The 71,832-nt window shown below is 36.0% G+C and overlaps 3 protein-coding genes across 4 annotated transcripts; 1 reads left to right on the top strand and 2 right to left on the bottom strand.

The window, feature by feature from the left end:
* Positions 1 to 14,025: 14,025 nt before the first annotated feature.
* LOC121409678 (trypsin-like) lies at positions 14,026 to 25,704 on the bottom strand. The gene is made up of 5 exons (XM_041601586.1): positions 25,686 to 25,704; positions 22,887 to 23,064; positions 21,269 to 21,537; positions 14,772 to 14,923; positions 14,026 to 14,336 (listed from the first exon to the last, which is right to left on the bottom strand). Exons 1-5 carry the CDS (start codon positions 25,702 to 25,704, stop codon positions 14,106 to 14,108), a joined length of 849 nt encoding a protein of 282 aa, XP_041457520.1. The 3' UTR covers positions 14,026 to 14,105.
* A 10,198-nt stretch (positions 25,705 to 35,902) lies between these two features.
* LOC121407506 (T-cell activation inhibitor, mitochondrial-like) lies at positions 35,903 to 44,594 on the top strand. Its single transcript, XM_041598632.1, has 6 exons — positions 35,903 to 36,246; positions 37,015 to 37,235; positions 38,146 to 38,237; positions 38,991 to 39,259; positions 39,751 to 39,882; positions 43,480 to 44,594. The coding sequence occupies exons 1-6, from the start codon at positions 35,951 to 35,953 to the stop codon at positions 43,712 to 43,714; spliced, it is 1,245 nt and encodes a 414-aa protein (XP_041454566.1). The 5' UTR covers positions 35,903 to 35,950; the 3' UTR covers positions 43,715 to 44,594.
* Positions 44,595 to 47,915: 3,321 nt separating this feature from the next.
* LOC121407505 (transcription factor 25-like) lies at positions 47,916 to 66,654 on the bottom strand. Of its 2 annotated transcripts, none has more exons than XM_041598631.1 (16): positions 66,502 to 66,654; positions 64,089 to 64,281; positions 63,451 to 63,654; positions 62,659 to 62,867; positions 61,972 to 62,054; positions 61,744 to 61,777; positions 59,524 to 59,620; positions 58,513 to 58,612; positions 57,677 to 57,863; positions 56,869 to 56,974; positions 54,661 to 54,825; positions 53,470 to 53,555; positions 51,180 to 51,335; positions 50,281 to 50,451; positions 50,005 to 50,089; positions 47,916 to 49,377 (listed from the first exon to the last, which is right to left on the bottom strand). In XM_041598631.1, the coding sequence occupies exons 2-16, from the start codon at positions 64,269 to 64,271 to the stop codon at positions 49,156 to 49,158; spliced, it is 2,088 nt and encodes a 695-aa protein (XP_041454565.1). In that variant the 5' UTR covers positions 64,272 to 64,281; positions 66,502 to 66,654; the 3' UTR covers positions 47,916 to 49,155. The 2 variants fall into 2 exon arrangements, with proteins under 2 accessions (XP_041454565.1, XP_041454564.1); XM_041598630.1 differs by having other exon boundaries at positions 66,506 to 66,654.
* Between the last annotated feature and the right edge of the window lie 5,178 nt (positions 66,655 to 71,832).

Raw genomic sequence — 71,832 nt, 5'->3', positions numbered from 1 at the left:
GAAAGTGATGGATAATGTGATATATTATTATATTAACAATGTGAGCGCAATGCGCGAGCAGAAAATGTTTGATATTCTGATCTGAAACTCCGCACTGAATGTAATATGGTTTGAACAGATAAAGAAAAATCAGACGAACATAAGAATAAAGATTTGATCAAAATCCGACAAGGAAATCAATAAGAATCTGTTGATTCTTCTATACCAAAGAAGCGCAAACAGTTGCGGCGACTATACTGCTCTTGCCTGTTGGTTTCATGTTGTACTTTCCGTAATTGGTCGCTTTGTTGATCAAGTTTTGACTTTAATTGACCAAGTTCATGTGATTTCTTTTCATTTTGCACCTCCAACTCCAATATCTTTGCCTCTTGTTCTTCAAGCACTGATTGAAGTTTGGTGAGTCGAGTATCAACATGGTTTGGCAAAGTTATTGCATTTTAAAGATTAGCATTATTCCGGTGAAACGGTTTTAAGCATGTCAATGAGCAAACTGATGGTCTCATATCCCCACTTGTTCTTCTGTATTTCATTATATAGAATTAGGTTTATCCAATATTTTCCCTTCAAGAACCAAAAACAATTGAATTGCCAACTGATTTAGTCAATTAGATATTCTTTGCTGCAACTTATTTCATTATAAGGGAGACATACCATTCACACAGGTTTGAAAAAATGAAACAATGTTGATTCCATGTAATAACACAAGAAACAGGATAGTGGGAATGCAACATCTTCAACCTACATGGGCGGAAATCCCAGAGGGGGCAGGGGGGCACAATACCAAATGTCCCCCTCCTATTTTTGGTCTTTCATTATGGAAAAAATACATCACTTCACAATCTAAATAATACATGTATTTTTTTATGACATTACATTTTGGGTGAAAACCTTTTTTTTAGGGGGGGGGGGGGCTTGTCAAATTTTGTTAGGGTTAAAATGACCTAACATTATTTAAACGTGATAACCTTTTGTGTTTTTTTTTGCTTGTCAAATTTTCCGGGCCCTGGTCTCCCCGACCTTTGGGGACAGATTTCCGCCCATGTCAACTCACCTATTAAATATTTGTGACGACATGCATATCACCATTTACATAATATATCGCTGAAATTTAGAATTAAATAACTGGACTATTTTTTATCAGATTTTCATTTATTTATTTTGAAAAATGTATTTGATATAAATATTTTCAGCCCGGTAACCCAAGCAAGCTGCTTATCTGAATAAACATGGGTGCGCATGTTTAGAGATATAGACCTAGCATCTGGGCATTCTAAATACATTTTTTATTATAAAAATCAATAATGCGAGCGCGAAGTGCGAGCAGAAAATATTTGATAATCCGATCTGAAAAGGGGTGAATTTAAACACTATTTTAAGTACTGTGTCAGAAAATTCTAAAGGGGGGGGGGTCTACAAACCTTTGCTCATTTTCATTACATTTCTGTCATTTATCATACCTACCACTAGCTTTCCAGGAGGTGCTGCCTATGGAAGATGACACATGCAGCACCCCCTAATTTGGGGGTGCTTCATCCCCAGCACCCCCGCTTCCCAGGGCCATAGGGCAGGGCGAAAAAGACTGAAACTTGATTTGTATTGTCTGACTCGTAATTGTTTATACAAAACACGGTCGGTCAGGCGTGCGCACACTTGATTCGACACAAAACCTGAAAGTTTCATGTCCAGCCACACCCATGTTCCTCCCAGCTATCGAGTAGTGTGTAAACTATGCCGGTGATACGTATCGCGCGCGACCACGTCTGTATCAGAACATGGGAGCTTGATTGAATTGTGTTACGGGAGGGATGTTATTGGAATATGTGAAAGACTATGTAAATGATTTGCAATTTTTGTATGTGATGATTATGTACATTATAACATATTTATTAAAAAAATACAGGGGGAATCTGATTTCGTGGGGGTGCTGCCAATGGAAAATAATACACGCAGCACCCCCAAGGAAATTTTTGGGGGTGCTTCAGCACCCCCAGCACCCCCGCTTCCCAGGTCCCTGAGGTCAAAGGTCATTTGGGGTCAATGAATTTTGGCCGATTGGGGGTATTTGTTAATTGGTATCTATTGAATTACAATCAAAACTTTAAAAGTTTTTGGATCTGATTCATGAAACTTGGACATAATAGTAATTAAGTATCACTGAACATCCTGTGCAAGTTTCAGGTCACATGATCAAGGTCAAAGGTCATTTAGGGTCAATTAACTTTGGCCGAATTGGGGTATTTGTTGAATTACCATCATAACTTTGAAAGTATGTTGGTCTACTTCATAAAACTTGGACATAAAAGTAATCAAGTATCACTGAACATCCGGTGCGCATGTTAGGTCACATGACCAAGGTCAAAGGTCAATGAACTTTGGCCATAATGGGGGTATCTGTTGAATTACCATCATAACTTTGCAAGTTTATTGATCTGACTTTTGAAACTTGGACATAAGAATAATAAAGTATCACTGAATATCCTGTGCAAGTTTCAGGTCACATGATCAAGGTCAAAGGTCATGTGAGGTCAATGAATTTTTGCCACGTTGGGGGTATTTGTTGAATTACCATCCTATCTCTGTAAGTGTATTGGTCTAGTTGTTAAAATATGGAAATAAGAGTAACCAAGTATCACTGAACATCTTGCGCGAGTTATAGTAGTTTTCAAAGTCAGCAAGGCTGCTATGTTGAATTGCGTGATGCAGGTGAGACGGCCAGAGGCATTCCACTTGTTTTTATTCTATTTCTATGTATTTATTTCATTTATTATTATACCAAAAATAGTGATGTTTTAGATGCAAGAAAACACAATTTTCACACACAGATTTTCAAAAATTTTCCCTACTGTGGGAGGGGGGACACCCTCCTCCCACACCCTCCCCCTCGCTTGTACTCGGTCGCTACGCTCCCTTGCATACCACCCCAACCCCCCCTTTATAAAAAGCTGGATCCGCCCCTGCAAGACACAAAAGAATTACCGTATAAAAAACAAAACAATACAAAACAAAGACATGAAAGAAAGAAAGAAAGAAAGCAAGAAAGAAAAAAGAAAGGAAGGAAGGAAGGAAGGAAGGAAAGGGAAGTAACATGCAAAGTAAAGAAATGACGACAGTTTATAGGGAAAGACAGACCAACCAACCCCGCAAGTGTGCAAATCGAGCAAAGCCATCCCTTTCTCATCCTTTTTAATCAATTGCCTTTTAGGTATTCCCACTTTTTATAGTGTTGTGTTAATGTTTTTCGGGCTATTGAAATATTCTTTTCTTCTTCTTTACTCTTAAGAAGCTTTACTTGTATCTCTTCAGCAGTTGGTAGTTAATGATCCCCCCCCCCCGTGATATATTAAAAATTTGACAAGTAAAATAATATGATTTAATAATTGTCTATTTTCTGTTATCTCTTCTAATCCAACATGGATATCCTTTCACTGTAAGCTTTCAAGAATCGGAAATTTTAATATATTGCTACACAATCTCCACAATACTTTAACCATTTCACATTCATAAACTATACGTCTCATAGTGTCTTCAAGTTTCTTCATCTTTACTGCAAAAAGAGCATTCATTACTCGATATAAATCGAAACCTATATGGTGGTTAACAATGAAAATATTGTATAATAATTTATATTGAAACTCGCTTCTTATGTACAAAATCTCGGACGATAAAATACTTTTTCGATTTCTTTTTCAGACATATTATATGACGATTCGAAATTGTAACAAGTGGAATGCCTCTGGCCGTCTCACCTGCATCATGCGGTTCAATAGCAGCAGTGCTGACTTTGAAAACTACTCTAACTCGCACAAGATGTTCAGTGATACATGGTTACTCTTGTGTCCACTTTTTATGAACTAGACCAATAAACTTACAGAGATATGGTTATTCAACAAAAAAAACAAACATGACAAAAGTTCATTGACCTTACATGACCTTTGACCTTGATCATGTGACTTGAAACTCGCACAGGATGTTCAGTGATACTTGATTACTCTTATGTCCAAGATTCATGAATCAGATCCATAAACTTTCAAAGTTATGATGGTAATTCAACAGATACACCCAATTCGGCCAAAGTTAATTGACCTTTGACCTTGGTCATGTGACCTGAAATGCGCACAGGATGTTCAGTGATACTTGATTACTCGAATGTCGAAGTTTAACGAACTAGACCAATAAACTTTCAAAGTTATGATGGTAATTCAACAAATAACCCCCATTTCGGCCAAAGTTCATTGACCCTAAATGACCTTTGACCTTAATCATGAGACCTGAAACATTCACAAAATGTTCAGTGATGCTTGATTACTATTATGTGCATGTTTCATGAATCAGATCCATAAATATTCAAAGTTATGATGGGAATTCAACAGATACCCCCAATTCGGCCAAAGTTCATTGACCTTCAATGACCTTTGACCTCAGTCATGTGACATAAAACTCACGCGGGATGTTCAGTGATAATTGATTAACCTTATGTCCAAGTTTCATGAAGTAGGTCCATATATTTTCTATATTATGATGACATTTCAAAAACTTAACCTCAGGTTAAGATTTCGATGTTGTTTCCTCCAACATGGTCTAAGTTCATTGACCCGAAATGACCTTTGACCTTGGTCATGTGACATGAAACTCTAATAGGATGTTCAGTAATACTTGATTAACTTTATGGCCAAGTTTCATGAACTAGGTCTATATACTTTCTAAGTTATGATGTCATTTCAAAAACTTAACCTCAGGTTAAGATTTGATGTTGACGCCGCCGCCGCCGCCGTCGGAAAAGCGGCGCCTATAGTCTAACTCTGCTATGCAGGTGAGACAAAAACTAACAGGAGTGTCGGCAACCTTTTTATATACAATTGTTTTGAACAAACAGACTCAAACTGGAAAACATGTTTTTAAAAAATTAATTCAATCTTCAAAGCATCAACTTAAGTATCTTAATTTTACTTTCTATTCCACAGGAACGTGTACAAAAATTTAATCAATTGTTACTATTTCATCGTCATTAAGACCCATAGTTCTAACATAGGTATTTGATTTAAATTCACCATGTTCATACAGCTGGTGTAGTGCAGTTTGTATGTGTTTTTCTAAGAAAAAATAACTAAAGAATATGAAAAAAATGGTGAACACGATGATTTGATTAGTCTGGGAGACGATTCCAAAGATTTGGACAATGGACGGTGTGTTGTAGATCTCTGGATAACTAGAGAGAGTAACAATTAATACAAACCCATTTCCTAACGACCAATCCTACCCCCATTTTATCGTTAAATGCCCTCATCTACGTATTACATGAAAAATTCTCAAGCATTTTGAAAATGTGTTTTTTTTCGCTCGGTCGCTACGCTCCTTCGCACGATATTATACATATTTCTAAGGCTATCCACAACAGGCCATTTTCACCCGTGTTAATATGAGCATTTCAACTGCGTTAATTATCATTATTCGACCTAGACAGCTGGCAGCCGTCTGTTTCGAGCTTCATTTCACAAAACAGTTATATGCACATCTCGGTCGGTATGCAAATGAGGAACTGATGACATCACTCACTATTTCTTTTGTATTTTATTATTTGAAATGTGAAATATTTTTATTTTCTCGTCATTGGCATGTGAAATGAAGTTTAATTCCTCCTGAACACGTGGAATTCCATTTTTTAAACATTTTGTGCTTCAGGCAAGGAGATCCTAATCATCAAATTCGTAAAAACTGAAAAATTGTATTATTCAAACAATAAAAAACAAAAGAAATAGTGAGTGAGTGACATCATCGACTCTCTCATTTGGATGCAACTGGCACGTTCACATTTTGTTAAAAACAAGCGAAACTTTGAAATGTCATAACTTTCTTATTTTACATCCGATTTTGATGAAATTTTCAGCATTTTGTGCTTGTCTGATTTTTCTCTATTGATTCAAATCAACAGTTTTCTGAGGTGGACTTGACCTTTAACAAATCTGAAAGAGAAGAAATTCATGAAAAGGTGGTCATCTTTTATTCTATTACATTCAGTCTGTCAGATATCATTCTAAAATACATATACATATTTCTTGTATGGATTTTTTCTTTCTCTTTCCTTTGCCCTTTGATTTTTCTTTTTATACAAATTGCCATAGTTAATATAAAAAGTCTCAAATCTTTTAAAAATGCCCTAATGAAACACTTCAACCAAACTTAATTGGGGTGACGAACCAAGCGTTTTCTCTCTTCCTCTTTCTCTCTCTCTCTCTCTCTTGTTAAGAGTTAAGACATGAACAGTGATTGGTATTTGACTTTTTTTTCATTCATTCAATGCTTTTAATGTTTGATTATATTATGTATTTTACTTATGTAGATATCTATGTCATAATCATTTCAGTTGTATGGTTTTCCGGGGAGCAACCCTGTACGGGTTATCTAACCTTTGTTGTCTCCCCGAGACATGTTTTATACATGTATATGTGTATATACACTTGTCTAAATAAATTCAATTCAATTCAATTCAAAATGTTACGACAATTTCATGGAAAAATTAATTGTACATATTCATTTAATTTATTATTATTTTGTGTACTGTCTTAATTATTCAATTATGTATTGTCGAAAAATATGTATTATAGTGATTTCAATAAAGGAAAAATGTGGAAGTTTTAAATTAAATGACTGTGAGCACGCTGTCCTGGTGAACAGGGAATATTGTCGAGCTGTCCACAGTGTGAAAAAACCTTCACACAGTTGAATACTGCGTTAATAGTATGAATAACGTTTTCACATAGTCCACTTATGTGAGCACATTGTAGGTCTTTAATCGGCCCTAGAGGGCGGTGTGCAGTGGGACGGTGACCACAGAAATACAGAATTTCTGGTTAAAGGAGAATGAAACCTTTGGACCAAGATAGCTTGTGTGAAAACAGAAAAATCAAAGAAACAGATCAACGAACGTTTGAGAAAAATCTGACAAATAATGAGAAAGTTATGAGCTTTTGAATATTGTGATCACTAATTTTTTTTTTAATTCAAGTTTTATTGATCCTTTTCATCAAAATATACATAACAAAACATTCATGGTATAATGGATCACATATTAAAGTTCAGATGACGTTGGCATATAAAATAACATGTCTAACATACAAAATAGTATAAAATAAGAAAAAATATGTTTGTTTACAACAATAACAACAACAACAAAAAAATTCAGGCACTTGGCCTATAAAAAAAATAAACATAACAAAATAGCCTTCTGCTTTATCGCCTCTTTAAAGTATTCAGAATGATAGCCCACTTGCCATCATGTTTTTCTAATTTGCATTTCCTTTGTGCAATGGTATGTTCAACAGTTTCAAATGATAAAAGAAAGTTACAAAAATGGGAGAGAGTAGGTTTTGTTTCGTCACATCGGCATCTAAAAATATATTGTTTACCTGACAGGAGCAGAAAGTTCAATATAAATATATTTCTGGGAATTTGGGGCTTACAGATACCAAAAAGAACATAACTTTCTAAGAGGAAATCAGGAAGATCTAGTGAAGCAAAGAGTGTACCAACATTATTCCAAAATTGGTTAACAACATGGCAAGAATAAAAAAGATGCACTAGAGTTTCTGGTGATACTTTACAAAATGTACAAAGTGTATCCGTTACCTTTTTAATACGGAATAACCAAACCTTGGTAGGAATCAAATTATTAAGAATCTTGAATTGTAAAGCTCGAAGTCTCGTATCTATAGTAGTACGTAGAGGTAGTTTTAAAAGTTCTCTTACTTCTTCTTGTTGAAACCCATAGGTGTCTTTTAAACGTGTAAATATATTTGAAATTGATGGGTTATTTTCCTTCATAAAAAATGTGTAAAATATATACTTTGGTACACCTGTTACTTCTCTAGTGATGTCATCAATAGTTAAAGTTGGAATCGATGAAATGTTGTCAAGAATGGGATGAAAATTTTGAGATAGAAAAAATAATTTCCATTTTGATGGCATAAACTTGTAACAGTCGAGAAGCAGAAAGTATTCAACAAATGTTAAGCCTTTATTTTTGGCATCTTTCCATCTTAATGGTCTGCCATACTCATCCAACATATGTGACACCTTAACAAAACCTTTGTTTTTTATCTCTGGCTTATAAAAAGATTTTCCATTTTGTAATATACATCTGTTATTCCATAGTATTTGATCACATATTTTAATGTTTTTCTGAAATACTGTGCTCCAACTAATCATGACATCTTTATACCATTCAGGAATTGTCAAGTTTAAAATATTAAGATCATAATTACAATGAAATATAAAGTCACCACCTACATTTTGAAGCAATGTCAACAAAATAATCTTCCATCCCTTAGAATTGGATGTAAAAACTCTCTGTATCCACTTGACTTTTTGCACTTGTAAAAGAGATTTTAAACAAATCATTTTGAGCCCCCCATCTTCATACTGCTTAACAAGTATCTCCCTTTTGATCCTGTCAGGGCCGTTCCAAATGAACCCAAAAACTAACTTATTAACTTCTTTTATATAATAATCTGGGATTTTTGACAGACTTGCAAGGTAAAGTAATTGCGAAAAAGCAAAGGTTTTGACAATTTGTATTTTGCCTATTAAGGATAAATGACGAGCTTTCCATAAATTCAATTGTACTCTAATTTTATCAAGTGTTCTTTGCAATTGTAAAGAAAAAACATTGGGTGAATGTGATATATCTACTCCAAGAATTGTCAAAGACTTCTCAAACTGAATATTCTCTAGTGAATGTTGATTATCTTTACAGGCTCCTATCCACATTGCCTTTGTTTTGAAAATATTGATAGAGAGTGATGATTCCTTTCGGAAATTCTGAAGTGTATTCAAAAGATGTCTAAATGAAATATTGTCTGAAAGGAAAACCGTTATGTCGTCCGCGTACATCGACAATTTCAATTCTAAATTGTCAGATATTTTTAAACCATGTATTGTCTTATTTTCACGAATATTTATAGCAAATGTTTCTATAGCTAAAACAAACAGATAAGGACTCAATGGGTCCCCCTGTCTAACACCTCTTTCAACGGGAAAATAACCGATGACAGACCCCGATTCATTACCGCACTTTCTAAATTGGTATATAAAACTTTAATAAAATTACAAAATCCTTCTCCAAAATTGAATGATCGGAGGACATTCAACAAAAAAGTATGATCTAGTGAATCGAACGCCTTTTGGAAGTCCAAACTTAATAATATTCCGGGGATATTTTTCAATTCGGAAAAGAAAAGAGCATCTTTAACTGTCCTGACAGCTTCTCCAATAAATCTGTCCTTTATAAATGCTACCTGATCAGGGTGAATCAAATCCGGTAGAACTTTCTTTAATCTTTCTGCAAGTGCTTTAGAGCCAATTTTCAAATCAACATTCACTAGAGTGATGGGTCGGTAATTTTCGATTAACATTTTGTCTTTACCTTTCTTTGATATGAGTGTAATTAAACCTTGTCTTTGTGAACTAGAAAGTTGACCTTGTTGAAAACTGTAGTTAAGATTATCTACCAAAAGCTGTCCAATTTTACCCCAGAATTTGCGATAGAACTCAACCGTTAAACCGTCGTTTCCGGTGACTTGTTTTTTGACATAAGTAATAGGGATGATGTACATTCCTCTAACGTTAACGGCAAGTCACATTTACTCTTGGCGTCCGAGGGTAACTTTGGAATATTTTCTTGTCCTAAGAATAAGGAGTTTTGCCTCGAGTCGACATTAGGCTTTTTATATAATTGTGTATAAAATGATTTTATTTCAGAATTAATATTTTTCATATCTGTAAGTATGGAATCACCTTGCTTCAGCTTAAAAATTGACGATTTATTTTTGTGGCCTTTTTCTAAATTAAGAAAAAATTTTGTATTTTTCTCCCCAAATTCCATCCAATTTGCTTTAGACCTTAATATGATACCTTGTGTTATATAATCTAAATAAGACTCATATTCGCTTTCAGTCTTTTTATATTCCTCAACATGCTTTTCACCCTCGGAATCCAACAGAAACTGCAACCTTTTTAGCCTGTTTTCCAGTTCTCTTCGCCTTTCTTTCCTTTTCCGTGCCTTTTCAATACTGTATTTACGCGAAAATAGGCGAATATTATACTTGAGAAATTCCCAACCTATTCTCATATCATCAAATTGTGAAATATCTTTAATCCACAGATCTAAATTTTTCGTCATTTCAGAACAGAACACTTCATCGTCGCATAGGGTATTATTAAATTTCCAATTCATAGCATTACATTGTGATCACTAATGCTATGTTAACCCCCCAATCGGCAATGCGACAAAGATGTACGATGTCACTCTTGAACAACTCTCCCCATTTCTTTAGTATATATTTCACTTAAATTGCCTCTTTTATTACATCTATCAGTAGAACATGTATTCTTTCTATAGGAGGGCATGTAATACAGATTTTTAAAGAATACATCATCGATAAAGAGTTTGTATCACCATACGAAAAAGCAAAAAGACACATTTTCAGGGTATTTCATAGTCCATCAAAGGGAAAGTTGTTCATGTGTGACATCACACATCCTTGCCGTGTTGCCAATGGGAGGATCTCCATAGCATTAGAGATTGCAATATTCAAATGCTCAAAACTTTCTCATTATTTGTCCGAATTTTTTCAAACTTTCTTTGTTCTTATTCTTTGATTTTTCTGTTTCGACACAAGCCTACTTGGTCCAAAGATTGATCATAATGATGGCGTCATCAACAATTTCAACAAAATCAGGCCGATACCTACAATTTTACTTAGAAAAAGAATAATGAAGAATAAAGAGTTCATTTTAATCACGATCCTTTTCCGAACGAGGATGATCATCATTATTCCTCTTCATTCTAGTTACTGCTGCATATACTGAACCAGCTATGTGGAGGATGATTGAAACGCCGAGCAATGAAGATACCGCTGATATGATGTTAATGGACAACTGAGATAAGGCTTGGGTGTGCATATCACAAGCGCACGCTACATCTGAAATATCATGAATGAAACAAAGTTTAATGGTGATATGATTTGGTCCCAATTAATTAAAGAGCAACGAAATTAAAATTGTTTTCTCTATATAAGTCAGGTTTTCTTTCTTACTCTTTGAAGTTGTGTGCGTACGTCATAAATACACTCTAAAATTATTGGGTAAAAATGCTCCATGAGGGTAATTATGTGTCCACTAACATTGGGCCTTTCTTTTAGGTAATTTTTTATTAATCCAGTGTGATGAAAATTTTGTCCATTTTAAAATAATTGCTGCTTATTTTCAACCTTATGCTGGACAATATGCTTCCCGCATTGGGTAAATTACTGCCCCAAATATTTTTCACAGTGTACTCATTACGCACCCAAAAGTATACAGAGAGAGATAAATTATATTTATATCTGGTTTTGTGGCTTAAAATGTTAGATAAATCTTCGGAGGTTGTGCACATGCTCACTTTTCAAAATGGCATATAATTTGAAAAATACAATACAATTCAATTCAATTCTAGTTTTCAATATTAGTTTTTAAGTCAAACCAATCTTAAAATGAGTTAATATGAATTGGACAGGATGCCATCATTCTGTAATTCGACAATATAAAGTTTTCCTAACTTCCACAAAAAAGTGGCATTACTTTTAGACAAAAGTTAAAAGGAATTTAAAATTCTTAAACAGGTATAAATGGATTACATACCTAAAACTATTTAAAAACACATTTCTTATTCTATAAAAATTGTATTCAATTTCCATCCATCCTATTCTCTGCTGCTTCTTTTTTGTCTCCTTTTTAAACGACAAGTCCACCCCTACAAAAAGTTGAATTGAATAAAAAGAGAAAAATACAAGCAAAACACTGAAAATATCATCAAAATCGGATGTAAAATAAGAAAGTTATGACATTTCAAATATTTGCTTAATTTCACAAAACAGTTATATGCACATCCTAGTCGCTATGCAAATGAGGAGACTGATGATGTCATCCACTGACTATTTCTTTTGTATTTTATTATATGAAATATTCTAATTTTCTCCTCACTGCCAAGTGAATCAACGATTAATGGAATTAGCATTGTTTAATACTATAGGATGGTTCAGTCAAGCTGGTCCTTATTGTCAAATCTATAAAAACTGAAATATTGTATAATTCAAACAATTAAATAAAAGAAATAGTGAGTGAAGGACATCACCGTCTGTCTCATTTGCATGTCACTGAGTCGTGCATACCACTGTTTAGTGCCCGGGGGGCCACTTCCATTCACGAGTGGATACCATGCGCGACCAAGGGGTCTCGAAAAGCACCCTAAACACGTAATATCCATATTCTGAAAATGAACCCCTTAACAAGTAGTTGGCGTGTGAAACCCTACCCTAAACAAGTATTGGAAACAAAACGATACTCTTGGCAAATATTCCCTGAAATGAACCCCTAAACAAGTACAGGAATGTTTTATTGTTACGGTTCCTTCGGTCGTCGGCTTTACCTTATTTGGTTTAGTACGACCCCACTTCTACACCTCTCGCAAATCGGACTCTAAACACGAAGTGTTGGGGCAAAAATGACATCCTTTATAAAACATTTTAATTTTGTTTTATCATCCCCGCAAATTAGACCCTAAACACGTAATTTTCCTAGCGAAATAGATACCCTTTTTTCATTATTTTTGTGTTTTTGACACCCTTATCACGTTACGTACGTAACGTGCCCTATCGTGAAAAAGACATCCTTTTTACGTGTTTTTTTGGTCGCGCATGGTATCCACTCGTCAATGTAAGTGGCCCCTCCGGGGTTTAGTGGAAATAAGCGAAACGTTAAAATTGTTATGTAGTATGTTATGTAGTATGAATATAACTTCCTGTTATCCTTTCAGTCATTCACCCTCACTTGTTTACAAACTCCCCCAATGTCATCTAAAAGAATCCCAAACCCCCAATACCATTTAACTGCTAAGCCTTGACCATAAAAAGACCAACCCTTAGTGACGTCAGCTAACTTCATGGAAGAAGTATGACTCACACTCCAGCCCCAGTCATTAGCACAGAGCATCACCACACCCCATATACCAGAGAAAGTTTGATAGACAGTTACGTGTAGACCAATCAGATCAAGTTTAGATCACTCCCAACTAAAATAGTTACAACCCCAAAACAAATGATATAAATAAGATTTCTTGATTATTGGAGATAGAGAACACTAACGATAGAATACTAGACCCACACTCATCCATATAGACTGACTGACTTCAAGACTTAGACGTCCATCCAGTATTATATTAACTTCACTCCGAATCTCAATCTGATACCTCAAAATTATATTACATTCATCTTCCTGTAACACAACATGATATATGGCGGAGAACCCGGTTTTCTAATAGAGAAACGCTTAATTTTTATTATGGATATGTGCTTCGAGAAAAGACTGAGAATTGCTCTCATGAAAAGACAGTTTAATCAAGATATCATCTATCCTACAAGTTTCTGCACTGGCATGAACCCCTGTTAGAACTTGAGCTACATTGGATGACAAAAATCAACGACTACAATTACCGCACTACAGAAACACACAGACGGAAGACAAAGACGGAAGAGCAGACGGACGATACAGACGGAGGAACAATAGGACAAGGACATCGATGACAACACAGATGACAATGAAACTAACTGGAAACATGACAAGATGCCATCGTCAACGCCACGACGCCGACCACTACGACCAATCCCATGCTACGACAACAACGTGAAGTATTGAATGAATGACTTGGACTCTTCCCCTGAATATAATATAACAATGGACATTACATTAATTGTGCTATTCATTATACTCAATCTTAATCATTCTTTGAAGACATCTTCTTTATCTCTGATCGGTAAGTGAAACCATTTTCTTTATTGTTCCACTGGCAACGAGAGAGTGCGAGAGGCTATATTATTTTGATTTAATGTCCATTACATGCGTATAATTGTATTTTCATTGTACAAAGTTACATTGATTTAGTAGCTCCGATTTGATTTGATTTGATTTGTTGTGATTATTATTATACATCCGATTTCGATGAAATATTCAGCGTTATGCTAGTTTGAGTTTTCTCTGTTTATTCAGATCATCATTTCTCTGTGTGAACTTAACCTTTAAAGAACTATCCATCTTGGTTGGATTCCCTGAAAATTTTTGCTGAACTTACATGAAATTTGCGTTGGTGTGGTAACGAACGACCGGATCCAATCTTCGTAACGTGTCAGCCTGGTATAAACACCGGGTGCTTCACGTTTGCCACACTTATAACCCCAACTCACCACACCGATCTGAAAATACTGGTCTGCATCATCGAGGAAATATACCATGGGACCACCACTGTCGCCCTTTAAGGGTAAAAAAATGAAGACAAAAAGTTGTACATGAAGATAGTATAATATCAACAATTTTAAATTATCAAAATAATCGAGCAAAAAAAAACACGCGAACACTGGATAAACTTACGTACTGCAAATTTATAGAGTAGGCTTATAATGTCGCACATGAAGTTTGAATTATATTAAAATCCGATCCCCACAGTCAATTTTTCATAAATTAATGGAGACTGTTTTGCAAATGCTGGTTACATTTTTGTTTGAAAATTTCACCCATCAAAAACAATTAATTGAACGTTCATGGGTTCAATATGACATGAAAACTACTTCTCGAGAACGAAAAATGTTTTTTGAACTTTCTTTCCATCCTTGCAATCCTTTCAGACTTTTTACGAACCCTGACGGAATCCCAAACAAAGTCAAACTCAAACTTAGAGCAATGATCACCTGACAAGAATCAGCTTTACCATCATCATAGCCAGCACAGATCATATTCTCGGTGACGAAGCCTCTTGTCTTTAATTTCGTGGACTGAGTGCACTTCGTCCAGTTATATATAGGAACGATTGCCTCATAAAGAGTGTCAGGGCGGTCAGACACTGCAGAGAGGAAAATTCATCATCCTTATTACATAAAATCCATTATACCCTCGAAATATTGTATTATCTATCTATAGTAAGTGACCTAGTGAGCCAAAAGAAATGGGAGTGCATGGTATACATGCGACACTGCGTGTGAGGCGGAAATGGTAAAAAAGTTGCGAGCGAGCGAGCGAAAAAAAAATATTTAAAAAAATGTAATTTTGAAATATAATTCAGAAAATAAAATCACATTCCACCCACTTGTCCTTTCTTTTTCGTTCCTTTTTCTTATTTTCATTGTCTTGGTCGCGGAATTCTATGTGTCAAGCCAAGCACTGCAGAAAGGAGAACCCATAATCCATATTATATAAAATTCATTATCGAAATACTGTATTATCTATCTAGTAAGTGACCTATAATGAGCCAAAAGAAATGGGAGTGCATGCATGCGCCACTGCGTGTGAGGCGGAAATTGTAAAACAAAGTTGCGAGCGAGCGAAAATAACTTTTCTTTTAAAAAATGTAATTTGATTTAATTATTTTAATTCAGAAAATAATATCACATTCCACCCACTTGTTTTGGGATTTTCGTTCCTTTTTCTTATTTTCATTGTCTTGGTCGCGGAATTCTATGTGTGTGTGTGTGTGAGGGTGTGTGGGTGGGCAGAGGGGGGGGGATGATGGTGTCAAGTGCCAAAAGCGATCCGTACGCCAGTGTATCTTACAAGAGTTCACTATGTGACTCGACGACTGCAATACCAACCTCTACGACTGAGATAGTCATCAGGATTGAAATACAAATCAATAACATCATCATCATCATCATTATTATTATCATCATTATTATTGTTATTATCATTATTATTATCATTATCTTTATTATTATCATTACCATTATTATCATTGTTGTTGTTGTTATGAGCCAATATCATCCAAACAAAAATGGAATTTCATTTAATCAACTGCCACAGTGTATACCACTGGTTTCGATCACGGGGGGGGGATATACGTCCCATTATATTAAGTGGGGTGGCTTGCGTTATCAGATCTCCCAATAATTTACGGTCGAACATCATAATATCTGTGATGAATCCATATGCCAAGTATTATCTTGATCAGCGCTTCTCAAACGGTGCACTGGGCCGCAGTCCAATGGTGAGCCGCGAAGCTCTCTTAGGTGGGCCGCGAGAAGCTCCAGAGAAGAAAAAAAAAATAAGGAGAAAGTTACGGTTTATTCATCATGTTCTAAAATGTCCGAAAATGGTATGTTTAATCGGTCTCCGTTGGTCAAAAAAGCTAAAGGCACGCCTATAGGTAACATGTTGTGATATACATACATATATGATGGTTTCGATTTAACTTTGATGTGAACCTTTGATTATGTCCCTGAATACATTAAATTTGGATATGTCATAACTGCGCAGTGATGCAAAACCAAAAGCAATGTGTGTCGAATGTGCTGAAGTTATTGTCAAAGAAGGCGCTTAAACCGTCAGAGCTTCGGAGACACCTAAACACAAAACATCCTAAGAGTGCAGGAAAGCCAAGAGTATTTTGGTAGGAAAAAGCCAGATGGGGGAGGGGGCTTGGCCCTGAAATATTTCATGACCAAGAGAAAAACGAGAAAAGCAAAAAAAAAAAAAAACGGATAAGGGTGAAATATGATAATTTTTTAATATTGTGTCAAAATCTATCACAAACTTGAATTTTTGTAATAAAAATGTCGAAATTTGTGCTTGCTCGCCATGCTCGATTGCAACATTTTATCAATTGTACGCGATACGCCGTATAAAACCCCCTAAATTTCTGGCTCAGCAACTGCATCAGAAGATCATAAAGTTACGCACTAATATGCTCTTTATAATTGTCGAGACAATCTTTAAAAAAAGTTGAGAAGCACTGATCTTGATACTAAAGAAGAAGTACACGATCATAATCATGATGGTGATATCGATGCAAGATGACCATATTTTTTACCCGGAATTTTCTTGTGTTCATTGTTATCGAATGAAACCATTCGTTATTGTTTTAAAAAATGGACGGGGAGGAGGAAGACAAAAAAAAAAATCCATGCAAGATGAATAGAAGGAAATGTTCATGTTAATGTCTTTATGTCTTTATGCATGATATTACACACATGCACCCCACACGCACCCACACACCCACACGCACACACTTTTTTTGTTTTGAATAATGTTTTTATTCTGATTTCATGAACATAACATTTCAATTTAACATTTCAAATCATATATAATACTTTACACTTCATATTTTCACTTTTTTTCCACTAACTTAACAAAATCATGAGTCATATATATCTTTAAAAAAAAATCAATGAAATCAGTTATTATAAAAATTCTTAAAGACCAAACTTCCCCCTCCCCCACCACAAACACACCCAAACACACACACACCCAACACACCACTGCCCAGAAGATCTGCTCACACTCATTATAAATAAATCATGTTTAAAAGTACAAAACAATTCGATGAAAAATTTTGAATATAACAAGCTCACGGGAGAAGCATTACATATATTGAAAGTAAGTAAAGACTTACAAGTAAATAAAGACTTACAACTTAACCTCGTCACAATTTTACTGTTTCCCATTTTTGCATGTGCCGCCCTAATTTCCCCATTTTAATAGCTATTTTCTTTTCTTGATCCTTATATTCTAAAATAAGTTTATGTATATCGTCAATGGTTGGTAAAACCCCCTCCTTTCTGTATATGAATAATATATACATGTATATTACCATAAAGATAATAGTATTACAACTTTTTATTCTATTTGTATTGCCTGACAAACCAACAAATATATCCCGCCAATTCAAGTCCTTTATTTCATCTAATTCAAATCGCTGTATCAAAGTTTCCCATATCAGTTTGACCTTTAAGCAAGACAAAAATATATGTGAATATGTTTCCGTTTCCAGTTTACAGTACGAACAGAGTTTATCTTCAACGAATCCAAATCTAAACAAATTAACTTTAGTGTAAATTGCCCCATGCAGAAGCTTAAATTGAAATTCCCTCTGTCTTCCGATTAATAATGTTATTCTTGGTCTAAAAAAACATTCACTAATTTCTTTCTCTGTATAATTATAATTATTTTGTCCATCTCTTATCTGTAAATCATATGACTTTTGCAATTCTTTGATAAAATATTCATATATTTTTCTTGATAATACCTCCTTAAAGCTAATTTCCCTCCCCAACAGAAGCAAGTTTATATTATAATTAATTAAGTCTATCTCACAAAATTGTATCGAACCTAAATCATTTCTCCAATCACTTGGAATTGCATGATATATTTCACCTATTATAAACAAAAGATCACTTCCCATACCAAGGTTCAAAAAATATGCGACTGGTTTAACATGTCCATTGTCAATGATATTAACCCTCGTTCTAATAAATCTTTATCAAATATCATTTTATTTTCTATACAAATATTCTTATTATTGAAAATGATTGGATTTTTAGAACCATTGAAATGTCTTAAATTATCAATCTTTTGCCAAGCATCTAGCATTTCCAAATAATAAGATGGAATATTCAACTTACTTTTTATCTTTTTCATTTCATAATCACATAGAAAAATTAACCTTCCTCCAACTGAACTTAGGGAATAATAAAAAAATAACTTCCACCCCAGATTTCTTTCTCCATACAAAAGTCTTTTTACCCACATTATACGCTGCGTTCTAACAAATATTTCAAAATTTATCATTTTAACCCCACCACAATTATAATTCTGATACATAATTTTTCTTTTAATACGATCTTTCCCTCCCCATATAAAATCAAATGATAATTTCTCGATTTCTATATACACCCATGAGGGGACAACAAGGATGGATGAAACATAATTTAACTTTGTCAATGCATATGTTTTCAATAAATGTATTTTTCCCATAATAGTCAAGTCCCGTTGTTTCCACCAACCTAAAAGCTTTTTTATTTTACTTAATATTTCTTTATAATTCAGATCTTCTTTTAATCTAAAGTCAACTGAACATATTACTCCTAAAATTTTAACTTCCCTAACATATTTGCCAAATACATATACAGGGTCATTTGTTTTTTTCCATTTTCCTTACCCATGTACATAAAATGTGTCTTGTCCATATTTACCTTTAAGCCACTGACTTTTTCAAATTCATCAAAAATATAATGCAACCTTTTTATTGAATCCATGTCTTTCAAAAAAATTGTCATATCATCGGCATACAAGACCTGTCTTATTTCATACTCCCCCAAACTTATCCCTTTAATAATTCTGTCCATTCTTATTTCATGTGCCAGTAATTCTATTGCAATCAAAAACAAATAGGGCGTTAGTGGGTCACACACACACCCTCACACACACACACACACACACACACACACACACACACATATATATATATATACAGTGGCGGATCCAGAGGGGGGCGCCCCGGGGCGCGCGCCCCCCCCCCCCCCCCTATTTTCGCCGGATTTTTTTTTTTTTTTTTTGATGGTTATATTTACTGGATTGGTACAATGTAGTCAATTTCAAGGGCTAGATCTAGTCAAAACTATATTTTAACTTACACTCATGGCCTTTGTGTTCGCACAAATGCACCTCTGTCATACTGTATTGCAATATGTAAATTCCGAAATTCCAGGGCGCGCAAGTCGATTGGTTGGAAAGTTGCACCACTACCTTGTAATCGGGAGTTGCAGTGCAGTGACCAGTGTGAAGATGTTGGATTGGATATCATTTTTTCCCGAAATTTTGTGTTTTTTGTAACATGCGTTTGTCCGTCTTTATGGCAAATACATGTAAATTGTAAGTAACAGATCGCGAGAGAAAGTGTCAACGATGCGAATGATGTCTATCCCCGAGATTATTCTTCACTCAAAGATGAAGCCCTGTATCGGGCGCCACGTGCGCAGCATTATCATTCTGCCTTGGTCATGTACGTTTTCACTGAAATGTATAGGTCAGACATATTTGTATTTAATGTAAACTAACTTTTACACTTTCTGGTAGATTCAGAGGCATATTATCCAGGGCGCCCCAAGTCCCAACTAAGTTTCGCCGAAGCAATCATTCCAACGAATTATCAAGGAGCAAAATTGTATATTCTCAATCACCAGTCGACCCCACTCCGCAGCTATATGTCAGCGTAAGGAGCGAAGATTTTATGTGACGGGGGGGGGGGAGAATAAAAATACTTTCGTGCAAGCAAGTGAAGAGCCTTTGCCAAATGTATGTTTTGAATGACCGCTTATACGGTGTGTGACTGGAAACCAGCTCCTAAATGAGTCAGTATGTGTCTTTTAGTCATGAAGTTACAGTGATTTAAGTGTGCATTTTTCTTCTAAAGGTGCTCTCAAAATACGACTTTTGGACATGATTTTTTGAAAAAGTCCTTGCCGTCGGAGGGGGGTATCCCCCCTCCCACACCCTCCCCCGCTCGGTCGCTTCGCTCCCTCGCCGCTGGCGCCCCCCTATTTCAAAATCCTGGATCCGCCCCTGTATATATATATATATATATATGTGTGTGTGTGTGTATATAAATGTGTGAAGCTATACATGTACAACAACTTTGGCAACTCTTTTGTTTAAATATTACAAAGAAAAGGATGAGAACAATGGTAGACGTAGCTTAAATCAAGGTTCCCCAGAGCTATCTACCCTTTGGAAAAATTTGTTATGCCGAAAAAATGTCTCCGCCGGGAATCGAACCCGGGCCCCCAGCAATATTTAAATAAAAGAGTTGCCAAAGGTGTTGTATATGTATAGCTTCACACATTTGTATACTTTCTCACATACGTGTACTGTATCGAAGCAATAGCTTTGATCCAGCTGAGGCATGACGGCTTGTCATTTTTCAAAACCCACCTTCACCCGACAAAGGTAATTGGTATAGTGTCGAAAATCTGTCTTTCTGACGGTCAATCGGATCTCGGTCGGCCTAGCCACTAGCCCGTCTCTGTGGTCTAGTGGTTAAGGCACCGGCGTTCAAAGCCGGGGGCCCGGGTTCGATTCCCGGCGGAGACATTTTTCGGCATAACCAATTTTTCCAAAGGGTAGATAGCTCTGGGGAACCTTGATTTAAGCTACGTCTACCATTGTTCTCTTCATCCATTTCTTTGCAATATATATATATATACATTAATTTACCAAATGTGTTGAGACCAGAATAGTGTCTAAACGCAACCTTTCAAGAAAAGCCCCCCCCACCGGTCTCCCAGCCTTGACGGACATTTTCAATACATTTGCTGTGTTGTTGAATCCGTCGTGCATCGCAGAACGAAAACTCCCCCTTTTTGTCTTCTTGTGCATATTTCGTCAAAATGCAAAAAAAAAGTATTTTTTTTCTTCTTACCGTCACTTTTCCGTGTTCCCCATCCAGTGATTGTTACATTATCTCCTGTAACCCAACCATCCGTTTCATTAGTCGGAAGACAAACCGTGTTCACTTTATCGTCAAAGAGGGTAAAAGGTACTTCCACTTTTAACAAAGCGAGGTCGTTGTCGAAGTCTATGAAATTATAGTTTGGGTGAACGAAGATTCTTTGTGCGTTTCGTTCTTGCGTTGCATCATTAGTACCAGTAATGTTGACCGAGCCGACTCTTAAAGTGTATACTCCTGGCCTACAGAGATAACAACGATCGCTATATCCATGTAAAAAAAGAGAAATTACAGAGCTTCGTAAAATAAACAGGAACGAATTTATAAAGTGCATCCCACAAAAAAAAAAAAAACGAAGCCGAGATTGATCGATGATTTATCATAACTTAATCACAAATACAATAGACAAATGACCTACCATTGTAAGGCTTAGAATCTCCTCTTTCATCTGTAATTCACGCATGAGTGAACAAAAGCAATTTGAAGAGGGGATACCAAAAGGTAATTTGGCAGGCTGTATGTGGGTGTCAAAACGAAAACCTCATTTTTAAAAAGTTCAATATCTGCTCTTTTATTTGATACCTCAATTACAGAAAATGGTCAAGAAATAACAAAGTTCTGGTTATTTGAAATAAGGCTTCAATTTTAATAATTTCATAAAATGAAGAGGTTTTACAGGCTAGCGTTCAAACTCACTCGACACTCCGTTTTTGTTGACGATCAGCCAAGCATTAAGTCTTCTGTTTACCATGCGATAGATTCTGTGGGGAAACCGGTGAAAACACGTTTATTTAATGAAATTATGGAAATACAATCATTGTTTCGATGGATTATAACTTTTTTAATTCTTGACCATTTTTTGCGATTAAGGAATTAAATAGAAGAGCATATATTGAACTTTTTGGGCATGTGATTTTCTTTTTGAGATTCAGAATCCCCCCGCCAAAATGAGTTTTTGGTATCCTTTATTCAAATTGTTTTTGCTCACTCATGCGTGAATGAGGAATAATCTAAGTAGTATCAGATGATAATTTAGATAACATCAGATGAAAGAGGGGATTCTAAGCTTTACAATGGTAGGTCACTCGTCTATTGTTTTTTTATGATTAAATATGATAAATCATCGCTTAATCTCGGTTTCGTTTTTTTCTGAGACGCACTGTATAATGTAAAATTTAAAGAGAATATCGATTGGATCCCTCTTATAACGATTACTAAAGTTTATTATGGTTAGATTGTTATTTCCAATTTAAGTCGTCGTCATCATCATCTTCATCATCATCATCATCACCACCACCACCATCATCTTCTTCTTCATTATCAACATATAGGCCAAATATAGGGCCACGGATCGCTTTCGTACCCCCTCACCGATTCGGCAGCGCCTGTCATCCTTCTTTGCGTCATCATCATCGTCATCATCATCATCAGCATCATCATCGTTATCAGCCCGCAATCAGCATCTTGTCAGGAATTCCTTTTTTTTAGAAGTAATCATACTGTAAATTATACTGTATATCAGAATTACTTTCCTAGTAGCTCTCTCCAGCTCAATATTGAAATAGTGGAATAAATTATATGACCAACTCACATGCAATGCGCAGCAGTAAGGACCCACAACGGGTCAATCAAAGAACCTCCACAGATAAACTCGCCCTTTTGGAACAGAGCTACCTGCCACGGCCAGGCATTCTCTGGTGCTGGCTCTCCGCCTAGAATACGGAAACTGGCTCCTAACTTGTTAACCCTCCCACATTGGCTGTGATTTGCTGAGTACAGAGAGAGAGAGAGAGAAAAAAAAAGAATGATGATATTTCAATATCATTGGTTTCATTTATGTTTAATACATCTCTGTTAAAATGAATGCATGCAAAAATAAATAGGTTGCCATCATAAATTTGGACACTTTGTATAAGCATGGCCCTATATACTCCCTCTGAAGTGTCCATTAGTATCTGAGCATGGGCCGAATACTTCACCTTGAGAGTTTCTGCTCATAACGCTGGGAACTTTGTAATATATTATTGTAACTTTAACTGACAATGATTAGATAATGCACATTATACGTCCAGTTTATATTTGAATTTCAAAAGTATATATAGAAATAATGATTAAAAAAGTATCGTATAGAGATTTCGGATCTGAAAATAATTTTATCAAATTATTACCTGGCAAAAATGTTACGACGTGTAACTATTCATTGATCTCCTTCAGATAGATAGATGGATGGATGGATAGATAGATAGACAGACAGACGGATAGATAGATAGAAATTTAGAAACATAGATAGATAGATAGATGGATGGATAGATGAATAGATAGATAGTTAGATAGATAAATAGATAGATAGAAATATATATAAATAGAAAGATAGATAGATAGATAAGTGTTATGTGAAAGGTCGGAATTGCAAAGGTGAGGGGTGAGACTGTCCGATGCCAATCAAATTGAGGATTATGTCGACGATGGCGTCGAGTATATCGTACGGTAGTACTAAAACGATTTCCCATTAAAAAATTGTTAGACCTATCAACTTATTGACATTTCCTTCCTTTTTTCATAAATCTCTATTAATACCCTGCCCGGTTTTGTTGTGGCGTCGTCCGAGGTCCTACACAAGAGACCAGGGTCAAAGTTCCAAGGATAAGGACCTCATACCGCTGGTACCTAACCCAAGGGAATGACTTCCTCCGAGGGCAAGAACCGCGCGCGCGTTTCCGTTTTACACCCTGGCGAAGGCATTTTCCGGAAAAGTAGCCAAAAAGCGACTAGTGAAGAGTCTACACACGTCGCTGGTTGCATGCAGCGTGCGACACAGGCGAGTCCACCACCGCATGCAATTTGCACAGTTACTGATCAGAGCACAGAGTTCCTCGGCACTTCATGTACAGAGAGAGCGGCAGTCAGGAGTGAAATCCGAACATGCTTTTGCAGTCGCGTTGTTTATGATAGTTTTTTTTTCTAAAAATAAATTATTAACTAAATGAATAGAATGACAGGCAAAATCAAAATAAACAGATACTTATAATGGAAAGACAAACTGAAGTTTGATGGATTGATACACTTAGAAGCTGCCGAAAGATAGATATAGAAGACTGATAAATATATAGATAGAGACAAGATAGACAGATAGATAGATAGATAGATAGAAAGAGAGAGAGAGAGAGGTGGATAGATAGAAAGAGAGAGAAAGAGGGAGAGATGGATGGATAGATAGATAAATAGAGAGAGGGGGAGAGACAGAGAGGGGGAGAGAGAGAAAGAGAGAGAGAGAAGGATAGATAGGGAGAGAGATGTTGTAGATAGAAATATGGACGGACAAAGAGAGAGAGAGAAAAAAGACAGACAGATGCTAGAGAGGGAGAGAGATAGAGAATTTGAGAGACAGATAGATAGATGTTAGATAGATAGAAATGATAAAGAAAGAGAGAGACAGAGAAGATAGACAAATTAACAGATAGATAGATACATAGATAGATATATAGATAGAGAGAAATAGAGAAAGACAGATGGATAGATAGAGATAGATAGATGAGAGATAGATAGATGTTAGATAGATAAAGAGGGAGAGAGACAAAGATTATTAACAAATTAACAGATAGATAGATAAGTTAAAAAATAGATAAATAGATGGATAGATAGATGGATAGAGAGATAGATAGATGTCAGATAGATCAAGAATGAGAGAGAAGAGCGACAAATTAACAGATAGATACTGTAGTTACATAGGTAGGTAGAGAGAGAGAAATAGAGAAAGACAGACAGATGGATGGATAGATAGAGAGAGATAGAGAATTTGAGATAGATAGATGTTAGATAAAGAATGAGAGAGACAGAGAAGATTATTAGATAGATAGATACTGCAGTTACATAGATAGATAGAGATAGAATTTGAGAGATAGATATATAGACAGATAGAGAGAAAGACAGACATCAGCAAATCGGCAAGGCAAATGATCAAGGCAAACATTCGTATTGAACCTGGAAAGTATAAGCTCAGCTGCATTTGAAAGTACGGTATGTTCTGCGGATAACTTCGGTGCGGACTTTGGATCGCGCGCCCAGCTGATAATGTAAACAAACGTAGACGTAGACTCTTCACTAGTCGCTTTTTGGCTACTTTTCCGGAAAATGCCTTCGCCAGGGTGTAAAACGGAAACGCGCGAACCGCGCAGGTTGTGGGTGGGACTTTTTCAATAAAAGTGCACACACACAAAAAAGACAATATATATATTTTTTTGGTGACCCCTACCCCTCCTTTTCAAAACCGTTCGGTAGCCCTTGCAAGTTATTAGACCAAAATGGTAGAACAAAACATTTGGCTTATGTGATATTAGACTAGAGCTACACCAACTGCAGCTGTAGACAAAATAGACCCGACTAAACTTACCTTGCCATACAGCGGCCATTGTTGTGGCGACCATCAAAACCGCAAATAATAAGCATACCTTGACCATCATTTTGAGTGTTCTTTATTTCGGAGTTTACAAAGTCTGTGATATGACGGTTTGTGTTTTATTTTGGGATGGTGCTTCAAGTTCGTAATAGTTGCACGTCATCACTGATTGAATACATGATTGAATACTTCATCGACAAAAAAAAAATTAAACGGTGGGAATCAGCAAGATCATGTTTATTCACCATTCATGATGGAGTAAAGCCAATCATGTGTAATCAACTATGACATCATTTTTCAAGGTTCTGGATGATATGACAATGAATGTTTTTCAAGACATTGAATATTCACAAAGGTTAAATTTCGCTATTATCTCCCCTGGGATTTCCCAATTCGCAATAGTTTGATGAGAATCATGCTATAAACAAGTTATGTTGGGATTTGGTAATAGTTAACTACCATTCGAATGCTTAACGTTAGGAAAAATACAAACAGCTGTGGTATCTAATAAAATCATGATGAAAAATCGACGACGACGACATGGCGGAAATCCCAGGGGTACAAGGGGGACGCGCCCCCTACCATTTGGAAAGGGGGGGGGCACACTATCAAATGTCCCCCTACTATAATTGTGGTCTTTTATGATGGAAAAACATACATCATTCCGAATCGAAATAACACATGTAGGATCCTATCCTTGAAGTTCGAAAAATATCGATATATTTTATTGTTAAGAACTTGGAAGGAAATAAATACGTATATCGGTTCGACTAGTCTCGAACTAATCAAGCGCTATCGCTAACTATGATGCAAGCCAGCCTGCACCAAAGCTAGCTTAGACGATCCGAGTGTACATCGATCGCCACAGTTTACGGCACCGGTACGTTAGCATCTAAATTAGACTGCAGTTGTGGACGGTCGGTCTCTGCTAGCTGCATCAATTGTGAATCCCCCCTTGGATCCGCCAGGGGGGGGGGCACAGCCGGCTCTTGTCCCCCTTTTGAGAGCCATAATAAAAATTTGTAATAAAAAACAAATTCTTCCATTTGTACCCCCTCAAATTAATATAGGACGATATGACTTAACATTGGGTGATAACCTTTTTTTGGTTGTCAAATTTATTCTGGACGAAGTGACCTTACATTTGGGGTGATAACCTTTTTTTTACTTGTCAATTTTTCCGGGGGAAAAACCTTGATCCACCCCTGGTCCCCCTACCCTTGGGGAGAGATTTCCGCCAATTGACGACGATGATGATAATGATATTAGTGATGATGGTCATTACGATGATGGTGGTGGTAATAATAATTATGATTGATGTATATAAAATAGCATAGTGGAAAAAATTGGGAGAAAGGGGGGAAAATGTTAAAAATGAAAATTTGAAAAAAAAAATGACACAAAAGATTACCTTGCATATTTCAATATCAACATAACAGTCGCCTAAATGAATATTTTTGTTTTTAATAATATTTATTAAATCATTCAGTTCAAAATCAAAGTAATGGTACATTGCAACATATCAATATCAACAAAACACTGTTCAAAAAGACAAATAATTATCCATAATACAGATAATCGCACAAAAATGCCATAGTATTAACATATTCATCTGGCTCGGTGTAAAAATGGCAGAGGTAAAAATGGCAAAGGTAAAAATGGCAGAGGTAAAAATGGCAGAGGTAAAAATGGCAGAGGTAAAAATGGCAGAGGTAAAAATGGCAGAGGTAAAAATGGCAGAGGTAAAAATGGCAAAGGTAAAAATGGCAGAGGTAAAAATGGCAGAGGTAAAAATGGCAGAGGTAAAAATGGCAAAGGTAAAAATGGCAAAGGTAAAAATGTACAGTAGATTAAATACGAAAGGTTTTGAGAAGAAAATAAGAATTGTAATGTTGGACTAAAGGCCCGGGGGGGGGGCACTTACATTGACGAGTGGATACCATGCGCGACCAAAAAAACACGTAAAAAGGATGTCCTTTTCACGATAGGGCACGTTACGTACGTAACGTGATAAGGGTGTCAAAAACACAAAATAATGAAAAAAGGGTATCTATTTCGCTAGGAAAATTACGTGTTTTGGGTCGAATTTGCGGGGATGATAAAACAAAATTAAAATGTTTTATAAAGGATGTCCTTTTTGCCCCAACACTTCGTGTTTAGAGTCCGATTTGCGCGAGGTGTAGAAGGTGGGGTCGTATTAAACCAAATAAGTTAAAGCCGACGACCGAAGGACCCGTAACAATAAAACATTCCTGTACTTGTTTAGGGGTTCATTTCGGGGAACATTTACCACGAGTATCGTTTTGTTTCCAATACTTGTTAAGGGTAGGGTTTCACACGCCAATACTTGTTAAGGGGTGCATTTTCAGAATATGGAAATTACGTGTTTAGGGTGCTTTTCGAGACCCCATGGTCGCGCATGGTATCCACTCGTGAATGGAAATGCCCCCCCCCCCCGGACTAAAGGGTATCATTTTAAATCATATTGATCTGCACCGAATTGATAATCTGCACCCAATTGAAAACACTTGAGTTGGTTGCTTTTTTTCCTGGACTTACATTCACGTTCTTCTCATATGGCAAATCGTTCCTCTAATATTTAAATTTGAAGCACACTTTGGATCCCAAATATTGTACTTAATTCATTAAAGGGGAAATTCAAACTGACATAAAGTTCATTGTAAAAATACCAGAAAATAATTAAATGATATTGGTGAGGGTTTTAGGGAATCCATCAAAGATTTAAAAAGCTTATAGAATTTTAATGGTGACGTCATTTCGAGCAGTTTTTTTTCCCAGATATGGTGTCCTAAAAAAGTAAAAAATATCAATGAAATGTCATTTTCTTTCAAAAAAAATTAACGTTTTTTATTGTACCGTAAGTATATCAATATACAAATCATTTCACATCCGTTCCTAAAATATTTTTTTAGCAATCACGAACCACTGATTAAAAAATTGAAAAGTATACATTTTGTTGCATAAAATACGGGGTAGCTGCTCGTATATGACGTAACAGGTCAAAAACTCTACTAATAACTGTCTTAATCCTTGATTTGGTTTCTGCAAACTTTCACTTCATTTTTTTCTTCTATTTTTACGTAAATCATTTGGGGACATCCCGATAGACCGCGGGTCCGATAGACCGCGGGTCCGATAGTCCGCGGGTCCGATAGACCGCGGGTCCGATAGTCCGCGGGTCCGATAGACCGATGGTCCGATAGTCCGCAGTGCGTGTAAAATTATGATCAGATACATGTATATCAAATGTCATCGAGAGGTCCAAAGGTCAAATAATACGAGACCATGGGGTTCTATCAGGTGCGGATCCATGGGGGGCGAGGGGAAACTGCCTCACCCACCCCCCCCCCCCCCCGCTCAAAAAAAAAGAGGGGGAGAGGGGAAAAGGAGAGTAAAAAGAGAGAAGGAAGATGGAAAAAGAAGATAATAGAAAAGAGAGTAAGAGGGGGAAAGGAAAGACAAAGAAAAAGGGAGAAGAACAGGGGGAAAGAAGAGAAAAAGAGAGGAGGGAAAAGGAAGAGAAGAAAAGAAAGCTAGGAGAAAGGAAAAGGAGGAAAAAGAAGAAGAAAAAAAGAGGAAGGAAGAGAAGAATATTTAAATAGAGAGGAAGATGGGAAGAAAGATAAGAAAAAGAGAGATAGAGGAAGAGGGGAAAAGAAGAGAATAAAGAGAGAGAGAGTGGAATGGGGAGGGAGAGAAGGAAAAAATTAAAAGGAAAAAAAGGGGAAAGGAAAGAAAATGAAAGAGGGATAAGTAATGGGGGAAAGAGAAAAAAAGAGGAAGAGGGAAAAGAAAGAAAAGAAAAGAAAGGAAAAGAAGAAAAAAAAATAGGAAGAGAATAATATTAAAAAGAGAGAAAGATGGGAAGAAAGATAAGAAAAGGAGAGATGGAAATAAATGTCGAATGTCCCATTTGGTGATTTGAAATCTCATCTTTTTAGGTTGGAATATCAAAAATTTTCAGTTTAATCGTTGAAATATGTATCGTCTTGATGACTAACTTTTCGACCAGTCCATAATATTCAACATTTCTGCTCGCGAATCGCGCTCATGGTAATTATCTAGTTACATACGCGTCCTGTTCTGGGAGTGTTTCATCAACATTTTTGTCCGACAAGTTGTCAGATCTGACATCTTTCTCTGACTCTGATTGGCTGTGAAGCACTGTTACTATGGTAACTGTCGGATAAAATGGGACTTGTCGGATAAAACGTCCGACAAGTCCTTTCATGAAACGCTCCCCAGGTTCTCAAACATTGCCCAGAATGTTAAATTTTCAGGACAATATACATGAAATTTAAGTTTTAGCTTGCATATGGCTTATGAGATTATAACACATTTATGTTGCTTATAAAGTAAATCTAGGAAATGACTGTTAGGACATGGGCGTTTGCCCCCCCCCCCAACAAAAAAGAGAGAATCAAGGCTAAGAAAAATAGAGAGAAAAGGAAAGGGATTAGGATGAAATATACTATTATTTTCCAAATATTATGTCAAAATCTATCACAACCTTGTATTTTTGTAATAAAAGTGTCAACATATTTGCTTGCTCGCTTCGCTCACTGCCAACTTCTTATTAATTTTATGTGATACGCCATATCGAGCCCCCTCGAAATTGTTGGCTCATTACGGCACTTGGACAAATCTACTTTGAGCTGCCGATCGGGGAAAATATGGGTGAAAAAATGGCCCCTCCCCCTATTGGCGGAAGCTGGGTCCGCCCCTGACTTGGGCTTTCAAGATAAAATACAGGAAATTTCTTTTTTTAAAAATCAGATCGCGCTTCGCGTTCTCATTATTTATTTAGGCCTTGTGAGATACCTCAATGTGTTTTCAAGAATAAAATCTCAGATTTTCTTTAACGTCTACCCCCCCCCCCATTTCATTTATTTTTATATCTTGGTGCCCTCGGCCCCCCCCCCCTGCACCCATGCTGAATAAATACGCCTTTGATGAGGATAATTAGTCGAGATTGCATATTTCCTAGAGGTTATCATTGATAATATTGAAGGGTATACTAAAACAACAGTACAGAAACTACAGCTCCCGTTCACAATATTCTAGTAGGGCCTACTCTGGTGAGAAGTTAAACCAAATTGAACCCCCCCCAATCACTTGTGCTTCGCGCTCCCATTGATATTACATCATGGGCGGAAATCCCAGGGGGGACGTGTCCCACCTACTCAAAATAGTAGGGGGGGACACAATATCAAATGTCCCCCCTACTATTTTGGTCTTTGATAATCATAGAAATACATCATTCTAAATCGAAATAAAGCATGTATTCTGGGACGAGATGACCTTACTTAAGCGATGATAACCTTTTTTTTCCCGCCCCTTGTCCCCATAGGCGGATCCAGGGGGCCGAGTTCCCCCCCCCCCTCTTGGCGGAGCAAAAAAGAAAAAGAAAGGAAAGAAAGAAAGAAGGAAAAAGGAGGAAAAAGAGAGGAGAATAGGAAGAGAAGGACGACGAAGGCATAAAATAAGATGAGGGGAAGACTTGGAAAATAAAAAGAATCTTTCGTGCAACTATATAAAACTTTCGCTCGCGCTTCGCGCTCACATTGCCTATTAGGTGATTTAAATATCTTGTTCAATATGGAGTTCGAATATCAAGTTTGGAAGTCAATAAACAACACATATTTCACCTCGGAAATCGAACTTTCATTATTTTGTGTAATTTAAAATTGGTTTTTAAAAAATGCTCTGTAAAATGTCAATTTTATGGTTTGAATGTTAACATTTGCTGCTTGCGCTACGCGCTCGCAAATTTTGATTTATCAGGTACCTATATTTTCGTGTAATCCATAAAGTTTTCAAAATATCCCTTTTCTGGTCTGATTGTTAAGGCGCATCAGCTGGAGCGCTGCACGCTCGCATTTTGATTAGCGAGTTATATAAATGTTTCAATATTGTTTATACAACAAAGTACTTAAAATCCCCTTTTCATGACAGTTTATCAAAAATTTTTGGCTCGCGACTTGCGCTCGCATTAATGGTTAAAAATATATAAACTGATGCATCCTATTCATAATCACAAAAGTGAAATGTCCAGTTTTATGCCATGATATCATCAGATTTCGCGCCCTCATTAGGCATTAATAAATATCAATTTAATAATTAAATTGTCCCTTTGTTTCATCTCGCGCTTATCAAGATGAATAGGAAGATAGTCATCATTTTCATATGATGGCATGTCGTAAGGATGTCCCGGTCCTATGTCAAAACTCAAAGTAATAATAATATCAGCTCTTTTTTAAGTGCGATCCATATCCACCTTACAATTTTTCTACAAAGTGCTAGAATTATAAAGCTGAAATTGACTCTTTTTTTTCAGATCGGACTATCAAAGTTTCATGATTTTCATGATTAAAGTTGTATTTAGAATGCCTAGATTCTAGGTCTAAATATGAAACACGCTCGCGCATGTTTATTCAGATACCCAACTTGTTCTCTAATTTTAATCATTATCTAGTTTCAGATCACAATATCAAAAAAATTCTGCTCGCGCTTTGTGCTCGCATTATTAATGTAGGAAGACGCCATATTACTCATCCTTTTGATGATTTACAAAACATGATCAGAGTGGCCCACTTTTAGGTCTAAATCTCGATTTTTTTTTCTCCTCGCGCTTCGCGCTCGCATCAATCGTTAAATTACATAGCTATCCTGTTCACGATTACAAAAACTGATTGAAATTTTCCATTCTTTCTTTAAAAAAGTTCAAAAATGTTCAGCTCGCGCTTCGCGCTCGCATTTTTTGATTGTTGAAATATGTGACGCCTTCATGGCTAAGAGCAAGCAGTCCTTAACAGGTACCACTTTAAAACGTATATTTTTTTTTGCTCGCGCTTTGCGCTCGCATTATTAATACTCATAATACTCATGCTCCCACTCCCTCCCCTTGAAATCCCGGATCCGCCTGGGTTCTATAACAATAACCCAATTAGGGCAATCACCCCCTGACAACTACTTCAAGGAAAATATTAACCCATATTTTTTACCGCCGGGGACTGTTACCCCCCCCCCCGGAAATTTACTCTCCAGACAATTACCCCAGATAATTATGAAAATAATAATTGTGAAAATGCCTTAACGTGACGACATGGCGTGGTACTTTATCTTACCATGTCTTAATTAATCATTGGCGGCCGAAGGCAAAACATTTAGGGGGATCCACCTGAGATTTTGTGATGGACACAGGTAAAAAATTGACAAGCAAATCAACCAAAATTTTAGGAGGGACCACCAAAATATTTTGACAAGAAAAAAAAGAAGGTTATCAACCAAAATTAGGGGGGGGCAAAAATATTCTAGGGTGGTCTACCTCAATAATATTTAGGGGGGGGGGACGTAGAAAAGACTAAAAATTTAGGGGGGATCGTCCTCCCACCTCAAATTTAGGGGGGATCGTAAGCCCCCCCCCCCCGCTTCCGCCGCCTATTAAAGTAATTAATAAGCTTATTATTTCGACATAGCGATATATTCTATCTTGTCAAGTCGATATGTCCACATGGCGAGATATGAAGTGTACAAGTCCCGGCAAGAATCCCGATATACCGCCATGTTGACATGTATTATTTAAGTCAACTTGGCAAGATACAATATCTTGCCATGTTGACATATAACGTTTTATAAGTGGACTGACTTGGCAGGATAACGTATCTCGCCATGCGGACATAATAAGCTTATTTAGTCGACATGGCAAGATAAAGTATCTCGCCATGTCGTCAAGTCGATGGCATTTTAGAGGCTCCGTATGGCGTCTAGAGGGCATATTTCCGGGGGGGGGGGGGGGGGGTGTAACAGTCCCCGACGATAAAAATATGGAGATAATATTTTCCTTGAAGTAGATGTCAGGGGGCGATTTGTCCTGTAGGTCATTGTTATAGAACCCCATGGACTTGTATCAATGACCTTTTGACCTCTTGATGACATGGATTTCACTATGTTGTCCTGATCATAATTTTACACACACCGCGGACTATCGGACCCGCGGTCTATCGGGCCCGCGGTCTATCGGACCCGCGGTCTATCGGACCCGCGGTCTAACGGACCCGCGGACTATCGGACCCGCGGTCTAACGGACCCGCGGTCTATCGGACCCGCGGTCTATCGGGCTGTAACCTCATTTGAGGGTGAACTTCCCCTTCAAAAAATATCGATAGAATAGTACCTGAGAAACGCCTATAAATTTAAATCCCCGATTCGCTACACATTTCCAAATTCATCCGGTAACCGTTACCATAGAAACTAGTTAAGGAACCTGACATTCACTTGGACAAGCTGCAATGAGGATATTGCTCTGAAAAAATTATCACTAATTGCTATCATTATACATTTACCGTAATCTATATACGTATGATATCAACATCTATTCGGATCCATTATGATGTTGAAATGGGAAAATTAATTTTATTACAGAACGTTTTGTTATTTTTCTGTTATCAAGTTATGCAAGTGGTTCGAAGAAATCCCGAACTTGTCAAATTTAGTGTGTTAATGGTAGCGCACATTGTTGTTTACATTAAAATCCGTTTGGTATGTGATGAAGTGCTGTTCTACCTTATGAACTGGCCAAGATAAATCCTTTCATCACTCACTTATTGAAATCATTTTGGGATGAAAATGATTTAGTTTAATCATATCCACGATAAAGTATTGACCTAAAATGATGAGAAAAATTCAAATAATATCTAATCAGTTCATAATACTCATTTCGTCGATAGGAGTCCAACTGTCTTTTCCTTGTTGATGCAGCATGTCATGATCTTTACCTCTGTCATCTTTGCCTCTGCCATCTTTACCTCTGCCAGTTTTAACTCCATCATTTTACCTCTACCATTAATACCTCCCGGGGGAGTAATATCAATTGCTGTACACATGCGTGACCAAATTATTTCCAGACACCCCCAACACAATGTTTTTCTCTGTGTGCCAGATTACCCCCTAAACAAGTTTCGCCAGAATATGACCCCTAAAGAATGACCCCGTGATTGACCAATCTTTCTAAACCGCCCTTTTTGTTTAAAATCGGTGTTTTCGATATCCCTAACGAGTGCTCGCGCGGCCTGCGTCTAAAATTGAAAAAAAAACAACACCTTTTTTAAACGCATTTTTTGGTCACGCATGACTGGCCATCCCCCCTGGATTACCTCTCCCATTATTACCTCTGCCATTTTTACCTCTGCCATTATTACCTCTGCCATTTTTACCTCTGCCATTACCTCTGCCATTTTTACCTCTGCCATTATTACGTCTGCCATTTTACCTCTGCCATTTTTACCTCTGCCATTTTTGCCTCTGCCATTATTTACCTCTGCCATTATTACCTTTGCCATTTTTACCTCTGCCATTATTACCTCTGCCATTATTACCTCTGCCATTTTTACCTCTGCCATTTTTACCTCTGCCATTTTTACCTCTGCCATTATTACCTCTGCCATATACCTCTGCCACTTTTACCTCTGCCATTTTTACCTCTGCCATTTTTACCTCTGCCATTATTACCTCTGCCATTATTACCTCTGCCATTTTTACCTCTGCCATTTTTACCTCTGCCATTTTTACGCCATGGCTGGGGTTCGAACCCACGACCCTCTGTTTCAGAGTCCGAAGACTAATCCACTGGGCCACAACGCTCCACAAATGATTGTAAACCATATGTCTCATCTGACCATTGCAGTTTTTGCATTTTATCACTTGGCCTTGGACAAGGAAAATTGATTGTTATGGAAAACTTTTTATTGCAGGCCAACAAGATTCAATGGTAATTTGTATGTAAAATACATGTGGAAGGCAACATGTAGCTCGATTTTTACCTCAAAGTAGTGTGTGGACTGAAGAACAAGACATGTGATTCAACATTGGGAAATTTGTTGATGAGGTGTTGTGGATTAGTGAATAATTCTCTGACTTTGAACAACAATGGTTGATTTCCAATACGGTGTTGGTGTTAGTGTTGAAATTTGGATTGCCCTCCCTAGCTCCAAAACTTATTCAGAGTTTGTAAAACTGATCCAGATCACACTATTGTCATCTCAACAACTAGTCAGTGACTTTTCAAGACCATCTTCATTTTATGTTTGGTGTTATAATTGTGTAAAAATTGACCGAACACCAACACCAAAAGGTCAACACTGAACTTGAAATCACCCAATGTCCTCATGTCGAATCCAACCACAGCACTTGTGTCCTATGGCAAGGTGTAAACATTCGCCACTCTCTATCTAGCAGGAATGAATTACTTGAATGGAATTGACATTTTCGTAATTTACTTTTTTTTAGGCCTGATATTCAAGCGTGTTAAAATCAGCTTATCGTCTTCTGACGTCGGCACTACTGTGAATAGTATCTTAGAGTCATGTGACTTGTCTACTGCCCTCATCGAGCAGTACAAGAAAGAGAATGCCGAGAAAGAAGGGGAATTTCCAAGGCCGATAGAATGGCACCAATCCTACTATACATACACTGGAAAGAAAAATCCCAAGGACCATGTGCAGCAAAAGCAAGGAAAACCTGAAATAACTTTGAGGTATCTTGATTGTTTGTAGGCCTATTGCTTGTCTTGTGTATCACACCTGATACATGTTTGGGTCCTATAGTTCTACATCTTTTATCAATATTATGTGGAAGTTACCTTATCTTTTATAACAAGATTAGCAGCGATTTGGTTTGTCAAAAGGAATTTCTTCAATATTTTATCATTCGTTAACTCATTGACCATGAATTTTTGCCATTCCCGTATGTTTTGTACATGGTCCACCTTCTCTCTATGTTGAGAATAAGGTTTATGGAATTCAGGTGAATGCCTGCAACATAAAGACATTAATCAATATTACCAATCAAATGTTATTTTTTGTATTGTCTGCCATAGAATCAATTTGTGATTGGATTTTATATTTTATCATGTCACATGACCTAATAGGCTATTTCAGAAAGCAGTTAATTAGTTTATCCCATATTCCCCAGCTGAACTTCATGACTAATGAGAGTACATTTCCTATATCCCTGATCATATTTTGAAATGTGTTAAATGCTTGAATTTTCTGGTCAGCTACTTGTTAAAAATGAAAATTTCAGTACATTCAGATCAAATTTCAGCTTTAAGAGCAGATAGGAATAATAAATGCTTACAGGTTTAGTTAACTTACAAATTACTTTTACAAATTTAATAAATTTTAAATTTCTAATGGATCATGAATAAAGCAGTGAAAAAACTTGTTTATTTTCAGTGTCCTCTCCTTTCTACTGCCCTTTGTACTTACACTCAATTTACCTTCTTATCAAAATTCTCTTGCAGTTACTGGTTGAAGACCAACATAGCTGAGGCCAGACGGAAGCTTGAAAGCAGTCACCCAATCAGGAATGAGATTGCATCACTGAGACAAGATCTGATTGGTCAGTTAGGCCTTGAAGGTATATTATGGGAGAGCATGTGGGATTCATCAACATGTCTCTCATGCCTGAGGACAATGAAAGAATTGTGTCAGCAACATTGGGCTGCCATGGAAAACCTTAGAGGTAATATCTTATTATGTTAAGCGATAATATTGATTTTAGTTGTATGCAAGTTTGATTAAGCTTTCCTGAAATGTAATTGGAAATGGATCTAGTCCTTATTTCTGATTTCTTTCGAGAACAAAACCCGCGTAAGTATCCAGAATTCTGGAAAACTTCCCTGTTGAAACAGACGCAATGCGCTTTATTGATAAAGCGTGTCACACAAAATACAGTTTCTCATAACTACCTCTGGGAGGTGGGTATTGCCGTGTTTCGCAATGTGAGTGAATTGGATTATTTGCTCTGTATAGAGGTTGGTTTAACGGTGATATGGTTTTCCGATTCCGGGAATAATAAACCGTATTTTAATGATTCTTTATAGAAACACGCCGAATGAGAATTTTTTTTAAAAATAAAGGGATAGAGGGGTACAGTTTATAGAAAGAGAGGCACATTGTACAATGATGAGCGTGGGGGGGGGGATATGTATGCTTTCTATGTCAGGTGTATTGTATGCGAGACAGTAAAAAACTACGTTGGAATGTAATGATAGTGTTGATTGACAGTCTGTTATGAACATAGATCGTATATGATACAACAATAAGCATGGAGTTTTTGAGAATGGTAATGCATATCATGTCTCAGAAACACCTAAACTGTCACCTGAAATACACTCATATTTGAGACAAATGATACTTCTGATGAGAATCATAATGTATTAGAAGTATTCAACATGAGAAAAAAATATTCTCATGTAGTTTGCATAAGTAGGTACAATAATACACCCAAGATATTGCCATCATATAATTGAAAATATAACTGAATTCTTAGCTGCATTTTATTATGTAACCCATTAAATTTACTCTTCTCATATATTTGAAATACAAAATCATCAATTAAAACTATGATTGTCTTTCCATTTTGTTTGAAGGTTGTACGGTTATACTTGGTGATTTGACCAGACTCTCACCCAATGGTCATGTGGTTCTTGGCAGTCAAGATGTACCTCACCATTGGGTCTCGGTAGGTTACTTTGTCATTTGAGAGTATGCAAGAATGACTCTTTCATACAAGAGAGAAAAAAATTTTGAGGGCACCAGGGGAGCGTTTCATCAATATTTTCATCCGACAATTTGTCAGATCTGATATCTTTCCTTGATTCTTATTGGCTGAGAGGTACTGTTCCTATGGTAACTGTTGGATAAACTGGTACTTGTTGGATAAAGTGTCCGACAAGTCCTTTCATGAAACGCCTCCCTGATATGACATTTGGGGCAAAATAAAGCTAAGAACAAGCAAACATTTTGTTAAAAAAATAATTTTTGACATTATATTGAGATAAAATATCTTTCACACTTTTTCTTTTTTTTTCTAATTTTGTTTCTCTGCCATGAAAATATTAGGAGTCCACGGCCCCAAGCCCCCCACCTCTATACACCAGTGTCAAGGCCATTTTATTCATTACTAAAAAAATATTTGATTTAATTAAATTGAACTTGTATGAGATGGTTATTGGATATCTCACAAATGAATAGCTAGTTTCTTTATAGTCAAAGGTCATTTGAGGTTAAAAAACCTCGCATGTTATTATCAAATTAATGTTCTTTCCCCTTTCTCAGATATTTGTTCATCTTAGTTGTTTTTGTAATCAGAACTGCTGCTATATAAAATCACATATTGCAGGCAAGACAGGCAAAGGCAAATGCTGATTTTCTTCTGTAGTAATGATGGTTTTAAAACTTTCCTTTTCCTTTGCATTTCATCTTTCCTCTGCAGTTTATATCCAGCCTTCCGGAGCAGAGGAAATTCCTTCCATTTATACCCCCGACTGAGCAGGTCCTGTCCACTCTCCTCGGGGGGTGCTCCGTCAAAGCTCTGGAGGGACAAGCATCCACCATGACGGTACACAGTCATTATGCTGCCCTCACAAGGCTAATAGAGACCATGGAAAAGCACAAGTTTGTGAAGAGGAAAGATGAGAAGAAGGAAAAATGCCTCGTCTTGCCAGAAGGGTTTACTCAGGGAATCAATATAGTCATTGAAGGGTAATATACTGGATACTGGATTTTTAGAATCAAATGAATCAATTTCCATTTAACCTATCTTTTCACTTCAATTTCATTTTATTGTCCACAGTGTTAACATTTGTTTTAATTTCATTACATGTACATTTTCTCAAAAATGATGTTACATAATGAAATAAATAGATGTATAAAATATATATGCAATCATACCAAATGACATAAGATAGTGACAAAAGAAATTATCCAGGACAAAAATATCAATAAAGATATAAAAGTATAGACTTGTTAAAGTTTGAGTGAAGATGTGAGCTGGAAAGAAAATGTAGAATCCTATGAAGTTTGCTTACTAGTAATTTGCCTTGTGTATATAAACTGTAAATTGCACTGGGAATTACTACCTTACCCTTCCCGAAAAGATTACTCTGTTTTACGACTTGAAAATATATGTTTCAATTTAATGTTATATGAAGTGATTTTATGTATCAATTTGCCATTCTATATCCCCATTGCAGGAGTACAGGTCAGCAGTATATAGACCATAATGGGGACATTCATATCATGTGCAATAAATCAGCATCAAGCATCATTAGATATCTATTGGACAATACTCAAATTGCAAGGGAATTACATATCAATCACATGAGGTGAGTACCAGAGATCAAATCATTTTTGTCTCACCTGCGTAGCAGAGTAAGACTATAGGCGCCGCTTTTCCGACGGCGGCAGCGACGGTGACGGCGACGGCGGCTGCGGCGTCAACATCAAATCTTAACCTAAGGTTAAGTTTATGAAATGACATCATAACTTAAAAAGTATATGGACCTAGTTCATGAAACTTAGCCATAAGGTCAATCAAGTATTACTGAACATCCTAGTAGAGTTTTACGTCACATGACCAATGTCAAAGGTCATTTAGGGTCAATGAACTTAGACTATGTTGGGGAATCAACATCAAAATCTTAACCTGAGGTTAAGTTTTTGAAATGTCATCATAACTTAGAAAATATATGGACCTAGTTCATTAAACTTGGACATAAGGTTAATCAAGTATCACCAAACATCCTGCATGAGTTTCACGTCACATGACCAAGGTCAAAGGTCATTTAGGGTCAATGAACTTTGGCCGATTTGGGGGTATCTGTTGAATTACAATCAAAACTTTAAAAGTTTTTGGATCTGATTCATGAAACTTGGACATAATAGTAATCAAGGATCACTGAACACCCTGTGCAAGTTTCAGGTCTCATGATTGAGGTCAAAGGTCATTTAAGGTCAATGAACTTTGGCCGAATTAGGGGGTATTTGTTAAATTACCATTATAACTTTAAAAGTATGTTGGTCTAGTTCATAAAACTTGGACATAAGAGTAATCAAGTATCACTGAACGTCCTGTGCGCATTTTAGGTCACATGACCAAGGTCAAAGGTCAATGAACTTTGGCCATAATGGGGGTATCTGTTGAATTACCATCATAACTTTGCAAGTTTATTGATCTGACTTTTGAAACTTGGACATAAGAGTAATCAAGTATCACTGAATACCCTGTGCAAGTTTCAGGTCACATGATCAAGGTCAAAGGTCATGTGAGGTCAATGAATTTTGGCCACATTGGGGGTATTTGTTGAATTACCATCCTATCTCTGTAAGTGTATTGGTCTAGTTCATAAAACGTGGAAATAAGAGTAACCAAGTATCACTGAACATCTTGTACGAGTTATAGTAGTTTTCAAAGTCAGCACTGCTGCTATGTTGAATAGCGTGATGCAGGTGAGACGGCCAGAGGCATTCCACTTGTTTCTATTTTTAAAGCTGAAGGAATTATATGATCATTTTAAAACTAATATTTTCAATTACCTGTGACATTTCACAGAGCTGCTTTCAAGTTCTGCATGACTATAAAGATAAATACCAGTTGTAGCAATCTCAAAATGAGTTTGAACAGAATCCAATGAAATTACCACCGAAGTGTTTGTATGTTTGAATAAAAAATATGTGCCAAATGACTCTGGAAGAAAATGCGTAATTGCTGAGAAATTAGCAAAGTACGCACAGAATTCCATCAAATGTCAGGTATTTTTCAAAGAAATATTAATACACTGTCCCACATATGCTTTTCTGTGTTAGTGATCATCAGAATTATCAATTTTGAGCTAAGATTTCATGATTTTACAAAGATAAGTTTACATTAATGTACCTGATCTAGATGTATGATAATATTTTGAATGTTAACCTTGATTTAAAAGACTTTCTCATGAAATAATTGCTGCAACTACTGTCTTATACCTTTCAGCATGGTAACCTATTCTTCTTATGCTTTTTCTCTGGAATTTGAAAGGTTCCTCTTGTGTTTGTGTTTTACTGTCATGATGCTCTATGATTATATTGAAGATTTGTGATGTCTTCATAATCTTTGTAACGCATATATCTATGTGCAGAAACAAAAGACAATGAAAGACAAATATCCTATATCAGTTACATCGTTTTAACAGAATGAGAGCCCATTTAAAATCTAATACGCATTTAAAAAAAATTATTTCTATTCAAATAAAAAAAAAAGAATTTTTGAGATTCAGTACATGGAAATCACACCGATTTAGAATCTGATTTAGCAAAGAAAAGGTCACCAGTCTGATATAAATTTGTCCATCGCCCTTTAAAGTCCAGTTTAAACATGGGCTTAGTTTGTGCTAACATTATGGGAATAGGAACCCCAAAATGTCAGAAATCTGTTTGCACGTTTCTTATGTTTGCCATGTTCTTATGTTATGATAGAGACAAGTGTCTTATTTATTGTTCCAGGCAGTTTTTGTCTCACCTGCATAGCAGAGTGAGACTATAGGCGCCGCTTTTCCGACGGCAGCGGCGTCAACTCCAAATCTTAACTGAAGGTTAAGTTTTTGAAATGACAGCATAACTTAGAAAGTATGTGGACCTAGTTTATGCAACTTGACCATAAGGTTAATCAAGTATTACTGAACATCCTGTCTGAGTTTCACGTCACAAGACCAAGGTCAAAAGTCATTTAGGGTCAATGACTTTTGGCCGAATCAGGGGGGTATCTGTTGAATTACCATTATAACTTTGAAAGTTTATGGATCTGATTCATGGAACTTGGACATAAGAGTAATCAAGTATCACTTAACATCTTTGGAGAGTTATAGTAGTTTTCAAAGTCAGCACTGCTGCTATATTGAATCGCGTGATGCAGGTGAGACCGCCAGAGGCATTCCACTTGTTAATGATTTGAGATTCAAATTAGATGATATAAATCTCTAATACGTCACAATTGGCTTTCCATAGTTAAACCAGCATTTTGAATTAAATCAGTTCAGACTAAGGGCCTATGTCTTTATGAAACATCATTATGAATGTATAGTAAGATTATGAATTTGTCCTTTACCGAGAAGACTTGATCATCTTCAATTTTGGAAATAGTAGTTGTGGTTGACGCAACTAGCAATCCAGATTTTCACGTTTTCTTTTATGAAACAGCTCCTTCTCCAAGTGAGATGATCCCTGTTTATTCTTTCGGGTTTCACTAACAGTACATGATTAATCATCATGAACAAGGTTTAAGATACATCATGTGCGAGTCCTAGTTGAACTAAGAAAAGTGGATAGCTGTAACTTTCAAGGTCTACACCATCTCAGAAAAGAATGCTCCACACTTTCAGTTCTACCTGTCCACTTTTTTCTTTAAGGGAGAAGTTCACCCTGAATAAAAATAAAAATATTGGTGAAGGTTTGAGGAAAGTCCAATAAAGATAAAGAAAGTTATTAGAATGTTGAGTTTTGGATTTGTGACGTCATAACAGGTGCCTCATGGTTCCTGATGACTTATTCTTGTTTTCTTTTCATGACTGGGTGTAAAATGATTTGTCTATTGATATATAAAAGGTAAAGTAAAAACCATTTTCAATATTCTGAGAAAATGACATTTCATTGATTTTTTACCATCCGCTATGTAGGAATGCTGCTCGCATATGACATCACAAATCAAATAATTAAAATTCTTATAACTTTTTAATTCTTTGATGGATTTATCTCAAACCTTCACCAATATTTGTTATTTTTTTGTACAACTTTTACAATAAACTTTTTGTCAGGGTGAACTTCCCCTTTAATCCATTTGGAATCGCACATGGTGTACCATCAACCTCCATGACTATCCACACCGTCGTCCAAACATTTACACAACATATAATAATGTATGTACCGTTTCCATGGTTCTTTTCTCCCAGTGATATCAAGGAAGAAGCCCTGTTAATCTCTCGTTGCTTGGAGGAGTTGGAGCTGGCGACTTTGACCCGGCACCTGGACGTCACACCGTCCCAGATGATAGCATGCTGCCGTAAGCTTGAAGAGAACCCCATCAGGCTGGGCGTGGTCGTCAGAAACCTCCATCTTCAGATACGACATCACTATGCATTACAAAGGAATGGGGACGTGTGCATCCCATGGAATTGGAAAGAATAATATTCAGAGATTAAGGCCACCCTGATGAGAAGTTGATTTTAATGTAATTCAAGAAAACTATGGAAGGTTTGATGAAAAACCATCAAATAATAAAGAGTTATGAAATTGTTCAAAAAGTTTTTGATGTGTGACGTCCTAAGCAAGCAGCTCCCCGTATATCGTGTAGAAACATAAATTCCAGGTTTTTAATGGATCATGATGAATAAACACATTTTTTAATGTGTATGAATAGTCTGATGATATAGCCATTGGACAAATGGAATCACTTTCATTTTTTTTTGACAAAATGGCACTTTGGGGGAATTCATATCAGAAGACAAATGGAAGAGCTACTCGATTTATATCACAAAAACCAATACTAAAAAAAATTAAATACTTTGTTATTCTTTGAAGGATTAAACCTTCACCAATATTTTTTTCTAATCTTTCTGCTTTGATTAAAACCAACTTGTTGTCAGGTTGAACTTCCTCTCTAACCCACTCCCACCCACAAAGTCCACGCTGACATCATCTAAAATTATTGTATGAAAACATTGTATGTGAAAATCCATTAAATGACATAATACAGGAATATGTAAATTTTAGATTTGTGACACACATGCAAGCAGCCCTTTCATATGCGGTTTTGATACGTCATGATAACTTTTTCATACAAGTGCACATAAACAGATCGCTTGGATTAGATTTATAGGTAAAAATCATTTTTAATTTTCTGAGAAAATGGGCACCTTAAATTTTCTATATTGATTTGTCAATCAACCATGTTAGTCTTCAATGAAATTTAGCCAAATGGTGAGATTTTCTTCTTGAAATGTTATAATAATAATGTGACTTATAAAGAGCCAAATCCACTCTGTAGAGTGCTCAAGGCGCATAAAGAGCCAAGAGTTAAATAAAAAAGTTTTTAGAGAATTTTTTAAGTCTCAACAAATTCACATTTTTTGATGTCTTCAGGAAGGCCATGCCACAAAGTGGGGCATGCAAAAGCAAATTATCCCCCCCCCCAAGTTTTTTTAACTTTTGGAATAACAAGGAAGCCAGAAGTGGATGAGCGCAGACTTCCTTGTCTGTAGTAATTGATAAATTGTATGTGGTGCTGATGTTGGGATAGACTTCCCCTTCAAATCAAGAGAAAACTTATTTATAGTTTATTTGGTGGCAATTTATTATTTCAGTATTTCAGTATGTAAGGAGCTGCAGGGACAAGATCCCAATTTGGACATGTTTGGATACCTCTGAAAGAAAGTGCACCTTAATACAGATACAAAAATGTATTTCAATGCAAATCATCATTTTTTTAGATGTAAAAAAAAAAAATTTATGAGTAATTTTGCCGTCCAATGGTGTGTAACATATCCTTGATTTTTATTGACAGTTGATTACTGTTGCTATGGTAGTTACTATGATAGCAACTTTATAATGCAACATGACCCTGATGGTAGCCAAAAATGTCAGAAATCTGTTTACATTGTACGATTCTTATGTTTGCTGTTTTAATTATGTTATGATAGAGACAAGTGTCTCATTTATTGTTCCAAGATTTTTTTAATGATTTGAGTTTTGAATTAGGTGATATAAATCTCCAACATGTCACATTGGCTTTACACAGTTAAACCAGAATTTAGACTTCAGAATTTTGGGAAATTAAGCAAAATTTTAGTATATCAGCTTGTTTTTTTTTACCCCTCTCTTTTTTTCAAATCAATTTTTAAGGGGTGGACTTGCTCTTAAAATAGGTGTGGAGTTTTGAAACAGAGGTTTAGGGTGGATAATAAAAAAATACTCTTTCCTTGTTGCTTATGGGAGTAATTTTAACAGGAAAGGTCTGAGGATTTGACAAAATATGTCAAGAATTTATTTTAGAGTTCTGTATGGTAAAGGTTCCCTAATAAGTTGTTATAATTACGGGAAGTAAATTATATTTTGAATAATGAAGAACAGTTTATTTTAATTTTATAAATAGTGATTGCAAACATTCATATAAATATTGTTTATATCTTATGGTTTTGCAATATTATAAGTATAATGAAACATGGTTCTTTTTTACATGCTATTGGTGAGGCTTAGTCCCTGGCCAAAACATTAAATTAAAATTCATATTAGCTTGCAATGGTCTCTGGCACACATAAGTCGGTGCAAAACACAAGACAAATTTCTGCACTGCAAAGTCAAATAAAAATGATGTATTTTAGGGATCCTCATGTTAGATAATTTTGCTGGAGTAAAGACTGTGAACAATACTCATGCCTTGGAAACACTCAACCCCCCCCCAAAAAAAAAAAAAAATTAATAGGGGTTCAAGATGTCAAAAGTAAAACTATATGGGAATCCAAGTGCTATCTGGAGCATTGTAGACCAATGTGACCCTGTCTATCATTCACTTAAGGTAAAATTTTAAAAGGGAAAAATTGCAGATTGGAAGTGAGTGATGTGTCACAGATGGCTGATATGAATATTCATGTCTTAGATGGGGTCTAAGCCTCACCGTCAAACTAAGAAAGATTCACGCTCCATTATGTAATAGCCTCGTACGCTTACAATAAAGAGATGCACATTTATCTAAATAATGCAAAATTTTAATATGGTGCGATCATTACTTCATCACATAATGTTGATATTTGTGAAAACACTATCCCCTTTCTTTGGAACGATAAATTTGAATTTCAAATAACATATACATCAAAATAAAGTGACATGGTAGTTCGGATGTGTATTAGAATGATAGAAAGAATGTATTGGAGAGGAAAGTGGGTATTTGACAGTACTTTCATACATAGACAACCATGTATCATACTTGCAAGAGAAAGTTTATATTTTATCCATGAATAATATGTGACCATTATGCAATAAAATATATTATATCACATATCTATATGCATTCTTGTTTTACATGTTTGAGATGCACAAGAACTGCTACTTTGGGAAAGTTGGTAAAATACATACAAAATGAATTGAGTGAGAATATCTTGAGAAATACATGTACCCGCAAACGATGGTGGTGTGACTATTTTAGAGACCAGCTTTTTCAAAAATTGTATTTACACAATTGCTTTAAGCTGTATTTCGATTATATTCTGATAACTGTGGCACAGTTGGCTAGCTGTTAAACCACAATATTCAACTTTTAGAAATTAGTAACTTAAAACCACAACTTTGAGAAAATGGGCAGCGATTTGTTCTATGTGGTCACATTTAAAGGGGAAGTTCACCCTGAAGAAAACTTTGTTGCAAAAATAGCAGAAAAAATAGTAAAAAATATTGGTGAAGGTTTGAGGAAAATCCGTTAAAGAGTAAGAAAGTTATTAGAGCTCAAAGTTTTGGATTTGTGATGTCATAAACGAGCAGCTGCCCCATGTGTTATGCAATATAAAATGCATGAATTTCAAATTTTGCATGGTTCCTGATGACTTAATTTTGTTTTCTATTAATGATTGGGTGTGAAATGATTTGTCTATTGATATACAAAAGGTACAGTGAAAACCATTTTCGATTTTCTTAGATAATGACATGTCAATGATTTTTTACCATTCGCTATGTAGAAATGCTGCTCGCATATGATATCACAAATCAAATAATTGAAATTCTAATAACTTTTTAATTACTTGATGAATTTTTCTCAAACCTTCGGCAATATTTTCTATTATTTTTTCTGCTATTTTTACAATAAAGTTTTTGTCAGGGTGAACTTCCCCTTTAATAATATTTGTATTAATTCAGGTAGCACATCCACAACTCGATTATTTTGTTACATGTATACGGCTTACATGGTCTATTGCATTGGAAGATACATGGTTGCATGCATCATCCCCTAGCATGATCTGACCAATGAAGGAGTGAGTTACTACATGCAAATTTTACAGTGGTCTTTGTGAGACATCCCCTATACTTCTTAACTGCAAAACCATTGAATGAAAATTTTCAAAGAAAAAAAAAGTTGCCTTAAGTCTACATTGCACTTGAATACTGAAGCTCCCAATAAAAAGCCCTATTCCATACATTTGAATAAAAATTGGGTCAAATCCTTAATTATTAGTACATACAAGGTATTTAAATTTCATTGTGGGTATTTTTGTAAAATTCAGAAAGATCAAATATAAGTCTAATTTTCACAGCTGCACAAGTTACAATTTGTAAATTTGCTACAAAAGCTATTCCCAAGATACTAAACTGCACATTAAAAAGCAAAAAGAATTGTTTTTTGTATAATCTTTCAAGCAACAGTGGAAGATATGAACATTTGAAATTCAATTTGAGTCTGAAAAACATTTGCAAATATTTGAGTGCAACTGCAAGTACTTTCTGTCCATCATCAAAAATTTAAGTTTTTGTGATACCTACATATAATCGAATATCATATGCCAATAATCAATACACCCAGACAATGTACATGCCAAAAGTTTCTTCTTTTGGTTATTACCAGGGTTCATGTGACACTACTGTATTAAAAGACGTGAAATATCATTTTTTTCTGTAACAATAATAGTCATAGAATTAGAAACAAATCATGGATAACAAATTGTATTCATACCTGAGATTAAGGTCCTTATTATTAAGGTGATAGTCTGAATAAATACAAAATTTGGAATTATGCCGTGATTTGTTTTTACAGAATTCAAAAATGCACAATAAACTGAGCGTGAGAGCTAACAGAATATTTCTAATTTTACAGGCCACTGAATACATAGTTCTTTGAAACATGTATCTTTGTTTATTTTTTATTCTCTAGATATAGCACTCGATTCCTCCATTTCTATAACTGAGGGGAGAAACAACCACTAAAGTAAGCCTTGAAAGCAGAGAAAATGTTGCTCTCTACTACTACTTATATTCAGAGCTTCTAGTCACTTATAAGGCACTTAAAATCTTCTTCAAATGAAACACAAAGTTGATGCTGTATCACCATGAAAAGGGTAGGAAGCCGTAAATTTGTCCTGCACATTTTGCAAGTAGTGATGCTGCATGTATGCACATGAGATGCCAGGGGAACCTTTCATCATAAAGCAAACTGTGATTTTCAAAATCTGTTATAGGCTACTGAAATCCTTGTATATGATTGGCTCGGAGTAAAGTTGTCAGTGAAAATCACTGACAAGATGTTTCATGAAACACTCCCCAGGTCTCTGGTCACCTTGCATAATATTGGAAATAAGATGTCCCAAAAGGGCAAGAAGTTTGCAGCTGTAGTCCAAGAATGCAAGATGGCATATCTTTAAAACTTAAAGAGTGACACAGGAAAGAGGAGAAGAAGCTGTCTGATATCTACTCTTTTCAGTCCCTTTTAAAACAAAGGATAAACTTTGGATGGGCGCTCCACATAAGTCCACTCTTCCAGTTCTTAAAGTGGTTGAGGGAAACTACAGATGAAAATAGAAATAGCTTCACATGGTTGTTATTGCTTCAAGCACATTATAGATAATTACAATAGTATTAATAATGATATTTCAGTCGAGCTCTTCAAGTTGAGGCCCACCACCACCTCCTTGCTCCTCATCAGAATTGTCTCCTGGTCTTTGTAACGGCTCCAAGGTCTGAAGGAGCTCCCTCATGGCCTCCATGACAGCTCCCACTCCCTGCCGGAGATTGCTGTTCTGACTCAGGTAACCTCCTGCAGCGCCCAGATCCTCATCTCCTTCGTTGTCATTGGCTCCAGCTTCACCAGGTGGCTGGGGTTAAAAGAAAGATCAAACTCAATATTTGCACTAAAAAGAAAAATCAATGGTGATCCATCATTGCTACACAGCATCATTCCATCCAAGACAAAATATGTCACATTTCATGTTATTAAAGTAACAAACCATGATAAAAATCTTTGTCTTGGAAAGCCATATACCTATATATCCCTCAACCTTTATCTGTCGGGCAGGACAAGACCTAATGGCCCGAATTCACAAAGGTGGTTTTGAAAACCCATGGTTGAATCCATGGTTTTTGCAGATTTCCTGTAAAAATAACACTTAATTTAGCATGTAACGGGCTCATGTGTAAATTTAAATGCCTAGCTGTGTGCGTTATCAAAGGCATGACTTCATTGGTCAGATCAAGCCAAGAGGATCATGTACTACTGCGTATCAATCAATAGGGTTGACTGTTGCATATCATATACGCATCGGCATTTAAGTACGACTCTTAAGTCATACTTAAATCTTTGTGAAACACCTCCCAGGTATTCTGACTTTTGACTTTCATAAATTTCAACTTTGATTAAGATCAGTTATTTAGTTTCATCTAACAATGATATAATCCAAATTCCAAGAATAGTGGTCAATACATGATTATAGAGACAAACTCACCGGTGGCGTATACGATGGTACAATTGAACGCAGAAACTCTGTAATCATATTCCCAGCACGCCCTCTTGAGACAGGCCTCAATCGACTGGAAACAGAAAAAAAAGTGAGTCAAATAAACGGTAACATAGCATTAACTGAAGTTATCGCGTTTAAGAGGAAAAGTTAATGGACGGACAATGAGTGTGATACCATAATACGTCCTGTCTAGGACAGGCGCATTAAAAAACTGCAAAATACACAATGAAGCAATTAACAGGTGTATTTGGAATGACTTACTGATCAGGCCTTGAATAGCCCATATCTGAGTCTTTAGGAGGTAGAGGATCAAACGACATAACAGGCGTGTTGGCCAACTCTGGTGGTAACTTGAGCTTTATTCCAAGATGCTCTGATAGGAAGATGTGGCGGTAGATGTTACGAGGCGTCCCATGATAACGAGCTTCTCGTCTGAAGTAAACAAAGGGATAAATAAGTCATAGGTAAGGACAATTCAACAGCCAGTTCCTCTACTTGTGAAAACATGGATGACCCAAATAAATCCCTGAAACACACTCCAATATTGACCTTTATTTATTCATGACTTCTGTCACCAATGGTGGCCCGCATCTGTCAACCAGAGTCGCCAAAGTAGACTCTCTATATGAAGAGAATAGTAACTACTTGAATCATGGAGGTAGAATGCTTGAATTGTACTCATCGCTTTCTTAATACATGCACTATCTAGTTGTTTTAATCATTGCATTTGTTTGATTTAAAAAAAATATGCCACCATTTTCTGGTTGGCCATATCACCTTTCAACACAGCATTCTTTAATAGCACCGACACTAATTAGAACAAGGGGTTGAAGATACCTGGGTACAAATCTGAATTTCTTTTTTCTTTCTTCAAACTGACCCAGCATAAGTTATGCACGTTCTCTTAACAATTTCACTATTAACCAGGCAATATTTCTTAATAGTTTCTCTGCTATATATTGTATCTTTGTGCTTCTCCTATATACCAGTATGTAATATTTTCCCTTTACCAAATCATCACATCTTTATAGAGACTTGATAACTATCACTGTTTGCTGTAGAAATATATATTTATCATTTTTAGCAAACAAGTACACAGACCTGTTTATGAAATTCCCATTCTCTTATGATAATACCAACAAATATATCTTTTATCGTACTTTTCGGCATATTCCTTGACCTTTTGCTCTCCTGCATCCACTCTGCGAATGACCTCTCTAGCGTTCCTCTCCAACCATGCCATGCTTTCTGACTCCTTCCAGAAAGAATAGTTCCTTGCGATAAACAGGTCTACAAGCTGTGTCAGCGCTGAATGACTGCAATTGAATTCAGGAAATTATATTTTTGGAATGAGTACTTCATATCTACTCAACCGCGTAGCCAGGATTTCATTTTGGAGGGGGCGGCAAATGCACGCAAAGCCTGCCAACAGTTACAGAGCGCGTTCCCTAGGGGGTGGGTGCAGGGAGGGGAGTTTCCCCCTCCCGTGCGAAGCGCGAAGCTTTTAGTGTTTCATAAATTAAAATGAAAAGGAGCCGTTTCTCTTGTCTCTAGTACCTCCAATTCGGTTGACTATATTGCGATTTTGAACCTTGTTTTCAAAAGTGATTGTGAACGCACAAAAGAGGTATACAATGGAGGAAATTAAAATGATAATAACTCCGCGCGAAGCGCGGAAGCTAAAGTGTTTTATCAATTTTTCTTGCCATAAAAATGGTCCCGAGAAAAGGGTATTCTCAAAGATATATTGAAACTTTCTTTGGAAAGATCAGATTTGATTACAAACAATTTAGCATCAGTGCATATTTTCAACTCGCAAAACAGAGGAGAAGATTGGTAGAGGAAGATATTCCTCCCCGCGCAGAGCAATGAAACTCTGAAATTTCAAAGGGCGGACGTTTCATCAAATGTAGATATCTCTAATACCCAATCGTCTCTAATTCATTTGATTTTCTAAGATTATTGAACTTCATTACAAGGAAAATAGTGTGCATAAAGTTGAAACTTCTGTGATTTATTGAAATTATCTATCTATATAATAAAGGATGATTAATTTTTTTGACTTATCCTGAAGCGCTTCATTTTGAATATAAAGAAACTTAAGTGTCATTCAAAATTTCAAACTGAGGGCGCAAAACAGGACAGGAGATGAATGTATACAGGGAAATGACATGAAGTTTAATACAATTTGATAAAAAAAATATTGTACTTTTTTATTTAATACGACACGAATTCCATACCTTCCTCATTTAAATTAGGAACCTGTTTGCCCCCAAATTATGGTTGTTTATAGTAATGAGCTGAAAAGCGGGAGAAGCTGACTTTATGGAGGTGACGGCAGAAACTGATATAAAGATTTTACCCGCTCGGAGCCGACCAGACCAGAAGTTGCGCGATCAATTGAAAAAAAAAGATAACTTCATATATTTACTTCGGCCTAACCTTACTCAAATTCATGCCCTAATGTATACAATTTTAACTTTAACTGGCAAGAAGCACATAGCTGAGGTGGAAAAACAGGGTTAGAGAAAAGGTGGGGGAACAATGGAGAACTTCAATATTGTCATTTAAACGCGCGCAGCGCGGAAGCAAAATTCATATATGAATTTAGAGCAAGAAGAGTGAAGGAGTTTCTCTTTTGAGAAAAAAATAAAGAATAAAAAGAAAAAACACAAAGCTACCTTTCTTCCCTTTCCTCCCTTCCCTTTTCCTTTTCTCCTCTCTTTTTTCCCTTCTTTTTTTTTCTTTTTGGGGATTTTTTTGGGGGGGCGACCGCCCCCACCGCCCCCCCTGGCTACGCGCCTGTATCTACTACACTACACTACAAATTGGACGTATCCGACAATGAATCAACAATGGTACATCAGGCTTCGCGATCTGACATGACAGTTTATAAATTATGTAACAAAGTATTTGCATCCCTACATGTATAATCAACAAAATTTAAAGGTCTCTGTCCTCTAATGATGAGGGAGGGGCAACAACAGTACATCCAAAATAACTTCCATCTCACTATGGATACAGTGACCAGCAAATCTCATACTGTGTTTAATTACCGTGGTGGAGATTGGTGGAAGATCTCCATAAATTTTATCTTTTGTTTTGTGATCTATCCAACTTCATATCTAAATCATAACATTGATCATTATCTTTGCTGTAAATATGAATCTAAACATATTTAAATAAACTGTATACCTCATATATTTTCACCTCTCAACCGCCTCCCCCCCCCCTCTATATCTCTCTCTAATTATCATAAAGACAATTATATTCATAATAGTAACAAACATTGATTTATTACGCACATAATAGAAAAAGCTCTTTCTTTAAAATAATTGCAGTAAATCATCAAAATATTCTTCCGTTAAAACTTATCACATGATATAATTCTCTACTTGACATATGTTCTTGTAATTCATAAATGAAATATAACTATAAAGGTAGACCTACGATGTTGTTGATTGAGTGAAGAATGTGTGGCTAGCAATCGTTGCATCTGGTTGAATGCTGCATTTTTCTAGCAGGGCAAGAAGTACCTGTATGATGTATCAAAGAGATAACATTGTTATGGTTTATTCTTTTTTTTTACTTTCCCCCATTCTTTTTATTTCTGCTATCATTTACTATTCAATCACTGTTGTTATATGCTGTGAAGTTTTTGTTCTTCCTCTTTGATGTAACAAAGCGATTATATTAACATAGTTCAAATTTTTAATAAACTTTCACCAATTCTTTTGATTTTTTTTCTATCATTTACTGATCAATTATTGTTGTCAATATGCAATGAACTTTCATTTTGTTTGTCCTATAGTTGAAATCTCATATGTATCAAGGTAATATATACATATCAGTTACTATAATGTAAACATTTATTTTAATTGGCTAATATGAGTCCAGTTTCCATGGTACATAGAGTAATACTAGACAGCAATAACAAAATCAGGCCCTAGTCTTTTTCAATTCTATTCAATTTAAATTTATTTAATTCCAAATTTACAAAATATTACAAGGTAAAAAAAGAATGTGGGAACAGCTTGGAAGAAAATTCAAGTCTAATGAAATGCTGCCACAAATATACATATTTTCAATTCTCAAATGGCCAAAAGTGCACACATTAATTTTAGTATCATCATTTCTTTTTTCTTATAATGAATTACCATGGAGATATGAAAACATGTCTGTATAATGGTAGGCCCCAAGTCTGCACACACAACAATGTGAGTTAAGATTTAACATGAATTTCTTCTTATTTCACAAAATCTTTCAGTTAATAATGTTCCTTATATTATTTTGAGTAATTGTACCAAATTTCTCATTAAGAAAAAGAAAATATACAATTTTCTTAAAAAAAACCTCGGGAAGTCATTTTTTTAGATTGAAAAAAAAATGGTACCCCATGTCTGCGCACTCATTCACTTTGCACACGATTCAGGGATTTTATTGAGAAAGGCTGCATTTTGAGGCCGTCACACAAAACGCCCAAAATTTGTTATTTTTCCATCATTTGAGTCAGATTTTATCATGAATACCTATCTATGTATTGCATGTGTAAAATTCGTGCTCATTGCGTATCTTCTTTTGCTAGAATCACGAAGATGCGCTTGTGCGCAGACATGGGGGAACTTGCCATACTGTACTTACTGAGGGGAACATTATGAGAGCATCTTGGAGAAGAGAATCAGCTTTGGTTGTATCCGGTGGACTGGAAGATGATGATGGAGGTGAGGAGGAAGACGAGATGCTATAGAAATATGCCATGGCGATGGAGAATGCCCAGTTAGGAAGTTGGGACAGGTTCCGATGTGCCTGGGGTAATAGCATCAAAGATAGTTTTCAGAAAACAAATAATAAAAACCTCTGTCGAGTAGTATGGTTGTAAAGAAAATTGAAAAATTGAAAAGGTCAGAAATGGAATGCACACTGTGTATTGAACTGATGAATATCCTCATTAGCAAGTTTGGCATGTCTTACACATTATTTACATTCTATCCTTGCACCTATTACATGGAATATACCCCAAAATTGGATTAAATTAATTTAAAAGTGATAATATGCATCCTATTGACATTGTGATGCTTAAAAACATTGAAAGCTGGTGTTGGTAAGAACAAGAGGAACAGCAATTCAATAAAGAAGCAATGCTGACTTTGAAAACAACTGAGCTGGATAGACTTTGAAAACAACGGAGCTGGATAATTTGTCAAAAAGTGAAAGGTTTGTGCAGCATTGTTTACGACTTATTCCTTTCAAGTCTTACACAACTATTGAGACTAAGTTTTTGTGTCACCTGCAAAATGAAATAATGACATCAAATCTTTGAATGTCTGGACCTATTTCATGAAACTTGGACCTGTCACTCATCATCTAGCTCTCCAGGCATGTACATGTGTTTCAGGTCACATGGTCAAGGTCAAAGTTCATTAGACCTTGTGAAATCAATATATACATGTAAAAAAAATTATGATAATATCTTATGCTTGTAGTCCTCAAGTGACCTTGACACTGACAAAGAAACTTGTCCATATTAGCTTCAGTTTAATATTCTTTAAAACAAGAAACAATGTTCTTATCCTAGTTAATCAATATACCACTGTTTAACATAATATTGAAACATAATCTAAGAAGTGGAATGTCTCACCTGCATCACGTGGTTCAATATAGCAGCAGTGCTGACTTTGAATACTACTCTAACTCGCACAAGATGTTCAGTGATACATGGTTACTCTTATGTCCACTTTTTATGAACGAGACCAATAAACTTACAGAGATATGATGGTTATTCAACAAAAAACCCCAACATGGCCAAAGTTCATTGACCATACATGACCTTTGACCTTGATCATGTGACCTGAAACTCGCACAGGATGTTCAGTGATACTTGATTACTCTTATGTACAAGTTTCATGAATCAAATCCATAAACTTTCATAGTTTTGATGGTAATTCAACAGATAAACCCAATTCGGCCAAAGTTCATTGACCTTTGACATTGGTCATGTGACCTGAAACGCGCACAGGATGTTCAGTGATATTTGATTACTCATATGTCCAAGTTTAATGAACTAGACTAATAAACTTTCAAAGTTATGATGGTAATTCAACAGATACCCCCGATTCGGCCAAAGTTCATTGACCCTAAATGACCTTTGACCTTAATCATGAGACCTGAAACTTGCACAAAATATTCAGTGATGCTTGATTACTATTATGTCCAAGTTTCATGAATCATATCCATAAACTTTCAAAGTTATGATGGGAATTCAACAGATATCCCCAATTCGGCCAAAGTTCATTGACCCTAAATGACCTTTGACCTTGGTCATGTGACGTGAAACTCATGCAGGATATTCAGTGATACTTGATTAACCTTATGTCCAAGTTTCATGAACTAGGTCCATATATTTTCCAAGTTATGATGACATTTCAAAAACTTAACCTCAGGTTAAGATTTCGATGTTGATTCCTCCAACATGGTCTAAGTTCATTGACCCTAAATGACCTTTGACCTTGGTCATGTGACATGAAACTTTAATAGGATGTTCAGTAATACTTGATTAACCTTATGGCCAAGTTTCATGAACTAGGTCCATATACTTTCTAAGTTATGATGTCATTTCAAAAACTTAACCTCAGGTTAAGATTTGATGTTGACGCCGCCGCCGCCGCCGTCGGAAAAGCGGCGCCTATAGTCTCACTTTGCTTCGCAGGTGAGACAAAAATTATCTTAAAAATTCAAAATCCTAGGTTTTGGTTAAATATATATTTTGCATTATTGAACACCCCCCCCCTGCTTTGGATTCAGCCTGGATATATTAAAATCGACATTCATAACATTCATATGATGTCATACCTCCCATTCAGCATACATTCTGATGAGATAATCATATTGATCTGTCTTCAGTGCATAGTAGTCTAGCATGAGAAGTACACCAAGAGGATCTTTATCTGGCTCAAACCTTTTGGAAAGAAAAAAAAACAATTATTTCAATCGCAAATGCGATTAATTACTAATGAGCTATACTACCCAACTTTTGCAAAAGGAATCAAGTGACACCTCAGTCGAATTAGAGTTATTGCCGTTTCTGAAACACCCTTTGTATGTTGCACGTTCAGGCAAAATTTTGGGAAGGAATGATCGTTTTATGGAAAGATATTGAAAAAAATATGCTGTTAAATTGCATTGACGCCTATGTAAGTGACGAACACACATTACTCATTTACAACAAATGATAGTTTTGTAACTTGCTTCCTTTTGCAAAAGTACGGCAGTATACATGAACGAACTTCATTCAAAGATCATTGGTTTGCAACAAATTATGATAATTTTGCTATTAAGGTTACCATGGAAACCTGGATATTTATTTTCCTGCTTAGTCATGTTATCATGGTAGTTATTGGTAGAAATCAGACCTTAGTCGGGAACTGTTTCATGAATGTTGAAATCTCTGACAAGTCGTCATTCTTCGAAAATCACATTATTAACAGTGCTTCTCCACCACTGAAAAACATGGATTGACTTTTATTGCCTCTGGATGACAACTTTCACAAAACAATGAAGTCAACCACAACAACATCCACAACAAATAATACTATTTTAGGCATATGAGCACAGAAATCCAACTAAATTTGAATCATATTTACATAGAGTTCGTACTCACCCTAATAAGAGTTTACAGAATTCCAGAGCTGTCCTGTTACAACCCTTCTGACCTAGACAGGTAAGATGCCTGAATAAAGCAATGAAGAGACCTCTATTCTCAGCGTGTCTATAGCTTATCTGACACGTTCCTTCTGCTAAACTAAACAGCGTGTGGAAGGCACTCTCATACACGTACAGTGCTCTTTCTGTACGAAAAAAGTGCAAGAATATATATAAGAGAAAGCCAAGTTTCAAATACTGCATGAGTAAATGGGCTCAGAAAAACAAAGATAAATTGTCTGCAATCAATAATCATGAATTACATACATTGACTGTACTTCAAATCTATCTTCTGAAATATACATTTCTGGTTGGTTTGATATTGTATACAATCTGAAATGCTGATATATATATTTTTTTAATAAGAATAACTTCAATTTCAAACCTTATTGCTTTCTCACAGAAAATGAAAACCATGAAATTTGTGGTGACTTCCTTTTGCGGCTATTATTCTTTACATTGTTCCATAAAACATGACATGCAAAAGTCTAGAAATAATATTTTTTCTAATTTCCCCCCAGATAAATATGTAAACAAATATTGAGATTTAAACGCTTAGATTACATAACGAACGATATAAAAAATAACTAATAGTCATGTTAAAGACAAATTTTTACTAGATAGGCATTCAAAACAAAACAGAATTTTAGGCATAGATGAATATGAATACACCATCTGAAATTGAGAGTATACATAGCAATAATACTGCACACAGTAAGAGGAAAGTTCGCATAGCCAGAACCAGTAGGAGGAGAATTTGCCTGAGGAATGAAAATGCTAGATTAATTTGCATACCTATAAGATCTATTGCCATTCCCATATCTTCATTTATCCTAGAGACCTCACTGAGCTGAAGCAAGCTGTCTATATGATATGGGTGTGCATTCATTATGGCCTGAAAATAAACAAAAATACAATTTCCTAAAGTTTTCTAACTCTTCAAAAGTGACGTCAACATGCATTTCACAGAGTACAAACTTTTTAAATTTAACTGATTGCCAGCCCAAAAAGTTATTGATAGATATGCCATGTGTTGAGAGACTCTACTTGAAATTATAAACATTGAGGTACAACATGTGTCACTGAAGAATCCCTTATTTTACTAGTGACTAAAAAAACAGTGTTTTATACTTAAATTTCAAATAAACATTCCACTTGCAATAATAGCTTGATGGATTGTCGAATGCACATAGTCAAATTTCAAGCTTCCTCCGTTGCTAAATCTAAAATACAATAAAGTACCGAAGTGATGACATCACAAAAAACTTTGTTTGCATTTCAGCATTTATTTTGTGGGAATCAATGAATTACATTTATTACATGTTACATCATCAATTTTTACTTTTTGCATTTCAGCATTTTAGATACCAGATTTTGGTAGAGCATGGTGAAATACCTCCACAACCCAAATGTAGTAGGAATCGGTCCATGGGGGCCTTAGATATGACCTCATGAATACATTATTAGCCCCATTGAAGTCAGTGCATTATTGGTCTGGTTCTAAATGTTGGGAACCAGGCCAATAATGCACTGACGCTATTTTATTCATGAGTCCACTGTTTTTATTCACGAGTCCACTCTTCAAACAGTGGAAAATAGCGTATCTAACTATGGTAACAGGCGTCAATATGGCGCACTGTGACAAAGGCGCGCATCAGCATTGGAATTTTTACACACGCGCCCGATACGCGCTAAGCCAAGCGTAATTTATACAGGAAATCTACATAAACCATGGATTCAACTGTGGGTTTTCAAAACCACCTTTGTGAATTCGGGCCAATCATGTTCCCCGTTTCTAGATCTCACCATAATATTAGCTGGGTTCATGGTTTCTACTGCATCCAAGAAATCAAACTGGATATTCTGATAATCCTTAGAATGTTCATATTCAAATATGTGATATCTGTATTTACAAAAAGAAAAGTTTATACATTACGAAAATCTCCTGTTTAAATATCTCCGAGTTAGCCCTGGCAAACTCGGAATTGAAACATTGACTTCTCTGCAGCACCCCAAGAACCTTATCTGTCCCCCAGACCGCAGAAAGCCCTCGGGTGTGATAAAGGGCTTGATAACCACAGAATATACAACTACTGAATTCCGACTGAGCTGCATGGTTGAATGATACTCTCCTGTAACAAAAGTTGTCTCTTTTTAATATTATAATGGAAAAGTTGTTAACAAGAATTTGTATCCCAGATTAAGCTTTAAAGCATGAAAATTGGATTGGAAATAGATGAAATATTACTCAAGAATCCTCTAAACACATACATGATCAACTTGCATTGCGAAGGGAGTAGCCCAAAATATGTTGTTTACACAATAGTCATCGCCCATCACTGACCTTGGCTGTGGTTTTTAGTTTTACCGCAAGTGCAGATTAATCTGACTAGCTTGAATTTCTGGACATCATGATTCGTTTTCTTGTTAGTTATTTCATTTTCATTTTATAAATAAGACTTCTTAAATTGATAGCTACCCAAGATATAACTTTTAATTTCTGAAAAGGACCGAGTATAAGCCAAGATATGTTATATTCAGTGTATATGTCTCTCTGCTGAGCGTGCTGCCAATGCTCTTCATGTGTTCGTATCGAACGGACGTATTTTGCCTCGTTTAAATTGAAACATTGACTTCCGAGTTTCCCATGTAGACAGTCTTTGGAAACTCGGAAGTCAGTGTTTCAATCTGAAAGACAGCAAACTCGTTATCATTGACTAGTCTAATTCATAGACCAGACTACTGTTCTATTAGTGTATTTTTGGTTTCTAATGTAAATGAGAGGGGTGTGAATCACTTCAAAACTATTAATTAAATCATGGACCTACCAGGTCCATGATTAAATGATGGAATTATGAGGTTAAGCGTGGCAATGATAATACTCCTAATAGATAATATTTCTTAAAGTATGAAAAATTAGATCGCAATAAATATTAAAGAGTGAGTATGCACTCATTATCAATTGCACAGATGGAAAGTGGAGTCGATAGTGAAACAGCTAGGAGAATGAGGAAGGAGGATCTGGGGCAGAAGGGAAGAAGAAGAAGCAGAGGGAGAAGTAGATAAAGAAGAAAAAAAGAATCAATGAATGATGATATCAAGCGTAAGAGTATAGAAGAAAGAGGGAGAGAGGAAGAGAGAGAGAGAGAGAGAGGGAGAGATGACCATGACAAAGTGATACAGGCAGGAGCAAAGAGAGAGGGGGAGAGAGATGAACGACTATAAATTGCGCCAACAAATGTCTGAGTACAAGACTATCCAACCTATTAAATGGGTTTCATTGATGCGGTTAACTGTTGCCCACAAGGGGCTACTTGTGTTTACTTTCTTTGATAAGCTTCTTCGAGTTGGAACTCTCCCCTCTTTCAAAGGCAATGACTCAAAGTTTAAACGAGAGGTTTTCGTAATGCATGGAAAAATAAGGATCATGTATTTTGAATACATCAACAACTATAAACATTACATAGATTTTGAATTTTAAGGAGTTCCGAAGTCCAAGCACTCAAGCAGCATCGAATCTCAACATGAATTGTATATTTTGGGATAGTTATGATACAATAACCTATCATTTAAAAAACAGAAATATACTATTAATTTGGGGGCGAAATATACAACAGTTATTTCAACAGGACTGCTTTGAAGTACACTATAAACACTGTGTTTCTGGGCTAATATTGGGCAAAATGATGTTGAGAAAAGTAGGAAACTATTTATTGTTCTTGTGGGTTTTGCATTACAAGACTACACGATCAAAATGTTGCATTCTGGGTAAGGATCCAGGAACTATGTGAGCAATTGAAGGTATTGAGTTGGTGCTGCTCAAAGGGGCAGAGGCAAAGTGTCTTTAAACATCAATCACATAAATCAACCAACATTTCAACATTTGAATTAGCAAAATCGAAAAGTATTTCAACTTGTTACAAAACAAACCAACACACACTAATAAATAGTTATAATCATCAACCCTAAAATATGACTACAGTGACAAAAAAAGAGAATTAAATCACAACTACAACAAATGCTTACCTTCCCTCTGTAGTGATGTGTATCATTGATAAACCTGACAAAACAAAATGAAAACAAATATGAACTAATTTCTATCCTAAGGTAAAACATAAATATTTTCAAAGAAATATTGTCATGGGCAGGTGTTGAAATGGAAAACATTTCAACATCAAGTGCAAAACATCAAATTTTCCATTTGGATATCACAATAAATTCAGAATACATTCATGTTCTGATACTTTAATTTACCTGTTTTTGTCATTTTCGGCCATGACTGTTTAGCTGTTACTAGCCAGGTTGCTTTCTGATACTGCCGGTTTCTCCCTCTCTGCCTGCATAAAACACAGAAAATTCATTTTGACAATCAAATAAATGATTGTAGCTTACACAGAGATCTCACTAAAACATACATGCATAAACAAGAAAAATGCTTTGCTTTTAATGGGAGTTGGACACTTTGCGAAAGCTTAGATGGAAATATTGTGAAATTGTTTGTGGCAGACAATGATGTTAAGATAGGTAGAAATAAAACTAGGAATATGAAGGTTTTATATCAAAATATCTATGATTGAATAGTGCCATTCATGAAATAAAACTGTGGTACTTTCATGTAGCATTGCAAAAGATGGAAAAAAAACATCTGGCAATCATAGTCACTCGTGCATGATTTTTTGTATACATCTATGTTTTTTATTGAAAAATATAACATCATTGAACAAATAGTTAGAATGAATTACTTGAAATAAATACATAATCATGCCATAGGATCTCTTAAAATTGTTATTCACATCAAAACAAGGAGCTATTGAAAGGGTTTGAATCATGTAGGGCTTCAAATAAAAAGACTCATGCATGACTTTTTTTGTCACACATAACTTTTGTAAAACACCTTTCAGAGGTCTTAAAATGGAACCAAAAATATAAAAGTTGATTTACCTTTGTTCATTTCTAATGACACTGGCTCCGAATATTCTTCTCAACTCGTTCTCTGGATTGAGATGTTTATGTTCAATAGCTAATAATGGTTTAGAGTTTGTCAGCCGGGAACCTTGATCCAATGATGATGATGATACATTGGTGGAAAGTGGAGGACTTGTCTTCAAGATCTCATTGACTTCTCGAATACTCGCATCGATTTCATCTTCCTGCGAAATAATAACAAATACAAATGTACAAGGCCGTTTACTCTAAATAATACATTTGATAATCCATTTCCCATATAGATATGGAATACTTGCTTTCATTGTAATAAAGTACAACCAAAGAAAAGAAGTTGCAGTTTTGTACAGAATTTAGAGATGGCATCAAAGTCATACGAATTGATAATTACATGACAATTTTGTTCAAAATATTTTATACTGCTTAACACTTATTCAGGATTTCAACTTTTGATCTCAAGACACAAGAAAAGTAACTTTAAAAAATGTTGGCTATCCACTGCAGCCTGTATCAACCACATGACCAGATTTGACCTTTCTAACATAACAATCAATGATCTGGTCAAAGACATATCAATACAGATGAAATTTGAAGATTTTTTTTTAAACATTTGTTCAGAGCAACACAAAAACCCTATAACTTTTAGTTTGTGAATACATATATTGCATTACAACAAAAATACAAACAGAGTAAGAATAAAGAACGATGAGAGGAAAATGAGCAATTACACTTGAAACACATGAACTGCAGTGCAAACAAAGAAAAAATTATGGTATTTCAAACACTCACATCATCTGCTTGTCCACTGCTGGTTCCTCCTTTCTGCTTTTTCTTCTTCTTCTTCTTTTTCTTTTTGGATTTCACTTCCGTTGCAGTTTGAACATCCAGTCCATTTTGAAGTCCTTCTGTGGTTTTATCAGTTTTCTCATTCTGATCTTCAGGTAATTCAGCATCTTCTTCACCATCTGACTGGGCATCCTCTATGTCATTCAACTATTTCAAAATACAGTATTTAGGTTATCAAGTAACAAATCTTTTAATTTGAGAAAGGTCTCTCAAGCAGTGATTCAAAAAACAAGACGTCCTTCTCACAGCCACTTTACAAATATTTTTATATTGCCATTGCACGAAAAATAGTTTTTAAATTTACTGAGCCTTAGAACTGCCCTCTATACAGTGATTGAAATCCAACTTGATTTCTTTTCACAGTTCTCAATCATAATTTGAATGAGTGGCAAATTTAGGAATATTTCTCAAAATTTACATAAATGACAGTGAAGTCGCTAAACACAGGCAAAGTATGGTGCATGTACCTCTCAATAATACCACTTTTTATTTGTCTGTTTCAGACAAGATGAATTCTTCCCTTTTTTTATCATCCACCTTAACAAATTAACTTTGTAAGAAAGATAAATATTCATACCTACCAACTCAAATGGATTTATGACTTTCTTCTTTTTCTTCCCCTTGGGCTTCTTAGGTCTCACGACATCATCTGCTGCTACTTGAACTTCCCCATCTTCTATCTCCTCTTCCTCATCATTGACCACTTCGTCCTTGAGCACTATGTCAGGTTCATAACATAATTTTCTCATAGCACGTGACGACATCTTGTAAATACTGAAATTGTGAAAAGATGTGTGGTTTAAAGTTGTGAAAATACATTGGCTGATTACCAGTTTCAGTTTTCATGATAATGAAAGAAGTGAAAGACGCATTCATGCACCCATTTTGATTCAGGCCTGATTTTTTTCATGTTTCATTTTCCTCTTGTGTTTGGGTACAGGGTAGACCTGTTTCTGAATTCTGAAATGGTAAAAAGGAATCAGATCGATTGTAATAAAAGGAAAAAGGCAATGAAAACAAACTTTTGTAACTCTGAAATTAATACAGAGACAGATATTTCAAGATTTGTATTCAATTAAAAATTATGAGTCAAATTTGTAAAAAAATGAAGTACATGTCCCCCAGGGGGGGGCACTCAGTATATAATGCATAGTGGGTATGTGCCACGGAGGGGACTCCCATTTTTACACTCAAATTTCTGTTCCAAGGCATAGCATTTTTGTCTTATTGAGAAAAAAGCACAAAAAAAGCCGCTCGAAGGCATACCATTTTCTTCTTATCGAGAAAAAAAAAAGACAGAAATCCGCTCCAAAGCTTCGCATATTTTTCGTTACGCCATTCCGGTTGCACTGATCTGCTGCAGTGAGCTGCAATTTTGGTGAAAAGCGGCCGCAGAGGGCTATCCGACCATCGCCTCTGCGCGAGCGCACCTAGCGGAGGCCGCGCTAGCTGCATCATGCACGCATGCCCGTTCCACAGGGATGCATACGGACTCGGCGATCCGTTCCAAGGACCCCCATTTTCACAAACATTTGTTGTTGTTATTCGTTGTGGGTCGTTTCCACACCCACATGATCTCCTCAGTATTCTCTCAATGTGTTTGTCACAAGGTTGATAAGCTGCTAGGTACTATTTGCTACTGGTGCTAGAAGTTGGCATTGGTGCTTTTGATGAAGCGAGCCAAAGAAGATGCTATTATTGATTGCATTTGGGGTGACAATTTGGGTAGTTGTAGTTCCGAAGCCCGTTCCGAGGACCCTCCTTTTTACAATAAGCCCGCTCCGAGGCCCCCCGTTTTTCGTCTCACCCGTGGCACACCCCTACCACTTTTTGGATTGAGTGCCCCCCCCGGAATGTCCCCCTCTCCAGTCCATCATCACAATCCTGGAAGTGTGCAAATGGGAGGTACCATAATAATATCTTATTCTTTTCAATCTAAAACTTTAAGACAAGCTACAGCACTTTTCATAAGATTATTTGCTTTATTATTAGATGAGACTTTGTCTTTGGACATGTTTACTGTCTCTGCTACTATACAGAATATAAATTATTATAAGGAACAATATTCATGAACAGATGAAGTCAAGTCTCGTGACAATTTGACATGCACTGATATGTATGGTAGGGGGTCCTAGAGCTGCGCGGGTCCTAAAGCTACGCACCAGTCATCGTGCATGCAGTTTTTATGGCAAATGCGCACTCTGTGTGTGGAACTGTGACTGCAGAGTGACGAACGATTCCTATTCATTTTTTTCTACAGTAGCTGCAGTAAATCTCTAAATGTAGAGAAAACCAACAACTGTTTGGAATTTTGGAGTTATAATATTCGCTTTAATTTCATTTTTATCCTTTAATAATTGAATATATTTTAGACATTGAGGCACAGGAAATACTTTTTTTTTGCATTATAAATTGAATGCGTAGCTTTAGGACCCCTTCTACATCGGGCAGCGAAATCAAGAGTTGTTCAGAAAACATGGCGGGATTTTCGTATTTGTGAGTTTTGCGATATTTTCATCTTGGTTAATGATCTTTAGAATGTTTGCCACAAATTAGTGAAATATAATTTGTTGAAATATTAAAACTGGGACAGATTTTATTGTTTGAATCAAAGTGCGTAGCTCTCGCTTTTGACTTTTCTAGTTTTAAACTTAATTCTAGTACTTCCAAAGACGCAAAACTATTCCTCTCAGTCTCACCTCAATCCTCGTCAAGCTCAAGTGCATGCAAGTTTGATTTTGATAGGCTGCAGATCCCTTTGAAGATTACAAGACAAGAAGAATCTCAAAGACAAATTTTTGGAGAATAGACACAGACCTGCATACAATTTGTCTTGTTTAGCTTCAACATGTTTTTACAATGTTATTGTTACTAGTTCTCACTCTACACTACACAATCCGAGTCATGTGGGACCGAAGTAAAGAAACAACGAACTAAATACATCAAATCGTTGGAATAATTGAACAATAAACCTTTCAAAACGCAAATTATTACCTACTTTGCACACGACTGGGCGTTCTAAATGTACTGGTATCTAAGAAAAGTAAATTTAACAACTTTTCCTTTTCTCCATCTAAACAGGCAGTCCCAATGCGACAAGGCGGACGAGAGACAAGAGCATATTCCTACAACTATTAAAGCTTTATATGTGGTACATACAATCAACAGCCGGCTAGAAGAGTAGATAGTGCCCCCGGATGCGCCGGATAGTGCCTCGATCCGATCTGTCATGAGTTTTTGTGGAACAGATTAACAAAAATATATATATATATATATATTTGCGGAGCACTCTCACTTAGATTTATAGTAACAGCACAGTTTTATGATTCAAGTTTAATTGCATTATATTTATAAAAAAAAAATGTAATCAAAATATATATAAGCTACATATGCATTAGACCAAAAGCTTCAGTCTCTGTTTTTGGTTGTTCCGCTGAACTGCGTTGGCTCCACTCACCATACATAAATGGGGATTACAGTAAAATGTCAGAAATTGTTGAATAAATCCCCAGAAACGACGGTTATATTCCTGTCTACATATGCATATGAGTACATATTACGTATCAATTAGATTATAGCATAGACGAATAGGATCGACCCCTTTAAAATCATATAGAATAGGCCTACTTAATATAGGATATATTAATCTACAGAATACAAGAGAAGGAAAAGTTTGTGTAAGGAGATGTGCTAAACTAAAATGGAAACTATTACAAACACACCAGTGTCAACCACATTCACCCACTTTATGCACATATAAGCCCTACTTAAAGGGGAAGTTCATCGTGAAGAAAAGTCTGTTGTAAAAACTCCCCAAAAATAATTAAAAATATAGGCGAAGGTTTGCGGGGAAATTCCATTGTACTAGACTTAAGAAAGTTATATTGAAATTTTTAATTTTAGATTTGTGACGTCTCATACGAGCAGCTGCCCCATAATATATAATGCATAAAAAGTCTAATTTTTTTTAATGGTTCGTTATGACTCACTTTTGTTTTTTTTAGAAACGGGTGTGAAAGGATTTTTCTATTGATATACTGAAGGTACAGTATAAACCATTTTCAATTTTCTGAGAAACTATTTTCATTGATATTTTACCTGTACGTAGTAAAGCTACTCGCATATGACGTCACAAATTAGAAATAATCAAAAATTTAATAACGATTTCTTTTTTCTTTGATGGATTTTCCTAAAACCTTCAGCAATATTTTTCATTATTTTTGTGCAAATTTTACAATAAACTTTTTGTCAGCGTGATCAGGGTGTCAGAATGAGTAGGCCTAGGTCATCAACTTAAATGTATGAAAGTACTAAACTATAACCTTTTAAGAAAGTAAGTTACTATATTAATATCAACATGATGACTTCTAATCATTTCTAAATAGGATAGCTTTTCACTGATTGTTCAGATCTATTTTAAAATGAGTCTGAGACTCTTGAAAGAGATTGAGTATAGAATGTTTGTTAAACTCGCCTTCCTAGGCTATCTCTTCACGAGTCACTACAAACAGTCATTAACAGGTCACTTTTCCAGTCAGTGTTAGAGCCTTATTCAACTTAAGCTCGCGCTTGATTTGATTTAATTTAAAAGATATAATCAAAGTACAATGAAAATACATGTTCAAAATAATACATACTCAAAATAATACATTCAGTTCTATAACATTTCATAACAAATATTGAAGATAATATTATCTGAACGGAAGGACTTGCCAAGAAAAGCAGAGCTTGTAAAGAAGGCAAGTCCCCAAACATATAGTTCAAATACTAATTAACATAACCTATATACAAGAGACGGGTGGAAAACGAAATTAAAATACATAATCTACAAAATACCAAAATAGAGCGTATAAGCGACAACAAATAGTGGAAAATAATTTGGATAATAATTGGAATGATAACGATAATAATGATAAAATTTTTAATAGAAATTATAAGAGTGGAAAAGGGAGGCAGAGGAAAGAGAGAGGAAAAAAGGGTGGTGCAAATAAACTGAAAATGAAAAGAGGAACATGACAGGTGCACAGGTCATAGGGCACTGTAGTGACATTATTTATAGAATATATGATATTATACAAATTTGTTGATAATTAAATGCTAGTTGTAAATACGTTTAGTTACAGTTATATATTAGCTTGACTTGTTGGTGCTTCGCTCTCGATTTTGTGAAACTGGCAAAAAATATTAACGTGTCCGCATTTGCCCTTATGGTGTAAATTGATGTCATAATTAGATTTTAAGAGGTACTAAACTGTAAGCTGTTTATATTAATGTAAGATGAAAATATATACTCTCATACAATACTGTCAAAACCTTGACAAGCAAAAACGACTATTCCCTAAAGGTATATTACGTGTATGAGATTACTTTATAAATAGCGCCCCTGCAAATTGAGTCAGCACTTAAGCAGGTCGGTGTCACAATCTGATTTAAGATTCATAGTTTATTCAAAACATAGGCAAAAAATTGCTGCTGCATGGAGAACTGGTGCCCGTTGCAGAAAGAGTTGCAATCAATCGCAACTCTAAAGATCATGCGTAACTTGATTTTCAACCAATCAACAGCGCGCATTTTGGACTTGCGATTGATTTTTTGGTTTGCGTTTAAACGCAAGTAAAAAAATCAATCGCAAGTCCAAAATGCGCGCTGTTGATTGGTTGAAAATCAAGTTGCGCATGATTTTTAGAGTTGCGTTTAAACGCAACTCTTTCTGCAACGGGCACCTGAACTGATAACGGCAAATCTCGTGGCTGGGAGTTGGGGCTAACTCCCTGGAGGGAACTTTGAGGGGCGCTCAAAAAAGAGAGAAAGGGAAGATGAGGAAGATATAAAGAAAATAATGTTATAGAATGATTTTGTATTTGGAAGTAAACAGAAAATGGAAGGAGGGAAAAAGTATTAACAAAATAGAATTTAAAAAAGAAAGAAAGAAGGAGCACTCTTAAAAAGGATTGGTCAAAAACACCTATGTGTTGATGACTTTTCTTATCCGATCGACAAAAATAATTGTCAAAATCTATCAAATTGTTGGTGAAAATCTATCTGAATTTCTTTGATATTGACCATTTTTATCGGTCGGACACAAGCCATATTCAGCAATGGATTGGTTACGTTGACCAATCCTTTTTAACCCGTTCACTGCTTAATTAATAAAGTCCCATATGTTTGTTTTACAGGGACTGACCATTTCTAATAGAAAATGGGTCAAGAGTGTGCATGAGCTTATAAAAATATCAATAAGAATATTATACTGAGTCATTGTAATTAGGCCAATATAGTACAGGCCTCCCTCAAACAAATCAGTCAAATTGACTAGACCAGTAGTCAGCTGGGTGCAACTGATATGGCAATCACTGATATTCACATTTCTGACATTATATTCTAGTCAGAAAAAGAAAATAGTCAAATATTACTAGAATAACAGTTGTTCCCAGCTGACCATATTAACTAGTCATTTTTGACTGATTTGTTTTAAGAGTGTAAATAATTTCCATTGCAGAAAATAAAGTCCCATGAAGTCACGTTGCCCCGTACTCTGATCCCCCCTTAAAAATCAACCTGGACCGCTTTAACATCAATACAGGCCTATACGACTTGCTCTACATACCCCCCTTCTCTTACTCTCTCTCTTCCTCGCTCTCAAACCCATCCAAATGCACTATCTCTCACGTCCTCTCCCCTTCAAATCTGAAAAAAAAACACCTCTCTATAATACTGCTCTTACAATATTGATAATCGTTACTTTAAATAAAAAAATCATGTTGCTGAAAAAAGATCGTTATAATCTTGTTGCTGTCCTCTTCATTCCCTATTTATTGGTAAATCTCCTGGTTCGTGCATTGTGCACCCTTTTTGTCTTTCTCAGTTGTTATACACTTCATCCCATCAGTTTACGATCACAATCATTATCATCACCACCATCTCCATCCCCATCATCATCGTCATCATCATCATCATCCCCTTTATCACCATTGTCGTCGTCTTCATCATCATCCCCTTTATCATCATCATCACCACCAGCATCATCAATATAATTGTTATCATCAACATCACCACCATCGCCATCATCATCGTCACAGTCGTCATCATCATTATCATCACAACCATCATCATCGTCGTCATCATCGTCATCATCATCATCAACATCACTATCACTATCATCCCCTTCATCATCATCATCATCATCATCATCATTATAGTCGTCATCATTATCATCACCACCATCATCATCATCCGCATCACTACCATCATGACCATCCTGGGCCGTAATTGTCAAAATAATTCATTAGGCCTTTGCTATACATCTATCAAACATGCATCTGTGTAAAAAAAAAAACACTTCACAATCCTAGAATTTATGTTTTCACATCAAATTTCCTTTCTTTCTCTTTCTCTGGCTCTGCATAAGACGCTGTCAAAATACCTAAAGGTTAACCTTATCTTTTACTCCATCTCTGTGTAGCATTTCAATCTTTGCCCATACTTGCTTTGCAGTAACAAGTGTGAGTGAATTTGAGCCGTTATTTCAACCAAGGCAATCTCAGTTCGCCCCATCGTGCATGTGCTTAGCATACTCATGGGATAGTTCGATCGCTCCCGCCATTTCAGCCAAGCCGCCAAATAAGAATCAGCATGCGCATGTTGTCTGCAATTGATCCACGAAATACATTTTTGTCTTCAGTAGCTATAGAGGAAAGGACTCTAGAAGTATTACCGTGTTGAAGAGTAGACCTGATCAATTCTGATATAGGTATAAAGATAATGGTAATTTAAGGTATGGTTTGAAATAAATGGTGATGATGAAATATTATAATCTTCTAAAACGTATTTATAAGGATAATAGACCTCGTTTGCAGACTTATCCATAAAATGTTAATGCATGGACTTCGGATGACCATTCAATGAATTTATCGTCACTCAAGGAATTATGTATGTAAAAACAAAATATATAATCCTACGAAAATCTTGAATACCTTATTGGTTGTCATGGTTGTGGTGGCATTCGAGAATGAGAATCCCCTTTAAAATGCCTCCGCGTAGGAGACAACATCGTCGACGGATTTCAGCATCTCGTTTACGAGTGCGCTCGTCTTAGATGCATATGCATACACGCGGATCCTAGCACGGCACCACCAAGGCACTTGCATCCTCGTATTATTATTCTCACTGATCTCCGTCATGTAAAGACCTCGCAAACCTTAAATCTCCTCTTAACGGCGACGTCCTGGCCCCTCATCATCATCATCCTTGTCCTTTGTTGATGGCATGAGTTAAACCTCGCTTCGAAGTCGCTTCGTGATGTGTGAGTTTGTGAAAGGATTTATC

Source organism: Lytechinus variegatus, chromosome 2 (assembly GCF_018143015.1).
Source record: "Lytechinus variegatus isolate NC3 chromosome 2, Lvar_3.0, whole genome shotgun sequence".
NCBI classification, from domain to species: Eukaryota; Metazoa; Echinodermata; class Echinoidea; order Temnopleuroida; family Toxopneustidae; genus Lytechinus; species Lytechinus variegatus.
This window is presented reverse-complemented; position numbering and strand designations above follow the sequence as displayed.

Bases quoted from the DNA above. Each gene is read 5' to 3' on its own strand.
- LOC121409678 (XM_041601586.1), bottom strand. The intron at 21,538-22,886 runs GTGAGTTGGTCA...TTATCTCTGTAG, and splicing joins CTTACTGCTGCGCATTGCAT to GCCAGGAGTATACACTTTAA. The intron at 14,337-14,771 runs GTGATCATTGCT...TTACCCTTAAAG, and splicing joins GTAAAGCTGATTCTTGTCAG to GGCGACAGTGGTGGTCCCAT.
- LOC121407506 (XM_041598632.1), top strand. From the start codon at position 35,951: ATGAATTACTTGAATGGAATTGACATTTTCGTAATTTACTTTTTTTTA. The intron at 36,247-37,014 runs GTATCTTGATTG...ATTCTCTTGCAG, and splicing joins AAACCTGAAATAACTTTGAG to TTACTGGTTGAAGACCAACA. The intron at 39,883-43,479 runs GTGAGTACCAGA...CTTTTCTCCCAG, and splicing joins TTACATATCAATCACATGAG to TGATATCAAGGAAGAAGCCC.
- LOC121407505 (XM_041598631.1), bottom strand. From the start codon at position 64,271: ATGTCGTCACGTGCTATGAGAAAATTATGTTATGAACCTGACATAGTG. The intron at 50,090-50,280 runs GTAAGTCATTCC...TTCTGTTTCCAG, and splicing joins GGCTATTCAAGGCCTGATCA to TCGATTGAGGCCTGTCTCAA. The intron at 49,378-50,004 runs GTGAGTTTGTCT...TTTTAACCCCAG, and splicing joins TACCATCGTATACGCCACCG to CCACCTGGTGAAGCTGGAGC.